Source organism: Hemiscyllium ocellatum, chromosome 10, assembly GCF_020745735.1.
Source record: "Hemiscyllium ocellatum isolate sHemOce1 chromosome 10, sHemOce1.pat.X.cur, whole genome shotgun sequence".
NCBI lineage: Eukaryota > Metazoa > Chordata > Chondrichthyes > Orectolobiformes > Hemiscylliidae > Hemiscyllium > Hemiscyllium ocellatum.
This window is the reverse complement of record NC_083410.1, coordinates 90,836,358-90,908,446: the sequence shown is the minus strand read 5'-3', so window position 1 is coordinate 90,908,446 and position 72,089 is coordinate 90,836,358.

The following is a 72,089-nucleotide window of genomic DNA, read 5'->3' as shown; positions in this document are numbered from 1 at the left end:
GACCCTGTACATTTAGGGCCACACACCCAGCTCATGGACTGGACCAGGCTGCATCTCCAGGCTCTCCACTTACTCTCAGAGCACATACTCACTCGGAGCTGACCTGGATGTACAAGCATCCCTCCGTCCATTGCTTTGGCTCACATTATCTGCTCATTTTCCCTCTCAGCCAAGTTCATACACTGCTGTCTGACCTTGTTATTGAGCACAGACACAAAGCCAGGAAGCTTGTCAGAGTTGTCAGCAGGCCCAAGTCAAGTCAAGGCAGAGAGCTTTCTCTCAGGGGTTTCCTGTGCAGTCAGTCAGGGACAGCCTCCAGTACCAGTCCAGGGCCTGCTCGGGGCAGTCAGAGTCAGGATCCTCTCCTTATCATGGGAGAGCTATCGAATGGCAGGCAGCCTGCCTCCCACCTTGAGTCTTTCTGTCCTGTTTGGGCTGTTCTCCTCCTGGAATGAGAGTAAGGCCGGGATTTAGCGAGATGGCACAGCTGTTGCTGTTGGTGTGTGTGGCATGGTGCCCTGACTGAGTGAGTAGGCAGTGCAGAGGGCATGCAGGGTTAGTGGTGTTGGGGGTTGGGCTGGATAACAGGCAGTGGGGGAGATATTGCAGACAATAGTGAGAGTGAGAAAGGATGAGCCTTACTGGGTGGTGGGTACAGGAGCAGAAACAGAGTGAGTGTGAGGTGTTGGGGAGAAGATGGTGCAACGTAACCTGGCAGAGTGGAGAAGGACATTGACCTTCTTCGGACAGCGCTGGGCATTCCTCCAGGCGGCTGAGACTGCACTGACCCGGGTGGGAACCTCAGACAGGGCTGGCATGGTCTGGTGTTGGGGTCTCCTCTCCTGCCCCTGGAGCTGGAGAAAGTCCGGTGTTAGCAGCCCCCATCCAGCAGGAGCCTGCCCGCAGTGTGGGGTACCGATTTCCCCCTGTCTGCCATTCCTGGGGCAAATATCAGCAACTGTGCAGGGCAGTTCCACACTGACAGCTTCATCATTCAGTCCCGATACAAGCAGAACACAGAAAGTACAGGAGAGAAATTAAGAATGGAATGGGTAAAGAGATTTTATCTAACCTCTGGTTACTGACTCACTTCTCAAAGGATTTTGTCTTTCTCAAATCTATTAAAATGTCTCACAATTTTGAATAAAGGGAACAATCCCAAATTCTTTGGTTTCTTCACACAATTGAAATCCCTTTTCCCTGGATCCAGACTGATTAACCTGCTTGGTATCCACTTCAACTCTGACTTCCTGCTGAACTTTCTAAAGGTTCCTTTGTGTGTATATTCCAGGCCAGGACAGGAAACATTTTATTATCCAGCACCGATGGGACCAGGAGGGAACCGGTTGATCTCATATTCCGGTTGATCAGGAGGTTCACATCATCAAGACACACACTGAGTAACAGAAAGGTAGTGCAGGGCGTATACACATCACTCTTCTCCTTTATTTCCAGCATCAGTCACTTCAATAATAAGGAGACAATGGGAACTGCAGATGCTGGAGAAATCAGAGTTGATGAAGCTTGGAGCTGGAAAAGGCACAACAGATCCTGAGGAAGGGTCCTGTCTGAAAGCAATGGGAAGGTGAAAGGGGCCATGGTACTAGAGTTCAGGGAAAGAGACATTGTTGGGCTGCAGTTAGTGACACAGCACTACTCATAGGAAAGCAGGAGGCAAGCTTTTGCCAACATTTAATTAGATCATGGCTGACCTATTCCTCAACTCCATTTATCTCTCATCATAATTACCCAATAAATATTTATCACTCAGGCCTTCAAAGATTCATCAACCTTTTCTGCTGTCATTTGTGTGAAACGTGCTCTCTGATTTCTCTCCCAGCTCTAATGCTTCACCTTGGGATGGCGCGGTGGCACACTGCATAGCACTGCTGCCCCACAGCACCAGGGACCCAGGCCCAACTCCAGCCTTGGGTGACAGTCTGTATGTTCTCCCAGTGTCTGTGGGGGCCTCCACCGGGCACTCCTGCTCCCTCCCAAAACCCAAAAACATATATTTACATATTCATAAAGTCACGCATTGTTATAGCTGATTCTACTGTGGTCTGTATTACGGTAAAAAAAAATGTGTGGATTTGATTCAGTTTAAGGTAGATTAGAGGTTGTTAGTTTTGAGTTAGTTCCATGATGCCTGTGTGAGCTGATAAAGAATGTTTAAACCCTTGACCCAGCTAAGAGGCTTCCAGAAGCAAGACAGTCCTGAGGTTGCTATGGAGATAATTATTAAGCAAGAAGCTATTCTTTAAACAGAAACTGGTCGGTTTTGGTTCGAAAAAGAAACATAAGTAAACAGAGGAAGGACAAAGCTGGAATCTGTGAAGGACATGGTCTACTGTCCTTCATTAAAGACTCGGTTAATTTATATTTAGAGAGAACGAGCGAGTCTAGCAAGGTAGGTGGGGTCTCTTAACTTTCCAAAGAGAGAAACAATCTAGATACAGAAGACTTGTCAAGGATGTGTCTCTGTGTGTCCCATGGGGTGTGATGTATGACTGTCAATGATACTGATATCATTCCATTCATTTTATTCCACTTTGAATGACACCATTCACACAAACTGGACGCTGTTGTCACATGGTGCGGGTGTAAGATCGATGTAGTGCGGTGCTGCACAGCAACATGTCCGCTCCCTTGACTGATGACGGCTGGAAACCACAATAAACTGGCTTTGTGTCTGCGCCAAGGGAAGACACGTCAGAAGTATTGTGAGCCTTGAAGCGACTCTCTAGTCAGAGACACAGACATGCATTTCTGTGATCGATAACGAGACATCAGAACGATACGTTGCCTCCTGGTGCCAGGGTCAAGAATGTGTCAGAGTGGGCTAAGAGAACTCTCAAAGGGGAGAGGGACCAGCAGGAGGTTGTTGTGCACATTCGAACCAATAACATCGGAAGTGAAAAGGATGAGACTCTGAGGAGACAATGTATAAATTTTGCAGGATGATAAAAGTAGGACCTTTAGGGTAGTAATATCAAGATTCCTCACAGTGTCATGTGCTAGTGAGAGGAGGAATAGGAGGATAGAGCAGATAAAAGCATGGCTGAGGAGCTGTTGTCTGGAAGAAGGATTCACATTTTTGGATCATTGGAATCTCTTCTGGAGTCGGGGTGTTCTGTTTAAGCAGGGTGGGCTGTCCCTGAATTGGAAGGAGACGAACAAACCAATGGGAAGATTTTCTGGAGCAACTCGGGAGGACTTAAGTTAGTCAGGAGGACCAGTCAGGACCTCAAAGGATAGATGAGAAAAGAGATCAGACTGAGACTGTTGCAGTTGGGGAATGGAGCAAGTGAAAAAGTCAGGGCAGGCAGGAACAAAGCAGAGAATGAGGTTTGGGCTAATAAATTAACCTGCATCTATTTCAATGCGAAAGGCCTGACAGGTAAGGCAGATGAACTCAGGACATGGTTGGGAACATGGGACTGGGATATCACAGCTTTTACAGAGATGTGGCTCAGGGATGGACAGGACTTGCAGTGAATGCTCCAGGGTATTGATGCGAGAGGAAGAAAAGAAAGTGCGGCAAGAGAGAAGGGGCATTGGTCTTTTTGATTCAGGGATAAGATTAGAGTTGTAATTCGGGAAGATATTCTGGGGGTATGTGCAGGGAAGCTGGATGGATGAAACCGCGAAATAAGAAATTGGTGATCACCTCATTGGGATTGTACATAGATACCCCCACAACAATCAATGGGAAGTTGAGAAGCAAATTTGTAAGCATTCTCAGATAGAAAGGGGAGTGAAGAAGGCATTTGGCACACGTACCTTTATTGGTCAGAGCATTGAATATCGCAGTTGGGAGATCATGTTGTGGCTGTGCAGGACATTGGTTTAGCCACTTTTGGAATATTGTGTGCACTTCTGGTTTCCGTTCTATAAGAATGATGTTGTGAAATTTGAAAGGGTTCAGAAAAGATTTACAAGGATGTTGTCAGGGTTGGAAGGTTTGAGCTACAGGGAGAGGCTGAATAGGCTGGGGCTGTTTTCCCTGGAGTGTTGAAGACTGAGGGGTGATCTTATTTTGAGGTTTATAAAATTATGAGGTGCATGGTTAGGGTGGATAGACAAGGTCTTTTCCCTGGAATTAGGAGGGGTGGGGAGTCCAGAACAGTGTATAGGTTAAGGGAAAGATTTAAAAAGGACCTAAGGGGCAACTTTTTCACGCAAAGGGTGGTGCGGGTATGGAATAAGCTGTCAGAGGAAGTGGTGGAAGCTGGTACAGTTATAGCATTTAAATGGAATCTGGATGGGTATTTGAATAGGAAGGGTTTAGACCAAGTTCTGGCAAATGGGACTAGATTAATTTAGAGTATCAGATTGGCATGGACATATTAGACTGAAGGGTCTTTTTTCATGCTATACATCTCTGTGAGTCAATCTCAGTTATCTATGAGAATAATAGCGTGACAATGATTTTCAAAATGCCTCCCTTTTTTTATATGTCCAACATCAGATCATTTCATTGGTTCAATGTTGGCAAAACAATCAATTCAAACTTGATTGGGTTTTAGTATCCTGAGGCATAATTCAAAATGATTGGTTAAATTCGATTTATTGTCAAAACAGCAACCAACCCAGGTATGCATTTCAGAGCTAAATGTTACATATTTTCAATTTTCCAGTACACTCTGAGACTACTAGTTGGTCATATGACAGGTGCTTCCAAGCCCTGAGTGTGGAACAGCACTCACTCGCTCTTAAAGGTACAGTTCATGCCTTCAACAACATAAACACCCCCAAAGGAAAAAATGAACCACTGTAATGAAAAGATGGCTTCATTTTTATTTCCTATTTCTTAATCCCATTACAATGAATTACATAAAAACACAAGACTCAAATGAAATAATCTCAAATTCTTATCTTTACGTCTTTCCAAGAATGTGAGGATTGTGGTCCATGTACATAACTGTCTCTGACACATTGTTCATCATATAAACATTAACATGTTGTAAGGCCAGTACCAAACCCAATCATTCTTTTCTAATGGTAGAGTATTTTCTCTGGTGGGTGTTGAGTTTCTTTGAAAAGTTGCCAATTGTTCATTCAATTCCATCATCTTCTTCCTGGAGCAGTACAGCTCCAACTCCGATATCGCTGGCATTGAATGCAACTATGAAGGGTTTCAAAATATTTGGTGCAGCTAAAACTGCTTTTAAATTCTCAAAGGCCTCCTGGCATTGCTCTGTCCACCGAAACTTTGTGTTCTTCTTCAGTAAATCTGTTAGTGGCACCACCACACAGCTGAAGTTTGAAACAAAATTCACGAAGAATCCACTTAGTGCCAAAAATCAAAACACCTCTTTCTTTGTAGTTGGTCATGGAAATTTCTCGATGATCTTCATCTTGACATTCCTTGCCGTTAACCTTCCATGACCGATGTTGTGTCCCAAGAACATCACTTATGCCTTCACGAATGCAGTTTTCTTTAAGTTTATTAACAGTTTTGCTTCTCTTGATCATTCAAAGAGCTCTGCCAACTGTACCATGTGATCTTTCCATGACTCATTGAAGGTCACTACATCATCCAGATAGACTGCACAACCCAGCCTCAACTCTTTTCCTAAGTCTTTGGAATGTGGGTGGCGTGTTCTTCATTCCAAAAGGCATCACTTTTATTTGGGGTTACAAATGCAGAAACGTCTCTCACTTTTGTCACAAAGCTAGTCCCTTTATTTTCTAACAGCTGTTCCTTGGTTCAAGTATACTCTGCCCCTGATTTTTTTTTCAGAGGGGTAATAAACCAGGGCAGGCTCTGATCAGTCTGGTTTTGTACAGAGATGAAAAGGATTTTGAGAGGCTTTTTGTTTATATGTAAACAGATGAGACTTCAGGCCAAAGTGGTCATGTTTTAGAAGTGAGATCTATAATGAAAGGGAAGCAGTCAGCTCTCTCGCTTAGCAGTTTAGTTCAGTCTTGAACTGGTGAGGGGCTCAACAATGAGCTGTGTAGAAACTCTCTCTCTCTCTCTCTTTCTGCCCTTCAACTTCAACCTCAACCTGGAAGCATGTTCTCCATTTATACTGGGCTTTAAGGAGAGTTGGCTGATTGGGATTGTTGTGTATATTCAGAACAGCATAATTAAGTCTAGTTTGGATAGACTGAGTTCTGTAGGGGTCCTTTATTCTGTTGTTTGTGTTTCATTGTGCAGTTTTGTGAATGAACTTTTGTCTGTTTTTAACCTGGTAGTTAACTGAGCCAACTTACTCCGGGTAATTTTCACTGTACACTTACCGAAAAAAATGACCTGGGCTGCCTGCTTAAAAATGTTTTGAGTGGTCTGGCCTAGTCCATAACACATTGGGCACCCTTTGCATGGTTTTAAATAGCGAGTGGTAGGTGCTAATGTCTTTATTTCAGGTGTTGGTTTAGTTGGGATAGGAATGGCTCTTTCAGTTGCCAGAGCTTTTCTGGGTGTGGATGTGGTGACTTTGCAAAACTTCCAAAAAGTGAATAAGATCAATTGCAGAAATTAGCAGAGAACCCGGAACTGGACCTGCCTGGTTCTGTGGGGAAAGGAGAGATACTTACAGCTGTAGCTCAGCATTTAAACTTGCTGGAGAAACCATTAGAATCTATAGAGATGGCAAGAATTCAAGTGCAAATGAAGCAGCTTGAGTTAGAGGCGAGAAATAAGGAAAGGGCAGCAGAAATGAAACAGGTGGAGTTACTTTTAAAAACAGAAGAGAGGGAAACAGAGAGAGCGTTTGAAATTCAAGAATTGACACTTAAAAAGGAAAGTCAGCTGAAAAGGCTGGAGATAAAGGCTGAGGGTAAACTTAGTGAGGAACCATGTGGAAGAGCTGAGAGTTAAAACAGCAAGGTTAGCAGCTGAAGGGGCTGATGATTATGAGCTCATCCATAAAACTCAGTTTGGCTTCCAGAATCAATTTCAGTCCATGAGGGATAGCAACTGGGGCAAAGTTATAACTTGGGCTGCCTGCTTAAGAATGTTTTGTGTTGTCTGGCCTAGTCTGTAACACTTTCTCTGGTAAAGGCACCTGCCAATAACCACGCAGTAAGTCCAATGCTGTGATGTCCCTGGCTTGTCCAACTTTCTCTGTACAGTCCTTCAATCTTGGTATTAGGTATGAGTCTGATTTTGTTACGGCATTGACCTTCCGATAATCCACACAAAATTATTGAGTCCTGTCAGGTTTGGGAACTAACCCGATCAGCGAACCCCATTCACTCTGACTCGGTTCAATGATACCTTCATTGAGAATCTCATCCACCTCCATCTGGGCCTGTGTGGCTTTGAAAGGATTAAGCCTGTAGGGGTGTTGCTTTATCAGAACAGCATTCCCTACTTCTACATCATGCCCAATAGCATTAGTCCACCCCATCTTATTTCTGCATATGTCCTCATACTGCTGCAACAAGCCTTTGCTCCTGAGAAAGATCATTCACTAACCTATCCCACTTCTCAAAGACTTCCTCATTGTTTAATGTATTTTGAGGTGCATCAAACTCCATCACATCTGGATTTGATTTCTCACTCTGTGGGCCAGGAACTAACGCCTGTTTCTCCAGTTCTCTCTCTCTATTATAATCAAGTATCAACATATTTACATGATATACCCAATACTACTTTTCCCTCTCTGACATCTTTACCAGATAGTTTACCTGACTTAATGTTTTCTCAGTTTGCTAGGGACCACTAAACCCGGCTTTGAAGGGATCTCTAATAACAATACTAATATATCATTCCAATGGAAAACATCGGAATTTTAGAGTTTGTTTTTATCAGCCACATGCTTCATTCTCTGCAGTGCCCTTCAGTTGCTGTTTAGCTAACTCACCTACCCGATTTAATCCCTCCCTCACCTCAGATATATGATACAAGTGTGAGATCTCCGACTTTGGTCCTGTCAATTTCGCTTTAATTAATTTCAAAGGCCCTCTCACTTCATGTCCAAATATTAACTCAAAGGGAGTAAACGGAGTGGATTCATTTGGGGCATCTCTAACAGCAAACAATACGAATGGGATACCTTTATCCCAATCATTCAGGTAACCCTGACAGTACGCTCTTAACATGGTCTTCAGGGTCCAATGCCACCTTTCCAAAGTTCCCTGAGATTCAGGATGATACGCACTTGATTTAAGTGCTGTATGCCGCAGCTATCCATGACCTCCTCAAACAGCCCAGCAATAAAACTAGACCCTTGGTCTGACTGAATCTCTCTGGGTAGCCCAGACCACATGAAGAAAGTTACTAACTCCTCGAGCAAATGTTTTACCTTAGTAATTTGGAATGGAATTGCCTCCGGAAATCTGGTAGACACATCCATTATGGTTAGCGAATACTGGTTACCATGTTTAGTTTTAGGAAGGTGACCTACACAATCAATTATAACCTGCGTGAAAGGTTCTTCAAAGGTGGGAATTGGCAACAAAGGGGCTGGTCTATTACTGTCGGTGGCTTACCTACCATTTGGCATGTATGACATGGACAGCAAACTCTAACTACACCTTTGTGCAGTCCAGGCCAATAGAAGTGCTTTTTGTACCTTAACCTGAGTATTCCTCACACCTGGATGACCATCGACTGATAATTCATGTGCTGTCCGTAACCCTTTCTGCCTGTATGCTACTGGCAACACAATCTGGTGCAGTTCCGCCCATTTCTCCTCTGCACTATCCTGCCGTGGTCTCTATTTTTGTCTTATGATTCTATCTTTAAGATAATAACCCTCAGGAATATATTGATTCCTTTTCTGAGCATGTCTCAAAATATATATATCATTTATTGTCTTGTATTTCTGTTGTAAGTTCATCAGCCTTTCCCTGCACCATCACATCAAACAGGGTATCTGCTAACTGAACCTCAACTCCTTTTTTCTCTTCAGTTTTTGTTTCTTACTGTGACTTATGGTAGTGGGATCTTGTTACTACACAGTCTAGAAAAATTCCAGGGTATTGTTCTTTTCATTCCTCAGTTCTGTGGTCTTTCTTTGGCTTCTCCACAACAAGAGGTGTCACTCCCACCTTGGATCCTGTTAAATCATTCCCAAAACCAAACTGTATCCCTGGAACTGACACTCTGTCAATCACTCCCACTGTTACTTCCCCAGTTGAGTTGGTTCTCCAACCTGATCTGACACAGGGGAACGCTAAATTTCTATCCATCCATCCCACAAATTACTACTCTTGGGTAACAGATCAGAAAGAATGCAAATACATTCATCTCTTACTGTGAGAGACTGATTAGATCCTGTATCTCTCAAAATTATAACTTCTTTCCCTTCTTCCCTTGTTCTTTCTGAGTAAATTTTACCCACAGAGGGGAAGTCTTTACAGAGGTCAGGCACAACCTCAATATCCAGCCCCTTCCAGGCTTTGCACTCTCCTGCAGCTCCTCGACTTTTTAGAACATGGAACCGAGAACCCAGAACAATACAGTGCTGTACAAGCCCTTTGCCCCGCGATGTTGTGCCAACCTGTGGAACCAATCTGAAGCCTGTCTAACCTACACTATTCCATTATCATCCGTATATTTATCCAATGACCATTGAAATGCCCTTAAAGTTGGTGAGTCTACTACTGTTGCAGACAGGGCATTCCATGCCCTTACTACTCTGAGTAAAGAACCTACCTCTGACATCTGTCATCTATCCATCACCCCTCAGTTTAAAGCTATATCCCCTTGTGCTAGCCATCACCATCTGAGGAAAAAGGGTCTCACTGCCCACCCTGTCTAATCCTCTGATCATCTTGTATGTCAGTTTTTAGTCACCTCTTAACCTTATTCTTTCTAAGAAAAACAGCCTCAAGTCCCTCAGCCTTTCCTCATAAGACCTTCCCTCCACACTAGGCAACATCCTGGTAAATCTCCTCTGCACCCTTTCCAAAGCTTCTATTTCTTTCCTATAATGCGGCGACCAGTACTGGACACAATACTCCAATTGCAGCTACACCAGAGTATTGTACAGCTGTCACGTGACCTCACGGCTCCGAAACTCAATCCCACTACCACTAAAAGCTAACACACCTACACCTTCTTAACAACCCCACCAACCTGGGTGGCAACTTGCAGGGATCTATTTACATGGACACAGATCTCCCTGCTCATCCATACTAGATCTTACCATTAGCCCAGTACTCTGTATTCCTGTTACTCCATCCAAAGTGAATCACCTCACACTTTTCTGCATTAAACTCCATTTGCCACCTCTCAGCTCAGCTCTGCAGCTTATCTATCTCTCTCTGTAAACTACAACATCCTTTAGCACTATTTATAACTCTGCCGACTTTAGTGTCATCTGCAAATTTACTAACCCATCCTTCTACGCACTCATCCAGGTCATTTATAAAAATGACAAATATGAATGGCCCCAAAATAGATCCTTGCAGTACACACTAGTAACTGAACTCCAGGATGATTATTTCCCATCAAGCTCCACCCTCTGTCTTCTTTCAGCTCGCCAATTTCTGATCCAAACTGCAGTTCACCCTCAATCCCATGTGTCCGAATTTTCTACAATAGCCTACCATGGGGAACCTTATTAAATGCCTTACCAAAATCCATATATACCACCTTAATGGCTTTGCCCTCATCCACCTGTTTGGATACCTTCTCAAAGTACTCAATACGGTTTGTGAGACATGACCTACCCTTCACAAAACCATGCTGACTATCCCTAACCAAATTAGTCCTCTTGAGATGATTATAAATCCTGTCTCTTTTAATCCTTTCCAACACTTTACCCACAACTGAAGTAAGGCTCACTGGTCTATAATTACCAGGGTTGTCTCTACTCCCCTTCTTGAAGAAGGGGACAACATTTGCTATCCTCCAGTCTTCTGGCACTATTCCTGTAGACAATGAAAACACAAAGATCAAAGCCAAAGGCTCTGCAATCTCCTCCATAGCTTCTCAGAGAATCCGAGGATAAATCCCATTCAGCCCACGTATCCTCTGTAATATGGACATTTTTCAAGATGTCACCATCTATTTCCCTACATTCTCTATCTTCCATGTCATTCTCCACATGAACACTGATGCAAAATACTCTTTTAGTATCTTCCCCATTTCCTGTGGTTCCACACATAGGCTGTCTTGCTGATCTTTGAGGGGCCCTATTCTCTCCTTACTTGCTCTTTTGTCGTGAACATATTTATAAAAACTCTTTGGGTTCTTCTTAACCCTTTTTGCCAAAGTTATCTCATGTCCCCTTGTTGCCCTACTTATTTCCCTCTTAAATATACTCCTACTGCCTTTATATTCTTCGAAGGATTACTTCAATCTCTCCCTTCTATATCTGACATATGCTTCCTTCTTTTTATTAACCAAAACCTCAATTTCTCTAGTCATCCAGCATTCTTTACACCTCCCAGCCTTTCCTTTCACCCTAACAGGAACATACTGTATCTGGACTCTTGTTATCTCATTTTTGAAGGCTTCCCATTTTCCAGTTGCCCTTTTACCTGCGAACATCTGCCCAAATCAATTTGGTCAATTCTGTCAAAATTGGCATTATTTCAACTTTTAGATCCTGTCTATCCTTTTCTATCACTACTTTAAAGGTAATAGAATTATGACCACATACTGGAACAGAAAATATTCTTGTAAACACTTAATAAATTCCTCTCCATCTAAACCCTTAACACTATGGCAGTCCCAGTCTATGTTTGGAAAGTTAAAATTCCCTACCATAACCACTCTACTATTCTTATGGAAAACTGAAATCTCCTTATAAATTTGTTTCTCAATTTCCCACTGAGAGGGTCGATAACACATACCTAATAGGGTGATCATCCCTTTCTTATTTCTCAGTCCAGCCCAAGTAGCTTCCCTGGGTGTATTCCCAGGACTATCCTCCCTAAGTACAGCCATAATGCTATTCTTTATCAAAAATGCTACTCCATATCCTCACTTGCCCCCCTTTCTATCCTTCCCATAACATTTGTATCCTGGAACATTTAGCTGCCAGTCCTGTCCATCCCTGAGCCACACCTCTGTAATTGCTATGAAAACCCAGTCCCATGTTCCTAACCAGGCTCAGAGTTCATCTGCCTTCCCTCGTCAGCCTCTTGCATTGAAAGAAATGCAGTTTTAGCTACCAGTCCAATCTTGTTCTCTGCTTTGCTCCTACCTGCCCTGACTGTTTGACTCGCTCCTTTTCTCAACTGTACCAGTCTCAGATTGATCTCTTTCCTCACTATTTCCATGGGTCCCATCCCTGTACCTTACTAGTTTAAATCCTCCTGAGCAGCTCCAGCAAGTCTCCCTGTCAGCATATTAGTCCCCTTCCAATTCAGGTGCAATCCATCCTTCTTATACAGGTCACTTTGACCCCAGAAGAGATTCCAATGATCCAAAATGTGAATCCTTCTCCCCTTCACTAGCTCCTCAGACATGCATTCACCTGCTCTATCCTCCTATTCCTACCCTCACTGGGTTGTAACACCAGGAGTAATCCAGATATTATTCCCGTAAGGACCTCCTTTTTAAATTCCTACATAACTTAGGATATTCTCCCTTCAGACTTTCATCCTTTTCTGTCCCTATGTCGTTTGTTCAATGCGTACAATGACCTCTTGTTGATCCCTCCCCCTCTGAGAACATTCTACACCCTTTTTGGGATATCCTTGTTCCTAGCATCAGCGAGGCAACACACTAATCTCATTTTTTAGAGAATTAGAATCCTTATGTGTGTAAACAGGCCCTTCGGCCTAACAAGCCCACACTGACCCTCTGAAAAATGACCAACGTAGCCCCCTATCTAACACATTTACCCGATATTTGCCCTAACTAATGCACCTAACCTGCATATCCCTGAATACCATGGGCAATTTAGCGTGACCAATTCATCTAACCTGCACATCTTTGGACTGTGAGAGCAAACTGGACCACCGTGAGGAAATGCACGCAGACATGGGGAGAATGTGCAAACTCAACACAAACAGGTGCACGAGGCAGGGATCGAACCTGAGTCCCTGGCACTGTGAGGTAGCAGTGCTAACTACTGAGCCACCATGCCAGATGCAGAACCGTGCCAGCTGCACTGTTCTTGCTGCTGGCTGCAGAAATGCATGTCTGTACCTCTGACTAGAGAGTCCCGTATCGCAGTCGATCGTTTGGAACTTGACTTATTCCTCTTTGCATTTGAGCCATTCCCGGTTCCAGACACTTAGCTGTTCATGCTACATTCCCCTGAGAGTCCATCAACCCCAACATTTTCCAAAACAGCATACCTGCTTGAGATGGGGATAGCCACAGGAGACTCATGTACTACATGCCTACCCCGGCTATATTTTATGGAGTTAACCAATCTAATTGTCTGCATCTGTGAATTTCTCCCTTCCGAAAACAGCCATCTATCACACCCCCCAGCTCCTGTAATTTCCTTTTTGCCTCAAACTGCCGCACCAACTGATCAATGTAATCTGACAAGATTCACACCAAAGACACTTGCTGCAGACATAATCACCAGTAACATGGAAACTCTCCCTAATCTCCCACATCCGACAGGAAGAGCACATCACTCTACTGAAGGCTACCTTTACTCCTTCATAACCTACGGATCCAGAACATAGCACCATCTTTTTGATCTAAACAAAACCATGCTCCAGGCTATCTTAAGAATTATGGCTTACATTTTTTTAAAAAATAATCAAGAGACAGACCTAAAAAAAGCATATATTCAAAAAAGAACCCACTCTATTCAATATTGTAGATTTAAAGCAAGGCTACACTCAAAAACTATGTATCTATCTGTTCCTGTGTAGTGAGCTCTCCCACAATGTCAGCTATGAATTTAGTTGTTTTTTAATATTTCCTGGATGCACTCCAATATCCAGAGATGCTTGAACTCAAACAGCAAAATCAATAACTGCAGATTCACTGCTGCATCAGACAGCAGTATCAGTTTTTTTTTCTCTGACCATGTGGTCACTGCCTTTATCTGTCTTACTCCATTTTAAAGTGTTGTTTTTCAGATCTTTTTTTCCAAAATAATGCAACAGTATATAAAACAGAAATTGTTGCTCCTGGAATTCAAGGCAATCACCTCCTAAGCCTAAAATACCTCAAAATGGAGCAGCTCTGACAGCTACAATTGTTTTCCTTCTCCATCTTGGATTACCCAAAATCCTTGGGAAATAAGGCGGGGCAAGTGACTGAGGTGTCAGTTGGCCAGCACTTAAGAGCCAGTGGACATAATTCTATTTGTTTTAAAATAGTAATAGTAAAGTATAGACTCGGTCAAAATGTTAGAGATCTAAATTGGAGGAAGGCCAATTTGGATGATAGATTAGATTACTTACAGTGTGGAAACAGGCCCTTCGGCCCAACAAGTCCACACCGACCTGCCGAAGCGCAACCCACCCATACCCCTACATTTACCCCTTAACTAACACTACGGGCAATTTAGCATGGCCAATTCACCTGACCCGCACATCTTTGGACTGTGGGAGGAAACCGGAGCACCCGGAGGAAACCCACGCAGACACGAGGAGAACGTGCAAACTCCACACAGTCAGTCGCCTGAGTCGGCAACTGAACCCGGGTCTCAGGCGCTGTGAGGCAGCAGTGCTAACCACTGTGCCACCGTGCCGCCCACAAAGGGGCAAGAACTTTCAAAAGCTGATTGGGGCAGATATTTGCAGGTAAAGAAACAGCTGGAAAATGGGAAATCTTCAAAAATGAGATAACGAGAATCCAGACATAATATGTTCCTGTTAGGGTGAAGGATAAGGCTGATTGCTGTAGGCAATGCTGAATGATGGGAGAAAGTGAAGTACTGGTCAAGAAAAAGAAGCAGGCTAATGTCAGGTATAGACAGCTGAGATCGAATGCATCCCTAGAAGATTAAAAATTCTGCAGCAGTACACTAAAGAGGGAAAACTGGGGGGAAGAAAGGGGACATGAGATCGCTTTGGCAAATAGGGTTAAGCAGAATCCAAAGGGAATCTACAAACCCACTATGGACAAAAAACGAACTAGGGAGAGAATAGGGTCCCTTCAAAATCAGCAAGGCCACCTCCATATGTAACAGCAGGAGATGGTGGATATATTCAATGAGTATTTGGAATACTATTTCCTGTGGAGCAGGATATAAAAGATATAGAATATGGGGAAATAATTAATGACATCTTGAAAAATGTCCATATCACAGAGGAGGAAGTGCTGGACATCTTAAAATACAAAAGCTGGATAAATCCCTGGGACTTGGTCAGGTGTTCCCTCGGGTACTGTGGGAAGCTCGGGAAGTGATTGCTGGTCCCTTTGCTGAGATATTTGTTTCATTGATTGCCACAGGTGAGGCACCAGAAGACTGGAGATTGGTTAATATGGTGTCACTATTTAAGTAAGGTGGTAAGGACAAGTTAGAGATCTATAGACCAGTGAGGCTGGCATCAGTGGTGGAAAGGTTGTTGGAGGGGATTCTGAGGAACAGGATTTAGATGTATTCAGAAAGGCAAGGACTGATCCAGGATATGTAAATAGCTTTGCCAGTGGGAAATTATTTGTCACTGACTTAATTGAGTTTTTTGAAGACATGAGGATGAGGATGGATGAAAGCAGAATGGTGGACATCATCTATATGAACTCCAGCAAGGCATTCAACAAAGTTCTCTGTGTAACACTGTTTAGCAAGGTTAGATCGCATTGAATAAGGGGAGAACTAGCCATTTGGATACACAATTGGCTTAATGCTGGGAGTGAGAGTGCTGAAGGAGGATTAAATTCCGGACTGGAGGCCTGTGGCCAGAGTGTGCTGCAAGGATCGGTGTTGGGTCCACAGCTTATTGTAGTTCATGAAAATGACATTTTAGAACTTTACAAACTCATGAGAAGCATGGATGGAGTGAACAGCCGAGGTTGTTTTCCAAGGTAAATGGAGTCCAAAACTAGAGGGCGAATGTTTGAGATGACAGGGGAAATGTTTAGAAGGCACCAAGGAGGCAATATTTTCATGCAAAGGGTGATAAATGTGTGGAACAAGCTGTGAGATGAAATGTTGGAGTCTGGTACAATAACAACATTGAATAGGCATCTCGATGGGGACATGAACAGGAAGGGTTCAGAGGGACATGGGCCAAATGCTGACAAATGAGATTAGAATAATTCAGGGTATCTGGTCGGAATGGACAAGTTGGACCAAAGGGTCTGTTCCCATGCTGTACAGCTATTTGATTCTATAACTAAATGGTTGAGGGGACAAAGTGAGAAAGGCAAGGCAAGGCAGGGATGGTGTGAGCATCCATGTAGAGAGCACTAAGAGAGCAAGCAAGAAGCCTAAGATGGACCTGGCCCAATTGTTCTCCTTTAATCTTTTGGTGTAGGTGAAGATTGTATTGTGTAATATCTATTAAAATTAACTGTACCTGTTTGTTCAAAGACCGTAAAGTAATTTCACTCTCTCTGCAACTGCACAAAATCACAGGGGAGGTTTAGTTGCTTTATATAACGGATGAATGTCTGATGGTTCAGACCTGTCAACAACAATTGACATCATCCTCTCTCTCTGAAAATGGAATTATCAACAATTGAACAGACAGCTTTCACTTACTACCATTTACTCGCAATCTTCGGAGTTCCTGGTAAGAAGCTGAAGCAGGTTGTGTTATCTTTTCAATCCCACTTTCACTCTGTTCTTTCCCCTGATATATCTCTCAGTGTATAAACCCTCCCTCTTTCTCTCCACATACTGGATCCAGTTTCAGGTGTTCCTACAAGAAACAGCTCATGCTGTAATTTGTGAATTTTAGTTTAGTTCCATGAGGACATGAGGAATCTGTGACCTGACGTGTGCTAAATGGTCCTTGTCTGGGAGGAACAGGTACTTTCAGATTTCTGGATCCCAAAGCTCTCTCCGACTGGGTTTTTTATTGTCATGTGTCTGGGTCTGTTGCTGGTACATGGGCCTGGATTTGATGTTGGTGAGTGGGATCAGGCAGGTCGATGGGATAGTGCCCGGTCCACATGCTCACATACCCGAAAGAGCATCTCAAACACAAACACTCCCAAACTCTGGTGGGGGCTGATCAGCCAGGTGCTGTGGAATATGCATTCTGAATAACAATTGGGTCAGGGTGGAAATTAGACAGGATAGAGTTAGGTCTCGGAGTTGGGTAAGTATTAGGTCTACAGTTATGGTTAGGATTACTTTTAGCTATAGACATTACGGTTATAGTGAGGGTTGTGGTTCGGATTTGGGTTAGATTTACACCAGAGATAGGATTAGAATTCAGGTGAGGGTTCGGGTCAGCATTTGGATCAGTATTTGAGTTTGGGTTCGGGTCACGATTAGGTTTCGGATTCGGGTAAAGGAAAGTGTTCAGATTAGGTTCGGATTTAATTTGGGATTTGTTTTAGGATGAGGGCTCAGGTTTTGGTGAGGGTTGTGGTTAGGACTTGGGTTGATTTAATGTGCAGATAAGGACCAGGGTGAGGGTTAGCATTACAGTGGGATTTGAGGGTGGATTTCGGTTTTGAGTTCGGTCGAGGATAAGGTTTTAGTTCGGGTTTTAGTTTAGTTTAGAGGAAGGTTTAGCTTTAAGGATAGGTCTATGGTTAGCGTTTGTTTTAATTTTATGATTAGGGTTAGAAATAGGCTTCGGCTGAACTTGAGTGTTTCAAGATTGTGTTAGGGTTTAGTTTAAGTTTTGCTTTGGAGGCTAGGGTTAGGTTTACAGTTTAGGATCGGGTTAGGATTATGGTAAGTGTAAGGATTATGGTTAGTGTGATCCATTGCGATGTCACTGAACTCAATGTGCAAAAGATGGGGGATGGACCCATCGGAAGTCATCTTTTGGCTAATTTACACTTAGTCAGGAAAGTAGAGAGGGCCAAGTGAACCTCAGAGTGTGACATGTGGAGGAACAGTCACCATCAGGAAATACCTGTCAGGGCACTCCTGATGGGGACAGTTACTCCTCTACCCTCTGCCTCTGACACCAGTGCTTCAGAGAGCCATGGTGATGAAGGAGGTTCCTGACACTGTGCAGGAGAGCCTCACCATGTCAGGGTCCAGACAGACTCAGCCAAGCAGAGGACCACCCCCAAGGCCATTCCAGACAAAGGGATATTAGAGTCAGCTGCCTGCCTACAGGACCACTGGCAGCACATGGGGAAGGCTACAGTGCAGCAGGCAGGAACAATGTAAGAAATCACACTGAGTCCATATGGGAGAACACGGGGTATAATGTATGATGTCTTTACACAAATGGTATTGCTGATAACCTTCATTAAATACATGCACATGCGGATGGATGGGTAGTTATTGCAATCGTTCGCTTGGCTGTTTTTATGGATAGATGTTGACTCGAGGGTTTACTAACCAGGATTTGTTGATGGTGTGTGTCCCAGCATCCTTTTCAGGACCTGCCTTTGCCATATTCACAATGGTTCTGTCACTGGTCATAGCTTGAGGTGATGTCATTGTGATCACACCAAACCCTTGCCAATGTCCCCATCTTGAGACAGTGTTGTACAGGAGCTTACAACCCACTGTAAAGGGATCAGTCTAATGCTTACAAAGTGCTGGAGGCACGAGAGCTCAATGCCTCGGGTGATCTTTGAAGCTACAGACACTGAATACCCAGAGACACAATTGAAACTGATTTGTCACCAAGAGACATTACTGACTTCCTGGAGAGACACACTGTGTGCAGACACCGGGACTACAGATACTGCAGATAGCTTGCCCTCTGTTTGTAAACTCAAGGCACTGATCGTACATTTCCCTTTCAGGTTGCTGCTATTGTCGATCTTTTTCTCACACAGGACTAGATCCATTATGTCCCTGTTATACTGAGCCCACCTGCCCCTGGCTATCTGCCCTCTTGAACCTTCTGGTCTTGATCTCCTCCTACTTTTACAATCCCCATGGGGACAGCTGTCCCTGGTCTCCTGTCTGAGTCTCAGAATTAACAGCTCAATCTGAGCCCTCAGGGCCCTCTCTCTCCTCTGGTACATTTTTTAGTGCGCTGAATGAACAACACAAAGTTGTCAAAATAAATTAGAATATCCACCTTCATGAATAAAATCATTGACTACATCCAACTCTGCACTTGGAGAGATTTTGATGGATTTTTATCCATCTCAGTGCTTCTGACAACACCACTGGAAGCCCTCTCCCCATTCTGTTTTCCCTGTCCAACCTCGAGAGTTGAATGGATCCCATACAATTGTGGTCGATTGAACTCACAATGAGCTTCAGCGTATGTAAATTTGTCAATGTTCAAAGGAGGCAGCCCCTCCCACCCGGACCCACCCTTCTGTTTAATTATAGACTGGCATAAGACAATGTGGGAGGGGTACATCCAGTCAATCCATCTCTGTAAAGGGATTCTGGTTTGAGAAAGAGATTTGCTTCCTTCCAATCTGTGCAATATCTCTACACATTTGTGAGTTTGCCTGATGGGAAATCTCAGTAACTACATGAGGCTGAAAGAAATAATATTTCGATATTGTCAGATGAAGGTGGTGGGAGGAAACACGTGCAGTGTGAACCTCAACGTAGATTTATTGGACTAATGACCTGATTCTGTGTCATAATCCTTTATCAATGCTGTGTTATTAACCTGGGGATTCTGCTCTTTTCATTGTAGCTAACCTCCTGACAATTGTCCTTCTCAGTCGTGGAGGCTGTGGTCTCTCCAAAGGGATCTCTCTTTATTTGGTGGGTATGACGACAATTGATCTCCTGGTCATTATTTCCAATGTGATAATCTACTACATGCTTTACTACTATTTCCCATTTTCATTTCTACACTTCACCTCAATAACTCCCATCAATGAGGTGATCAACTACACACCTGTTGACTGCTCTGTTTGGCTCACGGTCGCTTTCACTGTTGATCGTTTTGTCCTCATTTGTTGCCAGAGGTTGAGAGCAAAGTATTGCAGGGAGGAAACTGCAGCTGTGGTGATAGTGACCGTGTGTGTTGTGTTCTCACTTAAAAATATTCCCTTGTATTTTACTTTTGAGTCAATCAATATTATTCACGATGTGGAGTGGGGCGTTCATGTCAAACCAGACTACTTTATCTTACCAGGATGGATCACCTTCGACTGGCTTGATACAATTTTAAACCCACTATTGCCATATGTTCTCATTTTACTGCTCAATACACTGACTGTCCGACACATTGTGATAGTGAATCGAAACCGCAGAGCACTGCAAGGTCAACGCAACACCCAGAACAGCGACGATCCAGAGATGCGGAGCCGAAGGAAATCTATCACTTTACTGTTCACCATTTCTGGCACTTTCATCGTGCTGTGGATGCCATATACTGTGTTTTTCCTCATTTCCAGATTTACAAACCCGTTTTATGAGCCAGATGATTATACTGATCCCATATTGATCGCAGACTACACTGCAGATATGTTTCAGCTGCTGAGCACCTGTACAAACACATGTGTTTATGCTTTGGCTCAGTCTAAATTCAGAGAAAAGTTGAGAAATGCAATAATGTCTCCATTTCATGCAATTAAGAAACGTGTGAATTTTTTAAAAGTGTCTAATAACAAATTTACAAAACATTCATATCAATCAACTGAATAGGACATTTCTGTCCTCATAGACTGATCTAACTCCAAGTAACAGTCTTGTCTCTGTGGAGATATTGTCACCTCTGCATCACAGGGTCATGTGACCAAGCACATGACTGAGGCTGACAGAAATCCACTTCAGATGAGCTGGTAACACAACACCAGTCCACGCTCCTCATTGGGTTTAACATTTCCCACAGCCCTCCTTTGAGGACAAGCAGTGAAGTCATCCATGGTCTTCTGGCAAATATTTATCCTCTAACCAAAATCACTGACAGCAGATTGTTTGATCATTTCCCTTATTGTTGAATGTGAGGTCTCTCTGTGCACAGATTCACTGCTGCATTATAACAATGACGCATTTTTAAAGTTCTTTGTGGGTTGTGCAGGTTTCTTTATTCACTCCTGGAGTGTGTGTCTCTCTGGCTGGGCCCAGAATTTATTGCCTGTCTCGAGTTACCCTTGAGAAGGTGGGGTTGAGCTGCCGTTTTGAGTCACTGCGGTCCATGTTCTGAGGTTGACTCATAATGCCTGAAGGAAGGGAATTCCAGGATTTTGACACTGCAACAATGAGGAATATATTTCCAATCAGAATAGTGTCTGGCTTGAAGGGGAACTAGCAGGTGGTTTAGTTTCTGTGTATCTGCTGCCCTTGTCCTTCTAGAGGGTAGTGTGTTTGGAAGGTGCTGTCTGAGGATCTTTGGTGAATCTCTGCAGTACATCTTGTAACGCGTACATGCTGCTGCTCCTGAGCATCGGTTGTGAAGGAAGTGGATGCTTTTCAGTGTGGTGCCGATCAAGCCAGCTGCTTTATTCTGGATGGTGTAGAGCGCCTTGAGCATAGCTGAAGCTGCACCAATCCAGGCAAATGGGGAATATTCCATACATTCCTGACATGTTCCGTCTAGATGGTGGACAGGCTTTGGCAGAGAGTTGCCTGCTGCAGTATTCCTAACGTTGTAACTGTACTGGAACAGCTTGGGTGGGGAAGCAGCAAGGTCTGGAGCACAAGTCTTCAGTACGATGGCCGGAGTATTGTCAGGACCCATATCCATTACCCAATCTGTCCCACCGTTTCTTGGTATCACATGGAGTGAATCAAATTAGCTGAAGATCAGTATCTGTGACTCGATTTGATTTCTTTTTGATTTATTGTTGGTAAGGATGAGGTTAAGGATGTTTTTCCCTCTTGTTATATTTTATGATTTGGAGATGCCGGTGTTGGACTAGGGTGTACAAAGTTGAAAATCACACAACATCAGGTTACAGTCCAATTGGAAGCACACTAGCTTTCGGAGCGATGTTCCTTCATCAGGGCTCAATCGTAACACACAATTATAGCAATAATTTACAGTGTGATGGAACTGAAATTATACATTGAAAAATTGATTATCTGTTAAGACTTTCATCTGTTAGAATACAGTGATAGTTTCACTTCTTTCTTGTGTAAATCACAAAATCCTTTTTTTTTAAAGTTGCATTTTCAGGTTAGCTGTTAACAATGGTGAGAGCTAGACAATATGTTGAAGGTGTTTGCCCCTGTGTTCTCTGTCTATGACATGATGTTTAGATTGATTCTAATCCAAAAAGTGACATAACAGAGTTTTACATAACTTCATGCAGTTTTTGAGCTCAGAGTTTCCTTCTTGTTGGTTGTCATACTCAGGGAAAATTTGATCCATTATTCCCAGAACTAACCTGAGAAAAGGCCATCCTGAAACCACCCAAACTGGAGGGACCATTCCTCCAGCACAAAGAATAGGACCCAGCCAGCACAACTAATCAGCTCAAGCATTGAGTGAGACAGCCCTAAAGTTATCACCACCAACAAAAAGATACATCTCCATCATCTGCACCCACATTCTTCTGGAATCCCAAAATTTTTTCTTATTCATTCATTCATTCATTCACAGATAGACAAGAGTGAAGTCAATCCCCCAAGATTGTATCATGTGATTTGTATTTGCATTTCTGTTAATAATATAAATGCACACTTCTTCTCAAGAATTTGTCTGGGTGAATGTGTGTGTGTGTGTGTGTGTGCGCGCGTGTCTGAGTCTGTTTGTCTAAACGTCTGTGTGTGTGTGAGTGCTTTTCAATGCATGTAAATTTCAGGTTGCTGTGGGAATAAATTTCAGGAGGAATCTTATCGGGGTCTTTGTGACTGGGGCAATGGCAAGTCATGTGACAGAATCAGGTGACCAGTGCAGCGAGGCCCGTCTAATCTCCAAGATGGTCTTGCTCCACCTTTCATGTTTTTGATAAGTGGTGTGTGGAAACTCTCACTGGGCAGCAGTGAGATGGGGATTGATGGGCATTAGTGACGGCTAAACACCACCGTTAGCATCCCAGCTCAGCTCATTAATATTCAGCCTCACATCTTACCAAACTCAACAAACAAGCTCAGTTTCTGGGAAATCGCAACAAGGAAACCAGAGCGAGTACCTCGTGGATGCAGCTCACCACTTGGTCTGAAAGACCTTCCTGTCGGAGACCGGGCAGGAACATCTCAGGGCACAGTCCATGGACATCGGTCACATGCTCCCCACATCCACGGACATTGGCATCCAAAACGTGCCAGCCTCAAAAACCCCCCATGTCATATATCGAACCATCTTACAGGACCTTTCTGCCCTTCAACGCTGCCCCTTGGTGTGCACTGACAACTCTCATTGTAATGCTGCAGCAAGGACCCTGTACATTCAGGGCCACACACCCAGCTCATTGACTGGACCAGGCTGCATCTCCAGGCTCTCCACTTACTCTCAGAGCACATACTCACTTGGAGCTGACCTGGATGTTCAAGCATCCCTCCTCCCATTGCTTTGGCTCACATTTTCTGCTGATTTTCTCTCTCAGCCAGGCCCATACACTGCTGTCTGATATTGTCATTGATTTCGTTAATTTCGTTAATTTCAAAAACCACTAATCAGGAATGGACCCGGACCATAGAACAGGCTATCACTATAGGACAGAACAGGACAACACTCCGCAAAAAAAAACAGCACTAAGAGAAAAAATGGACAAACTAACACACAAAAAGGAGGACACTACAACACACAACTGGGTTAAAAACCTCTCCCACAGACAGCTCACAGACATGGAAAGAACTATACTGGCCAAGGGACTCAAATACAACCACAGGGATGCCAACACAGCAGACTTCCTAGCAGCACTAGAAAGCACACTCAGGAACAATGGACTGACAGAAGGGACACAACAAACAGTGAGACAAACGGTAGTACCCATGATGATAAGAAAACGGCAAACACATAACCTCAACACCAAGGAGAGGGAAGCACTGAAAGCACTGAAAAATGACAAGAACATAATCATACTACCGGCAGATAAAGGCAGAATGACGGTCATCCTAGATAAATCAGACTACATCAGTAAAGCACAACAACTACTCGCAGACACCAACACCTACCAAATGAAGGATTCCGACCCCACACCGCAACTCACCAATAGAATAAACAACACACTAAGGAATCTACAAAAAAATGGACAGATAACCAAAGCGGACCAGCAAAGAATGAAACCTGAAAGCAACAACACCCCCAGATTCTATGGACTACCCAAAGTACACAAACCAGACATCCCACTCAGACCCATAGTATCACTACCAGGGACACCAGCATACAAACTGGCCAAAGAACTACAACAAAAACTGAAACACCTAGTCAGCGGATCCAAACACTCCATACAATCAACACAGGAATTAGATTAGACTTACAGTGTGGAAACAGGCCCTTCGGCCCAACAAGTCCACACCGACCCGCCGAAGCGCAACCCACCCATACCCCTACATTTACCCCTTACCTAACACTATGGGCAATTTAGCTTTGGCCAATTCACCTGACCCGCACATCTTTGGACTGTGGGAGGAAACCGGAGCACCCGGAGGAAACCCACGCAGACACGGGGAGAACGTGCAAACTCCACACAGTCAGTCGCCTGAGTCGGGAATTGAACCCGGGTCTACAGGCGCTGTGAGGCAGCAGTGCGAACCACTGTGCCACCGTGCCGCCCACGATTCTTGGACGTCATCAGGAATACACACATAGACAAAGAAGAAACCATGGTATCATTCGACGTGACGGCACTGTTCACTTCAATTGACAAAACCCTAGCCAGAGAAACAATAGCCAACCTACTGGACATACATAACAGAACACAGGAGGCCGAACCTATCAACAAGGACGGCATACTTAAACTACTGGACCTGTGCCTCACCACACACTTTACATTCAACAATCAGATATACGAACAAATCAACGGAACACCCATGGGATCACCAATCTCGGGACTCATAGCAGAGGCAGTTATACAAAGGTTAGAACATACAGCCATACCACAAATCCAACCCAAACTCTGGATCAGATATGTGGATGACACCTTTGTAATCATCAAAAACACAGATATAGAAAAAACACACCGAATCATCAACGCCACACTCACAGGAATCCGATTCACACGAGAAGAGGAAAAGGATAGCCAACTCCCATTCCTAGACGTGTTAGTAGAGAGAACACCCAACGGAGAATTCACCACAAGGGTACACAGGAAACCAACACACACAGACCAAGTCTTAAACTATGAAAGTAACCACACCAACACACACAAACGAAGCTGCATCAGGACACTATTCAAAAGGGCCACAACACACTGCAGTACACCAGAACTGTGAAAAGAGGAAGAGGAACATCTATACAAGGTATTCGCCAAAAACGGATACCCACGCAACTTTATCACCAGATGCCTAAGAGATAGACCGAGGAGCGAGGACATGCCACAACCAAAAGGAATAGCCACTCTACCATACGTCAGGAGCGTCTCAGAACTGACAGCCAGACTACTGCGACCCTTAGGACTCATAACAGCACACAAGCCAACATCCACGCTCAGACAACAACTCTCTAGAACAAAGGACCCAATACCCAGCATGAGCCAAACTAACGTAGTTTACAAAATACCATGCAAGGACTGCACAAAACACTATATAGGACAAACAGGAAGACAGCTAACAATCCGCATCCATGAACATCAGCGAGCCACAAAACGACACGACCAGCTATCTCTAGTAGCCATACACTCAGACACCAGCAACATGAATTTGACTGGGAAAACACCACTATCATAGGACAAGCCAGACAGAGAACAGCCAGAGAATTCCTAGAAGCATGGCATTCATCCACAAACTCCAATAACAGACACATCGACCTGGACCCCACATACAAATCACTACAACTGAAACTGACACCCGGAAGCGGCAAGAACAAACCAATATAAATACCGAAGAAACATCAAAGCAGCGCTTCACACGAGGCTCCAACAGCACTAATGATGTTCCCTAGCCAGGGAACGAAACGTTTGCAGCAAAAACTTCCAGCTCGGCGAGCAGAACCACAACAACGGATACCCGAGCTACAAATCTTCAATCAGATTGTCATTGAGCACAGACACAAAGCCAGGAAGCTAGTCAGAGTTGTCAGCAGGCCCCAGGCAAATCAAGGTGGAAAGCTTTCTCTCAGGAGTTCCCTGTGCAGTAAGTCAGAGGCAGCCTCTAGTACCAGCCCCAATGTATTAAAGCTACGAGGCAGTGCTGCACAACTCACTTTACATTCAATAGACAAGTATACAGACAAAACAATGGCATACTAGTGGGGTCTCCGGTGTCAGGACTGATAGCAGAAGCAGTAATACAATGCATAGAATGGACAGACCTCCCCACCATCCAACCTAAACTCTGGGTCCGGTATGTAGATGATAATTTGTCATCATTAAATATATACAACTGGAAGAAACCCACCACTAAATCAATAACATCCTCACTGGAATTAAGTTCACTATAGAAGAGGAAAAGAACAGCACCCTTCCCTTCCTGGCTGTGGAACGCACACCTATCAGTGCACTCCAGATCAGTGTGCATAGGAGAACACCCATCCTGACCAGATACTGCATGATAACAGCAACCACTCCAGCACCTACAAATGGACCTACACTAGGACATTATTTAAACAGGCAAGGGCACACTGCATCAACCCAGAACTCCAGAGGTAGAACAGGAAAACCTATTCAAAGGATTTAAATGAAATGAGTACCACAAGAGCACTATCGTCCAGTACTTACGGGACACACCTAAAGAAGAAAACATTACATGACCAGATACGAGAGTGACCATACCATAAATCAAAGATATGTCAGAGATAACTACCTGACCACTCAGACCCCTGGGAATCTTGGCGGCTCACAATCCAGTAAATACCTATCCACCAGCTCCTCGCAAAGATTAAAGACCCAACACCCACATCCAACAGGACGAACATTATCTGCAAAATACCCTACAAAGACTGTGAGAAACGTTACATAGGACAAACAGGAAGAAAGCTGGCCATCCGAGTGCACGAGCATCAGCTCCCCATTGCCAGACACGACCAGCACTCACTCATTTCCAACCACAAAGACAACGAAGGACACAAATTCCACTGGGACAATATAACCATCCCAGCACAGGCAACACGGAGATATGCAGATCTCCAGCATCTGCAGTCCTCACTTTCTCCAACATGGAGACATGCCAGAAATTCCTGAAGCCTGGCACTCCAACCAGAACTCAATCAATAGACACATTGAACTGGATTCCGTATACAAACTGCTCAGGTCCAGAACTGGGAATACCAAACAACAGAGACATTTCCATACCAGGCGGACAGATCACCAGCACCTTATCAAAGACGCACTGATGATGCCACCCAGCGAGGCGATGAAATGGTTGCAGAAAAACACACCGGCTTGGAGAATGAATCCATGACTTTAATCTAATACACATTTGTCCCACTCTCTCCATGACCAGAAGACTCTTCCTCAAATAAGGAGACCAAACCTACACATAATACTCCAGTTGTGGTCTCCCCAAGTCCCTGTACAATTGCAGTAAGACATCCCTGCTCCTGTACTTGAATCCTCTCACTATGAAGGCCAACATACCATTTGCCTTCTTCACCTCCTACTGCACCTTCATGCTTACTTTTAGCAGTTCTCTATCCATATCAGTGCACTACCCCTAATCCCGTTACACAACAATCTCTGATGTGGTACCTTATCGAATACATTCTGAAAGTCCAATAAACCACACCCACTGGCTCCCCTTTATCAACTCTACTAGTTACATCCTTGCAAGATTCCAATAATTTGCCAAGTATGATTCCCCTTTCGTAAATCCATGCTGACTCTGTCCAACCCTGTCACTGTTTTCCAAGTTGGAGGTCAGAAGTAAATGAATCTTGTTACAATTGTATCAGGCTTTTGGTGAGAGTGCCCCTGGAACGCTGTGACATTTCAGTTTGTAAATTTAAGAAAGGATCTGGTCGCATTGAAGTCAGGATAGTGAAGGTTCACTAAATTAATCCCTAGGATGGGAGCACTGGTCTACAATGAGAGGCTGAGTAAATGATCCCGATATTGTTTAGTAGAATGAGAGGTGATCACATTGAAATGTTTGGAAGGAGCTTGACTAGATGGTGGTTCCTGCTGGTTGGGGGGGAGCATGGATTCACGATAAGGATCCTGTCTCAGCAGGTTGTGGATACGCTATTGCTGAATGTATGTGGAAGGCTGGGATAGACCCAGTGATTGTGTTAAAACCATAAGCTCTGCAATTCTCTACTTTCAAGCCTCTCCATCTCACTTCTATTGCTCATTTCTGATGCTGTTTAAAGCCAGTCCATTGAACCAACCCATCCTGATGTTTCTTTCTCGTGGACTTGGCAGTTGAGTTATTTTTGTTGGATTATGTTTCTGGGAAGCACTTTGAGTATTTTGCCACATTGAACGCATTACAGAAAACAAGGGGGTTACCTGTAGGATTGTATCATGTGAGAATGTTCTCTTGTCATTCCACTGTTGCAAATGCTTCACAGCAATAATTGTACAATGGATCATTTCTACAGACAATTGAGCATTGAGCATGACTTAATGAGAGACAGTGCATCAGGAAACAGCCTGCATTTTAAATTGTTATAACCTTCCCCCCCCCCCCCACACATACACACACACACACACACACACACACACTCACGTGTAATGTGCTGAAAATCAAACTCGACTATTCCTTGACCCACCCCACATGAGAAACACTGAGGTGGCCTATTTTACTGAACTGTCTAATTGAGGTTTAATAATATGCACACCATGTTTTTCTTCATTAACAAGAAACTGACTGTTTATTATAATCAACATGTCTTAATCAATAACAGAAGGGCTTATGCTCGAAACGTCGAATTCTCTATTCCTGAGATGCTGCCTAACCTGCTGTGCTTTGACCAGCAACACATTTGCAGAAGTTGCATTGCTAACCTATAACCGAGAACTTACACTCTTCTTAAAACTCCCATACACACACAAACACAGACAGAGATTCAAAGCTCAAAATTTGGGATGTGGGAAGGACAATAAATATCAGAAGTGCAGTTCTGGCTCCAGTCCAGATCACAGACATTAATGAGTTACTTCCTTTCAACTCCTTCCTGTCTTTGTTAATGATGCAAACTATGCCAATTCTCAGTGTTTTACTGAAGATTAAACCCTTCAGTACTTTTCAAGATCTTTCTTCCTATTTGCCTTTCAAAAGGGGATTGGCCGAGAGACGAGCTCACAGGAGATTGGCCGAGAAAGGATCTGACAAGGGATTGGCCGAGAAAGGATCTCACAGGGGATTGGCCGAGAAAGGATCTCACAAGGGATTGGCCGAGAGAGGAGCTCACAGTGGATTGATAGTTCACCGCCACTCCTTCACCACCAGATGCCTGGAGGAAGAATACCTCATCTTCCACCTCGGAACACTTCGACCCAGGGCATCAATGTGGACTTCAACAGTTTCCTCATTTCCCTTTCCCCACCTCAACCTAGTTCCAAACTTCCAGCTCAGTACTGTCCCCATGACTTGTCCTACCTGCCTATCTTCTTTTCCACCTATCCACTCCATCCTCCTCCCTGACCTATCTCCTTCATCCCCTCCCCCACTCACCTATTGTACTCCATGCTACACCTCCACTTTCTCCACACCCCCACTCTCCTCTAGCTTATCTCTCCATGCTTCAGGCTCTCAGCCTTTATTCTTGATGAAGGGCTTTTGCCCGAAACATTGATTTTGCTGCTCCTCAGATGCTGTCTGAACTACTGTGCTCTTCCAGCACCCTAATCCAAAATCTGGTTTCCAGCATCTGCAGTCATCGTTTTACCGAGAGAGAGGAGCTCACAGGGGATTGGCTGAGAGACAAGTTCACAGGGGATTGGCCGAGAGACGAGTTCACAGGGGATTGGCCGAGAGAGGAGCTCACAGGGGATTGGCTGAGTGAGGAGCTCACAGGGAAAGGTGAGGGAGAGTAGCTAGCTCCTACTGGAGCAAGAGATTTGAGCTAGCTGAAGTGAAGGAATGGTAAGGCCAGCTCAACCATTTTGGTTGCCTCAGATCCATGAATTTAAAGTGTGTCACATTCACCATTTTGAATTCCAGGTAGATAAAGATGAACTTTCATTCTGGACTTCTCATTTTTCTCAGTTACTACAGCTATTTCAAAAGGAAAAGAGTCTGTGTGTGAGTTGGTTTTGAGGGTGTGGGAATGGGGAGTTGGAAGTAGATAATAAGAAAAAAAGCAGATGAAATGAACAAATGCTTTGCTTTAGTCTTCAGTGTCGAGGATAAAAATACCTTCTGGTGATGGCTCGAAATCGGGAGGTGGAAGGGAGAGAGGAACTTGGCAAAATTACAATAATAAATGCTGTCTTCTGAGCAAACTGTTGGAGTTATGGGCTGCCAAGTCTCTGGGTCCAGATGAACTTCATCATTGGGTTTTACAAGAGGTTGCTGAAGAGGGAGAGATGCATTGGGGTTAATTTTGCAAAATTCCTGCATTCAGAAATATTCCATCAGACAGCAATAAAGTGAAAAGTACTCGATATTGAAATGAGCAAATATAGTTTTATTCAAGAAGGGAGGGAGGCAGAAAACTGTGTGCTAGTTAGCTAGACGTGTGTCAGGAATAAAGTGTGAGAATCAATCACTGAAGAGATTCCAGCTGCACACATAGACAAACCTAAAGGAATTTGTAAAACTAAATCAAGGGTTATTGAGGGATAAACATAGAAACATAGGAGATAGGGGCAGGAGGTGGACATTCAGCCCTTCAAGCCTGCTTCACCATTCATCACAATCATGGCTGATCGTCCAACTCAATAGCCTAATCCTGCTTTCTCTATATAACCTTTGATCCCATTCGCCCCAAGTGCTATATGTAGCTTCCATTTGAATACATTCAATGTTTTGGCATCAACACACTTCCTGTGGTAATGAATTCCACAGGTTCACCACTCTTTAGGTGAAGAAATGTCTCCTTATCTCCATCCGAAACGGTCCACCGCGGATCCTCAGAGTGTTACCCCTGGTTCTGGATCCAATCTCTGTCAGAAATATCCTCCCTAAATCTACCCTGAGTGAAAAATTGCTGAGAATTTACAGGAAACAGCAGAAGTGAAATCAGAGTTAAAAGAGAGAGATGAATTGGGAGAAAATAGGTCAAAAGAGAGAGAATAAAACGAGTTTGTAACAGTGTTACAGGAGGGAGATATTGACTTTGAGGGTGATAAAGGAACAGCAAGCTCAGAGAGAAACAGAAAAGGGTGGGGCTGGGATAATATTTCCACAGAGCTCCTCCCACTGGGTCTGTAAGATGGCTGGCAGAAGACAAACCTTTGAATGATTTACTTCCTTAATCTGACAGCTCCTGGCTCAGTGAAGGATGGTCACATGATTGGGAAGGACAGCTCCTGATGTCCTGCTCAAACCTGAGTGAAAGACGGACAGAAACCTTGTGTCTAACAGCTGCTTCTCACTGTCCTTTAGATGGCGCCACACACTCAACTCCCCACATCAAATAAAAAGGAGACAAAGACAATTTCTGATTGGCCAGAATAGAAGTTGATCCCTTGACATTTTCTTGTTGGCATTGTCACTCTCTGAAGACAGGTGTTCACAGAATCAGCCACTGTCTGCCCTTAGTTCACTCATCACAAGATATTTATGCTCCAAGCTGATGGGAGTGTGAGTTGTGATTCGGGTAAAAGTAAGAGGGTGCTGCATTGGGGTAGAACCCTATTGCTGTACTGCCACCATCAAAGATTCCCAATGACCGGGTTTCAGACTAGCTACCATCACCATGGAGACGTGGAGACAGTCAGCAATTTGTACAATGAAGGTAACATTGAAAAAAAAAATTAAATGCTATCATCAAATGGTGGGACAGACTCTATGGGCTGAATGGCCTAATTCTGCTCCTATATCTTGTGGTCTCATGACCCGCTGCCATTTTCCAGACTGTGAGGCAACTCCTGACCATGTTGTGAGCACCCACCAGCTTCAGGGAGATGGCTCCCTTGTGGTAACTTTGGGTGGGGGAGGGAGGGAGGGTATCAGTGCTGGAAGTGCCATCGTCAAACAGGAAAGGTCTCCAAATAGCCCTCCCAGAGGTGTTCCTGCTCCGTCCCATGGAGCTCCGACCCCTCCTTAACCTCCTCAAGTCTAATGCTGTCTTAATTGTCTGAAGGATGCTCGATTTGAGATACCCTCAGGGTCTGCCCCCTCCTCTCCCTCGGACCCTGCTGTGGTGTCAGAGCCATCAGTCCCTGGTCCATTGGGTAGAAGCAGGAAGCCATTAGCCCCATTTTGGGGATGAAGAGCTTGCCGGCGGCTAATGAAGAGGCAGCCTGTGGTAAACCCAGCAGCCCTAGGGTCACTGCAACAAGGCCGGGTTTTGAATTCACTCTTTGACCTGACACTGAGGGTCAGTGTAAAACATACACCACCGTCTCCAAGCACAGACACTGCATTCCAAAAGGGGGGGAAACAGTCACAGAGGGAAAGGGAGACAGGAAGGAGAAGGAGGGGAGAGAACATTTAGCGTTCGCCATGAGAGAGTTTACCACAAAAAAGGCAGAAGTGAGTGAACACGATACCAAGAATTGAAAGAAGTCACCAAGTGAATATCACAAGAAATGAAGAAGACATTTATGTTTGTATTTTGCATTCTCAAACCAATCAGGAGAGTGACTGAGCCCGATCTGTACATCCACAAATGGCCACAAGAGGGCACTAAGAACATAAGAGCTGGGAGCAGGAGTAGACAATGCAGCCCCTGGAGCCTGCTCCGCCATTTAATACCATCATGGCTGCTCTCATCTCAGACTCAACTACACTTTCCTGATCACTCCCTGTAACCCTTCAGCCCATTACCAACTCAAAATGTGTCTGTCTCCTTAAATCAGTGTCCAGCCGTCCATTGTGAATTTCACAGATACACGACCCTTTGAGAGGAGTAATTTATCATTATCTCTGATTTAAATCTGCTACCCCTTATCCAAAACCTCTTGTTCTCAATTTCCCCACAAGGTGAAAGGTCTACACCTGCTTTATTAATCCTCTTTAGGATCTTATCTACAACAATTAGATCTGTCTCATTCTTCAAACCTCCGCAGCATGTCGGTCTAAATTGTTCAATCTGTCTTCAGAAGATAAACCCTCTTATCTTTGGAACCAATCTGGTTAAACTCCTCTGAACTGCCTCCATTACAACTATGTCCCTCCTCAAGTAAAAGCACCACAACATACACAATACTCCAGGTGCAGACTCACTAATTCCTTGTACAGTTGCAGCAACACATCACTACTTCTTTGCACTATACATTTAGCAATAAATGCCAAAATTCCATTTGTCTTCCTTATTACCTGCTGTACAGCATATTAGCTCCTTGAGATTTATGCTCAAAGACACCCAGATCTCTCTGCACTGAAGCACTCTCAAGTTTCTTTCCATTTCGATAATCGGCTAACTTTCTATTCTTCGACCCAAATTGGTTCACCTCACACTTATCCACGTTCAACAGCATCTGCCAAATGTTGTCCCATTCACCAAACCTTTTCAGATCCATTTGTACTTTGCTTATTTATTTCTTGCAGCTTACTTTCCCAGTTATTTTAGTGTCATCTGTAAATTAGGATAAAATACTTTCTATCTCAACATCCGAGTCATTGATATGAATAGTACAGAGTTGTAGTCTGAGGACTGAAGCCTGGGGCATCTCATTCCTTCTGTTCTGCCAACCAGAAAAAGAAACATTTATCTGGAGTCTCAGCTTTCTGTTGGTTAGCCGATCCTCTGTGTCAGTGAATAAATTACCCCTAACCCCATGTGATCTTACCTTTTCTGTGGCACTGCTTTCTGGAAGTCCAGGTATCTACAGCATCCCCATTCTCCACTTTGCTTGTTATATTTTCAAAGAACTCGAGCATATTAGTCAAAGATGGTTTACTCTTCATAAAACCATGCTGACTGGAATAGATTGTATTTCAACTTCCCAAATGTCCTGTTATAACTTCCTTTATAATGGATTCTAACAATTACCCAACAGCATATATTAAACTAACTGGTCCATACTTTCCTGCTTTCTGCCTCCCTCCTGTTTTGAATAAGGGCGCTTCAATAGCATTTTCCAATCCACTGAAACCTTGCCTGTATCCAGAGAGTTTTGAAAGTTATACCCAGTGGATCCACTATCTCTGCTCTCACTTCCTAGAAGACCTGAGCAGGACCCCCTCAGGCCCTGGGGAATTGTCTGTTTTCAATCACATTATTTTGCTTAGCCCTGTTTCCCTCGTGATGGTGATTGTTCTCAGTTGCTCCCTGTTACTCCTCATACCCTGCATTCCCTGTTACTATTGAAATGGCACTAGTGTCCTCCACAGTGGAAGGTGAAGCAAAATATGAATTTAGTGTCTCTGCCATTTCTCTTTTTCCCAGGATTAACTCCCCAGCCTCACCCTCCAAGAGACCAACAATCATGTGAGATGTTCTCTTCCCTTTTCTCTGCTGATAGAGGATTTTGCTGTATTTTTAATAGATTGCACTTATTTTCTTTCAGAATTGCTAATGAGTAACCCTTTGTTGATCTTTAAAAGTTTACTGACCCTGACTTCATGAAAAATGTTGCAGAATGTTCAACATTCCATTCAACACACAGAGCTCTTTTATTTATTCACAACTCTAACTGAACCATGGGATTTCTATTTCTAAGAGAATAATACCAGTCTTGAATCCAAACTTTCTGAATTAGGGGGGAGTTCCTTGGCCCAGTTGAGCCTGATTCTGAGACGGTTTCTCCAACAAGGACTGACTTGGCCTTGACTGTCTCCTGAAAATTCCACTTCATCAGAGGTGACTGTCTGACTGACTCCAATCTGCTCCAGGCTCTGGGCAACTTGCTGTTGGAGTAACTATGATCCCAACAATCCAATTCAACACATTAATTTGGTTTTGCTCAACTTTCTTTTATTTGTGAACTTATGGAAGGCAAATATGGTCTATTTACAGAAACCTAACATTTCCATGCTAATATGAGTTGACCAAATATCTATGAAAACCATATATTTCCATTATCCTTCCTGGTAGCCACTTCAATCTCCTGTCCATCATTCTCCCCCTGTCTTCACTATCTCTCTGTTGTCCTGTTTTGTTGACTGACTGTAAATATGGGTACAGCAATCAAAACCTTATTTGAGACTGTCAAGTAAACAATACAGCTGGCCTTCTGGAAATAGATGTATGAAGAACATGATGATAAATTTAAACATTTGCTAGTTGGTGATTCAATAACAGCTGACATTTCTTTCAATAACAGCAAAACACTGCAGATGCTGAAAATCTGAAACAAACACAGAATGCTGGAGAGACTCAGCAGGTCTGGCTGCTTCTGGGGGAGAGAAACAGAGTTAAAATTTCAAGTCAGGTTTGGCTGTTCAGAACTGATGTCGTAGTAACACCACATCGTTGTACCTCTGCTTTTATTAACTACTGTTGTCAGAGAGAACAGATTCAACTGAGAAGATTTGGTCACATCTGTGATGAGAAAAACTAATTTAATGTTTGAAATCTGATATGATACTTCTTCAGAATGGAAAGTAGCTGGAAATACTGACAGAATGGAAGGAGGAGAGAGCAGAACAGATTGTCTTTGTCTTTTGCTCTGGACCTTTGCACAGTGATCATAGCGGTAAAGGAGTGATAGAGATGTAAAACAGGTGTTAATCTCCATCATGAAAAAGAGAAAATGAGTCCGCTGTGTTGAGAGCAAGCCAACGAGCTATAGCTGGGGAATGTGAGAAGAATAGAGTACAAAGGGAGGTTGGGGAACTCTGTATGGAGTCCTAGAGGCTGTAAACTGCCTTAGCGGAAAATAAGATGTTGATCCTCCAACTTGCAATGAGCTTCATTTGAACCGGGAGCAGGCTATGGACAGAAATGTCAGTGTGGGAGCAAGGTCATTTCCTGAAATGGCAAGCAACTGGAAGCTTGGGGTAATTCGTATAAACGGAGGGGAGATTCTGCAAAACAGGCACTCAGTCTGTGCTCGGTCTCACCAATACACAAGAGGCTGCATTGTGAGTGACAGTATTACCTGCAGGGTTTGGTATTTGAACTCTCCAGTGTCCTCACTGCGTAACTGAGTCCTTGATCCAATCTGCTAACTTGCAGCAATCTCTAACGGCTTATGACTGCAACGCTGCTGAAGTTTACACAAACTGACAGCAGTTTGTATTTTGGCTTGTCCGAGGTGAACAAACTCTCGAGTGTTTTGGATGTTTCAGGCCCTTGCTCTATTAAAAACATTGTTCTTCTCCACCTCCACCCAACCTGATTCACATCTGGATTATCAGGATTTCTATTAGCAGTGAATCACATCTGGATCCAGTCCATGTTCTCAACTAATGATTCTCTGTCATGACTGTACCCTCTTAGCCATCCCATAATACCTGCTGATGCAGCCATCTTGTCAGGTCAATCCTGCTACAAGCTCACAGCATTTCCCATCGAATCAATCAGCAGCTTCCAGCTTATTGCCTGTTAATGTTCAATCCCTGACATTGCAGTTTCTCTCCCAAACAACCTGTTCACAGATGGTATGGCACATCCTCTGGGGCAAAGTAGGCCCTGAACCTGGGCATCCTGGTTCAGAGGTAGGGACACTACCACTGTACCGCAACAACTCTGCAGTTTCTTTTTGAGGAACAACTGTCAGATTGGTTCCAATCTGATTTTCACTTATCTGGTATTAACCAGTGAATTCCAAGTACAGCAAACATTGTTTTAACTATCTGTTTCAATAAACGGCAAAAACTACATACCTCAAATATCACAAAGCTTACTCTATTATTCTGTTCAATGATTATACTTTTTAAACCTCAATGTGAAACCTCAATGTTTACCTGAATGTAAATATACTTAACTGTTCAATCGAATTGCCACATGAAATAATGCAGCTGATTCAATTTTGAGTCAATTTCTCCTCAAATACGGCGACCTCCCATGGTGCCCGAGTCGTTAGTTGAAGGTGTGGGTGAGAAGGCTCTCTGTTGGTAAGGTTTATTTCAGACAAAGTTGCATTCTTATTGACGTTGTACATGGTGTAAATAAAGGATAACAATGATGTATATATCCCCTGCATGACATTTCTATTACAGAGGGTGTGTCTGTGCATTGATTATGGGGACCTCTTGATTATCCAGAATATTTGATCAATTGGCACACTCCTGGTCCCCGAGCTGCTGGTTACTAAAAAGTTCACTGTATCACCGAATTACCAGTCTCCACTGGAGAGGGGAGGCATTGCTGCTTCAAGGAGTAGTGGGAGTCATTTGATTCCTGAAGCTGGGCCCTCATTTTTACAGCATTTTCAGCAACCTTTTAAAAATTCTGTAGTGAAATCAGGTTTAAAATATTTAATTAGACTGATGTGGTTCTGCTGCCAGAAAGGTGTTGATCTGATATGCTAATGCTAACATTATCTCCCATGGCAGACTGGAAGTGGAAATTGAGATATGGAAGAATCCAAGAAATGTTTATGACAGTTAACTACAAAATACCGAGGGGACATTCTTTAGGCACATCAGTGTCTGGGTTAACACTAAACGTTTGAGTTATGTGAGGTAGCATCCCTCTTGTGACATGATTCATGAGACCCACACGTAAGATGGAGCATGAGACCTTTATACTCTAAGGTATAAAGAGAACATTATATGACAGTGATTAAATCATAACACATCTCTTAAAGATATACTGACCATGAGAGTTAATACAACATCCACCTTAGTGCAAAGAATTTTTTGTTAAAAAATCCTGAACAGATATAAACAGTTGTACATCGGCATGTGTTATCAATTTGATTATTATGGAAATGGGCAGAATAGAGTTTTTGACACAAACATTTCAAACATGAATATTGAGGTTGACGACACATCCTGACCTGGTAACTGTGTATCCAGTGGATCAGACCAGATTCCCACAAAATATTTTCAGAAGGTAGCCTTGACCTGAATGTTTTTTTTAATTTTTAAGGTAAATGTGAGGTGCTGTGTTCCTGATGCAATGTGACTGGTTAAATCACTCGACATTAAGCAAAACATAATTAATTTGAACACTAGAGTTAAAATACAAACAAAAGAAAGAGGAATTTAGAATAAATTAATTATGGAAAAACATAACCAAATAATAGATACAGTAACTATTACCAATGCATTGTTTCAGGATAGGAACACCCCATAAACACAGCCCTTGGCAAAAAGGAAAATTTAGAGAGAGATTCAATCCAGGAGGAAGAAAAGCATTGACAAAATTCAGAGAGAGTAACAACTTACAAACATTCCCTGAAGCTCCAAACCTTTGGAGTCCCCAATAGTTTCTGAAGTTACTTAAAAAATGAAACTCAGAAATTTGGATCTGTGAGAGCTGGCCACACCCATTCAGGCTGTGAAAAAAACCCAAGGCTTCCCAGGCTGTTTCCTCAGGTTTTCGTCAGTAAGGCCCCTCTGCCTGACAATCTCTCTTCAAAAAAGTACATATTAAAGTGACAACATCCTCATAGCAATCCCATTTTTAAAAAATGAACCATCGTTATAGAAAAATGGCTCCATTTTTAAACCCTTAGTCTTACTCTATTAGTACATTACAATAGATATACATTACATTGACTCTGAGCATGTAAACATTCACCACTACATTCTATTTCAGTCCATTTACCCCGGCCACTGAATGCCTCCATCTTTCTTCATCCAAGTAACAGCAACACGTTGATAGTTGCGTTTTCTAATCCTGACAAGTGTACCATTTTCAAATTGAATGGCTGCAATAATAAGCTCCATCTAAACAGTCTAAAATGTCTGATCATAAATTTCTCCAAAAACCTTAATGTGTTATGATCCATGTATACAATTATCTCAGACACATGAATGGTCATAAAAATGTTGAAATGTTGTAACACCAACACCAAACTCAAGCTTTCCTTCTCAATCGTGGAATATTTCAGTTGTTGGAAATTCAATTTTATGGAAAAATACCCAATAGGTCTTTTATCTTCTCATGGTCTTCTTGTAAGAATTGAGCACTGGCACCAACATAATTTGCATCAAGAGCCACCTTGAATGGTTTTGTGTAATTAGATGTGGCTAACACTGGGGCAGTGGTTAATACAGCATTCAGGCTGTCAAATGCCTTCTGAGAATCCTCTGTCCACTGAAATTTTCAGGACTTCTTCAGGAAGTCAGTGAGTGGAGCAACCACACTGCTAAAATTCATATGAACTCCAGATAAAACTCATTCAATCCCAGGAATCATAGTACTGCTCTCGACATCAATGGCATGGGAAACTCCCCAATAACCTTTGTTTTCACATTCCCATGGGGCCATCTCTCCATGTCCAATAACATGGCCCAGGAAAGTGATTTGGGCTTTTGCCAATTCACTCTTAGCCAGATTTATCACCAAGACTGTCTCCCGAAGTCAATCGAACAATTGCAACAGATGCTGCAAATAGTCCTTCCCTGTGTGACGAAAAATCACCAGGTCATTGAAGTACACCACACAAGTGGGTATTCCAGAAATAACTTCATTGGGTCATCACTGAAATGTGGCTGGCACATTTTTCATACCAAATGCATGACCTTCAATTGGTATAGTCCATTTGGTGTCACAAAAGCCGAAATTATATTTGCTCTTTCGAATAATGAAACATGACAATATACCCTGAGTAAGTTCAACTTGGAAATTTAAGTTGCTTGTCCCACTTCTCAATACAATCTTCCAAATGTTGAAAAGGCTATGAATCAGACTTTGTAACTGCATTGACTTGATGGTGGTCATTGGGTACCATTTGGTCTTGGCACCATTACAATGGGGGAGCTCCATCGCTGCAACTCACTTTGATTATGTTGTCTCTCAACATGCGTTCAATCTCTTTTTGAACCAGAGCCAACTTTACAAGGTTAATTTTATGAATGGTGCTTAGTTGGAACAGCATTTCCTGTATCTACATTATGCGTAATTAGATTAGTACTTCCTAGTGTTTTGGACCAGGCCAGACCCCTTCAAAGCAATTCAAGAAAGTAGCCCAGGCCCTAACTTTGCTGGTTGTTTTGAGCAGGTATAACATGGATATTCCAGGAGGGATGCGGTCAAATCACGTAGTTTTAAACAAAACAGAAGTTATTTACAAGGTTACCGAATGAAACACAAACAAAAGAGAACAGAATACAGAATAACTCAATGTCTCAGAAAACCCAATAGATTATACCAACTTAATGATACTGATCCGAATACTTGCAGCAATCCCCACAAACACCCCATTGGCACAAAAGGTAAAATCAAACACAGGGTCTAACAGGAGAGAGAGAGAGAGACAGAGGGCAGCATGGAACACCATCTTCCATGGAGCTGTGTGTTGGACCAGTGGCCTCAACAACTGCCTGACAGCTTTCAGTGAATAGCCAGACTGCGAAACCAAACCAAGTCAGAGAGAAGCTGAGCTGGGAGAACTGGCCACTCCCCTTTCATTGTACAAATTTACTTTTTTTAAGATTAAAAGCTTTTTTCTCCTGAGGCAGTATCTGTTAGTTACATCAAATTAACCCAAAAACCCATCGAAACCAGACTTTTCAGAATCGCTGCTTTTGCAACGTCCCTGAAAAAAAAGCCAAGGACAGTATGACCTTATTAAAGGGGCAGCTTTGTCACACCTCGCAGCTTAAAAAAAACATTGATATCCAAAGATGGCTTCATTTTTAAAACCCCTCAATCTTAACTTGTTAGTACATTACAGCACACATACACATTGCACTGACTATAACCATGCAAATGTGCACTAATACATTCTGTTTCAGTCTGTTTTACTCCTACCACCGAATTCCTCCATTTCTCATTCAAGTCTCGACAATGTGTCAGCAATCACATTTTCTCATCCTGCCACATGCACAATTTTCAAACTGAATGGCTGCAACAACAAGCTCCATCTCAATAGCCTGACATTTTTGTCCTTAAATTTCTCCACAAACTTCAATGGGGAATGGTCAGTGTATATGAATGTCTCCGATACATTACTAGTAACATGAACATTGAAATGTTGTAATGCCAACACCAAGCTCAAAGACTCTTCTCCACTGTTGAATATTTCTGCTGATGCAGGATTTAGTTTCCTGAAGAATTAACAAATACGTTTTTCTATCATCTCATCGTCTTCCAGTAAGAGCACAGCACCGACATCCACATCACTCACATCGATAGCTGCCTTGAATGGTTTTGCATAATTAGGTGTGGCTAACACTGGGGCAGTGGTTAACACAGCTTTCAGGCTGTCAAATACCTTCTGACAGTCCACTGTCCACTGAAACCTCTTGCTTGTCTTTAGCAATTCAGTGAGAGGAGCAGCCACACTGCGAAATTTGGTACAAATTCTGGATAAAATCCACTCAATCCAGGAACCGTAGGACTGCTCTTTTTATCAACGGTGTGGAAAACTCCCTAATTATCTTTGGTTCTGCATCCGGTGGCACCATTTGTCCATTTCCAATGACATGGCCCATGAAGGTGACTTGGGCTTTGGCAAATTCACTTTTAGCAAGGTTTATCACCAAATCTGCCTCCCAAAGTCGATCAAACATATCTGATAAATGTTGCAATGTCTCTTCCATGTGTCACTAAAAATCACCAGGTCATCAATGTGTATGATACAATTGGGTAATGCAGCAATGACCTTATTGGCTCATGTCTGAGATGTAAAAACAATGACTGCAGATGCTGGAAACCAGATTCTGGATCAGTGGTGCTGGAAGAGCACAGCAGTTCAGGCAGCATCCGAAGTGCTGCCAAATCGACGTATCGGGCAAAAACCTTTCATCAGGAATAAAGGCAGTGAGCCTGAAGTGTGGAGAGATTATCTGACCTCGGATCTTCACTCTCTGTTGTAACCAATAATACAGTCTCCTTTGGTTTCTCTTCCCTATCGAAATGCCTTTGGAGCAGATTCACATCACACACTCTGACACATTTCTTTCTATCTGGAGTTCTTATCAAATAGCTCACCTCACTTAATTTCCTCGCAACTTAATAAGGTACACTAAACCTTGTTTTTAAGGATTCACCTATCACTGGAAGTAATACTAACACCTTACCTCCAATTGCAAAATTATGTGTTATTGATGTCTTGTCTGCTTCCTGTTTCATTGTATGCTGTGATACTTTAAATGCTGTCGAGGCAACTCCCAACTGTATTTAATCATTCCCTAAAATCTGACACATAGTCCAAGTATGTGGTCTCTGAATTCTGACTTGCTAATTTCTCCATAATCAGTTTTAGTGATCCTCACACTTCATCCCCAAACACTAATTCAAATGGGACTGAATTTGGTCAATTCATTTGGTGCATCTCTGATTGCAAAAAGTACAAATGGAATTCCCTTATCCCAACCATGTGGATAGTCTTGACTATAAGCCCTCAATATGGTCTTTAATATCTGATGCCACATTTCCCGTGTTCCCTGTAACTCATGCACACAGTAGATTTGAATTGTTTTATTTCTAAGCTGTCTGTAACCTCCTTAGATAATTTTGATGTAAATTTTGACCCTTGATCTGATTGTATGTCTGTTGGTAATCAGTAGCTTGTGAAAATTTGAGGAATTCCTCTCCAATCCTTTTGGCTGTGATATTGTGTAATTGCATGGTCTGTGGAAATCCAGTGGACACATCCATTATTGTTAATAAATACTGATTCCCACTTTTTGTTTGAGGTAGGGGGTCCGACCCAATTAATTTAGATACTTTTAAAGGGTTCTTCAACTGCAGGAATAGGGATTAAAGGTATGGGTTTCATTATTGCCTATGGTTTTCCAATTACCTGATATATATGACATGTCTGGTAAAACTCAATTACATCCTTGTGCAGTCGAGGTGAGTAAGAACATTTTTGTCTTTTCACTTGAGTTTTTCTCACTCCTAAATGACTCCCAATGGCAGCTCGCACACTATTCGCAACACCTCCTTTCTTCAACCTACCAGCAATACAATTTGATGAACTTCTGCCCATTTTTCATCTGCATGAACATGTGATGGTCACCATTTCCTCATTAAGACATCATTTTTAAGATACCAGCAATCAGGGATACATTCAGATTCTTTTCCTGTGTATGCCTTTTGATACAATTGCTTTAAGTTTCATCTTTCTGTTGTATCTCAGTTAATGTTTCTGATCTAAAGATGTCTGCTGTGTAATCTACCTGCTCCTGTTGTGTCTCCACCATCTGATCAAACAGAATCTCTGTTAATTCCACTTCAACCTTCTTATCTGTACTCTTTGACTGCTCCTGTTTCAACTGGTGACTTTGTGACCTTGTTACCACACAGCCAGGAAAAATCCCAGGATATGTCCTGCAATAGTTCAGTTGCCTGAATTTCCACTGGCTTTTCAACCACAGTAGGCAGCACTCCTACCTGTGAACCAGCTATATCATTAGCAAGGACAAATTGTCGTCCTTGAGCTGAGTTTATCCAGTACTCCAACCATGACTTCCTCACTATTCACTGGACACTCTAACCTCACTTAACATCATTGGGTGTTTCTTGATTCACCATGAATTCCCATTACTAGTACCTTTTCTGGCAATAGTCCTTCAGAAGTACATTTCTCCTCATCTTTCAACACCAAAGATTGAGAGGATCCTGTATCGCCTAATATTGCAACTCCTTTACCTGCTGCTCCTGGTCTATGTGAGTAAATGTTCCGTTCGCAGGTGTATGGTTTGAGAAGACCTGGCACTTCCTCCTTAACCAACCTCCGACCAGCTTGTACATTCTGGTGCAGCTTTCTAGCCTCCACTGTGCTTTCCATTACCACTCCAACAAAATTCACTGGCTTATCCTGTTTTCCCACATCTGGCTACCCACTGCTTTTCCTAACCCACCAACACGGTGAATTCATTTGGCCTATTTTATTGCAGTGAAAACATCAAAGTTATTTAACTTCACTTTCCCCTTTAAGAATTTCCTTTATACCCTGTGGTAAGTTATCCCTGTGATCTACACCGAGATCTACCTTCCCGCTTCCATGCTAGAATTTCGCTTTTCCCCAATTTCTATCCCTCATGAATTGAAATTGATTGTGGAAGCCAAACTTTGATTTATGGACCAACTCATAATCATCAGCCATTTCAGCTGCTAATCTTGTTGTTTTACCTCTCTGCTCTTGCACATGAATTCTCACTACTTCAGGAACTGACTTAGAACATCGAACATAGAACAGAACAGCACAGAACAGGCCCTTCAGCTCACGATGTTGTGTCGACCACTGATCCTCATGTATGCACCCTCAAATTTCTGTGACCATATGCATGTCCAGTAGTCTCTTCAATGTCCCCAATGACCTTGTTTCCACAACTGCTGCTGGCAACACATTCCATGCTCTCACAACTCTCTGTGTAAGGAACCCGCCTCTGACATCCCATCTATACTTTCCTCCAACCAGCTTTAAACTGTGACCCCTCGTGTTAGTCATTTCTGCCCTGGGAAATAATCTCTGGCTATCGACTCTATCAAGCCTCTCATTATCTTGTATACCTCAATTAGGTCCCCTCTCCTCCTCCTTTTCTCCAATGAAAAAAGTCCAAGCTCAGTCAACCTCTCTTCATAAGATAAGCCCTCCAGTCCAGGCAGCATCCTGGTAAACCTCCTCTCAACCCTCTCCAAAGCATCCACATTTTTCCTATAATAGGGCGACCAGAACTGGATGCAGTATTCCAAGTCTAACCAAAGTTTTATAGAGCTGCAACAAGATCTCACGACTCTTAAACTCAGTCCCCCTGTTAATGAAAGCCAAAACACCATATGCTTTCTTAACAACCCTGTCCACTTGGGTGGCCATTTTAATGGATCTATGTACCTGCACACCAAGATCCCTCTGGTCCTCCACACTGCCAAGAATTCTATCCTTAATCCTGTACTCAGCTTTCAATTTCGACCTTCCAAAATGCATCACCTCGCATTTATCCAGGCTGAACTCCATCTGCCACCTCTCAGCCCATCTCTGCATCCTGTCAATGTCCCGATGCAGTCTACAACAGCCCTCTATACTGTCAACAACATCTCCAACCTTTGTGTCATCTGCAAACTTGATGACCCATCCTTCAATCCCCTCATCCTAGTCATCAACAAAAATTACAAGCAATAGAGGCCCAAGAACAGAGTCCTGTGGAACACCACTCACCACAGACTTCCAGGCAGAATATTTTCTTTCTACTACCACTCGCTGTCTTCTGTTGGCCAGCTAATTCTGTATCCAGACAGCTCAGTTCCCCTGTATCACATTCCTCCTGACCTTCTGAATGAACCTATCATGGGGAACCTTATCAAATGCCTTGCTGAAGTCCATATACACCACATCCACAACTTGACCCTCATCAACTTTTATAGTCACATCCTCAAAGAACTCGAGAAGGTTTGTGAGGCATGACCTGCCCCTCACAAAGCCGTGTTGACTGCATTTAATCAAGCCATGCTCTTCCAGATGGTCATAAATGCTATCCCTCAGAATCCTTTCTAACACCTTGCAGACCACAGACGTGAGACTTACTGGTCTGTAATTGCCGGGGATTTCCCGATAATTGCCGGAGATTTCCCTACTTACTTTCTTGAAGAGAGGAATTACATTTGCCTCTCTCCAGTCCTCAGGTATGACTCTAGTGGAGAGCAAGGATGCAAATATCTTCGCAAGTGGTGAAGCAATCGCATTTCTTGTTTCCTAAAGCAGCCGAGGACAAATCTGGTCTGGGCCTGGCGACTTGTCATTCTTAATGTTTGACAAAATTTTCAGCACATCTGCTTCCTCTGTCTCTATCCATTTCAGCATGCACACCTGCTCTTCAAAGGTTTCATTCACTACAAAATTTGTTTCTTTCATAAAGACAGAAGCAAAAAACTCATTTAGAGCTTCCCCTACCTCCTCAGACCCCACACACAAATTCCCTACGCCATCCCAGATCGGGTCTACACTTTCTTTAACTATTCTCTTATTCCTCATATCAGTGTAAAATGCCTTTGTGTTTTCTCGAATCCGTTCTGCCAAGCCTTTCTCGTGCCCCCTCCTGGCTCTCCTCAGACCATTTTTGAGCTCCTTCTTCACCTGCCTGTAATCCTCTAGAGCTGAGCTTGACCCTAACTTACTCTACCATACGTAAGCTACCTTTTTCCTTTTGACGAGAAGCTCCACCGCTCTCGTCATCCAAGGTTCCTATATCTTACCCCTTCTTGCCTGTCTCAGACATATTTATTCATCACTTGCAACAACTGTTCCTTAAACAGTCTCCACATGTCTATAGTGCCTTTACCATGGAACAATTGCTCCCAGTCCATGCTTCCTAACTCATGTCTAATCGTACCATAGTTTGCTCTTCCCCAATTAAATATCCTCCCATTTTGCCTCATCCTCTCCTTCTCCATAGCTATGTAGAATGTGAGGCAGTTGTGGTCACTATCACCAAAATGCTCTCCCACCACAAGATCTGATACCTGCCCCCGCTCGTTTCCGAGCACCAAGTCTAGAATGGCCTCTTCCCTCATTGGCCTGTCAACGTACTGAGTTAGGAAACCCTCCTGAACACACCTTACAAAAACAGCTCCATTCAAATCTTCTGCTCGAAGGAGGTTCCAATCAATATTGGGAAAGTTAAAGTCACCCATTACCACAACCCCACTACGTCCACACTTTTACAAAATCTACCGACCTATGCTTTCTTCAATCTCCCTGCTGCTATTGGGGGCCTGTAGTAATCCAAATGATCAGGGTCTGCTCTTTTTTCCCTAATCAACCCATTCAGAGGTGTTATTCCATACCTGAGGAGCAGGTGGATCTTGAACCCAGGCCTTCTGGCTCAGAGGTAGGGACACTATCAATATACACAAGAGCCCTGAATTCTACCAGAAGCTGTGGCTGGATTTGAACATGTGCCTCCAGAGGATTAGCCTGGGAGACCAAGCCAATGGTTTTATCCTGTAGCCACCACTTCCTTTATTGGGGCTGCTTTATAATGGGCTCAGGTGATGAGTTCTAGCGAGAGGCCATTACCCGTTACCAAGGGGACTCATACTCAGTGAGCTCCACGGGGAGATTAATTAGTAATTCTCATGTACCTAAAAGAGATTCCCACATCCCTCCATCTCTAATTCTGAGGGACCTCCCCCCCTTGCTCCTGCCACAATATGGCTTCCTGTGTTATTTTGTTCATGGCCCCATTCCTCGTGCTTTCCGGATCTGATCGAGGGGGGTATAATAAGTTGGAACATACAGCTGCACAAACAGGATACTCAGTTTCCCTGTTTTCCAAATATGCAGCCGTCCATGTCAATTCCTGAGTTTCAAAACAGTTCTTTCTTATTTCAGTTCACAATTTTAAAAAGTACTAAATTAAAGACAAAATATTTTCATACCTCACGAAATCTTCTGATAGTCACAATTAGTGTAAAACATTTCTGTGTGTTTTCTTTAAGTATCTGAGCACAGCTTGTACCTGTGAGAGTTCCTTGTTCTGAATCACTAACACTGACCGTAGTATTTGCAGCCTGACCTACTCTTTGTCTTGGCTTGTCGTGTGTGTCTTTAAGGATTTAATACTTGATGAACTGAATGGTTTCTGATGCTCTCCTGTGATAAGGTTTTCCTTCCTCTCTCAGGAGTTCTCTGTCATTCTTCCTGCGTTCTGCTCCGAGCACATTCTAAATGGCTTGCTCCAAAGTTTCTTCTCCTTTATAATCGAATAAATCTGATCAACCCCATCAATGATTCCAATAAAAATCTTCCCTCTTATGATTTCTGATTTCAAATTTCCATAGTTACAGATTTCCACTAATTTGCAGGGATCATTCACTAAATTATGGTTGGATTCCCCTCAATGCTTTACACTACTGTTAAATTCCACTCTTTTGAGAGTTTAATTTGTTTTTAGAGTACGATAATTAAATAGTCAGTTGGTCAGAGAGAATTTGAGTATTGCTGGGAAAATGACACATTTTGTTGCAAGTTTTAATTTAGTTTTGAAGTCATCAGGACAATTCTCATGAATATTAATCCAGTGGGAAATCTAACACGACAGTGTTGGTTGTTCGGCCACAGGGTGGTGTAGTTGTTTAGTGAGTGTGTCCCAAAGATGTTCACAGGGGGGTGGGGTTATTGTGGAACGTTTCAGAGAACATCTCGGTTACACACCCATGAAACAAACCCACTGCCCTGTGGCTGACCACTTTAACTCCCCCTCCCCCTCCACCAAGGACATGCACGTCCAGGGCCCCCTCCACCACCAAATCCTAACCACCCCACACCTGGAGGAAGAATGCCTCATCTTCCGCCTTGGAACCCTCCAACCACAAGGGATCAATGTGGATTTCACTAGTTTCCTCATTTCTCCTCCCCTCGCCTCATCCCAGATCCAACCTTACAAATCGGCACCGCCCTCTTGAACTGTCCTACCTGTCCATCTTCCTTCCTACCTCTCCACTTCACTTTCTTCTCTGACCCATCACCTTCACCCCCCATCTTCATCTACCTTATCTATCGTATTACCATCCCCGCCCCCAGCCCCATCCTCCTTCTATCTATATCTCACCCCCTTGGGTCACAAGCTTCATTCCTGATGAAGGGCATATGCTCGAAACATTGATTCTCCTTCTCCTCAGATGCTGCCTGACTGGCTGTGCTTTTCCAGCACAACACTCTTCAACATTTGGACCCTTGAGCCTAATCTGCCATTGAGTAGGGTCATGGTTGATCTGGCATCCCTCATGTCCACTGTCCTTCCCTGTTCCCACAACCTTTGATTTCTCTACTGCCCAAGAAGCTATCTCTCTCAGCCTAAAATATACACAAGGACTCTGCCCCAACAGCTCTCTGTGGCAATGAATTTCAAAGACTCACAAATCTCTGAGAGAAGAAATTCTTCCCCATCTCAGGCTTAAATTGTCATCCCTTTATTCTGAGGCCAAGCCCTCTGGTGCTAGACACTCCCTTGAGTCTTTCTCAGTGTTGACCCTGTGAAGACTCTTAAGAATCCCATACATTTCACTGAGATCACTTCTCATTCTTTTAAATTCTATTGAGTAGAGTCCCAGCCTGGTTAACCTTGGCTCACACAACAATCCCTTCATGACATGGATCATCCTGGTGAACCTTCATTGATCTGCCTCCAATGAAATCATATCTTATCTTAAATAAAGGGATCGAACCTGCTCACATCACTCCAGATGTGGTCTCACTAGCACCTTATCCAGTTGCAGAAAGACTTGCCTACTCTTACACTCTAATCCCCTTGAAATAAGGGGCAACATTCCAATAACCTTCCTGATTACCTGCTGTACCTGTGTGCTGGCTTTCTGTGTTTCATACACAATAACCTGAGTTCCCCTTGTGTTGCAATTTTTCACAGTTCTTCTCCATTTAATCGACACTCTGTTCTTTTATTCTTCTCTCCAAGATTCTCCCTTCTCAGGAGGAGCAGAGGCTGAGAGGAGACTTGATACAAGTTGATTAAATTATGAGATGCATAGATAGAGGTGATGGTCAGACTCACTTTCCCAGAGTTGAAATGTCGAAAACTAGGGGGCACGCATTTAAGGTGAGAGGGGAAGGTTCAAAAACGTGGTGGGGGGCACATTTTTTACACTGAGTGTGGTAGAACTCTGGAATGTGTGACCGGGGGTAGTGGCAGATATGACAGGGGAGTTAAGGGGTTTTTAGATAAGTACATCAATATGCAAGATATGGAGGGATACGGTCCAAGGGCAGGCAGAAGGGATTAGTTTAATTTGGCGTTCCTGTGCTGTGTTGTTTTGTTTTCTTCTGTTTTAAAATGAACAACTCCAGATTACACTCCATATACCAACGTTTTGTCCACTTACCTTACTGCTCAATATCTCTCCATAATCAGTACCAGTCTCAAAATATGCTTTTCCACCTATTTCTGTGTCAGTTGCAAATATGGTGATAGTGCATTCTTTTCTCCAAGCCATTAATGCACATTCTTCAAAGTTGCAATCCCAACATATATCCCTGTGGATCTGCGCTGGTCACAGGTCACAAAAGACCCCCTTATCCCAGCTCACCATTACCCAGTTCTCCGTCCATTCCAGTACATGACCTCCAACACTGTGGGCTCTTTACTTCTGACTTAAACATTTGTGAGATAACTTGTTGAATGCCTTTGCGAAATCCAAATCTACAGGTTCCCCTTGATCTAATCTGGTTCAGACTTCTTCAATAAACTCTCATAAATTAATCAGACCCAATTTCCATTTCCTGAAGCCATGTTGACTCTGCTCAATCAGATTATGATTTTCCAAATATGCTGCTATTATTTCCTTCATAATTGGTTCCAATACCTTTCTAACAATAGATATTCGGCTAATTGGCATATAGTTACTTGTTTTGTGCCTTTGTCTCTTTTTGAACAGAGTGTCACATTGGCAGCTTTCCAATCTCTGGTACTTCTCCAGAAACCAAAGGTTTTTGGAAAATTGCAGCCAATGCATTCAGTATCTCTGCAGCTACCTCTTCTAGGATCCGAGGATGTAAACCGTCTGGGCCAGGAGACTTAACTGTCGTTAGTCCCAGACGTTTATCTGAAATGACTTCTCTAGTGATGGTGATTGTACTTAATTCTTTCGTTTGTATTCATCAGTATGAATGGGATGTTCAAAGTATCTTCCACCATCAGAATCTCTGTTTAACTATTCCGTCATTTCCTTGTTCCCTGGACCATCTCTCCAGATTCATTTTCTTTGGCGCCTATGTTCACTTTGACCTCTCTTTTCCCTTTTATGCATTTAAAGAAGCTCTTATTGTCAGTTTTTATATTCCTCATGAGTTTGTCCTCGTAGTTTAATTTCTCTCTTTCGACCTTGGTCATGACGATGGCACCAGTGCTGGTGAGTGTGGTACCTGGCACTATCAGTGGCGTTTGCATTGACGAGATCCAGCAAGGACTCATCGTGGTGAGGGCATCGGTGGAGGTGAGTTGGGGCCGAAGAGTGGAACACGAAACAAGAAAGAGGGTAAAGTTGAGCACTTTTTTACTTTATTTATTTAACTTGACATTTTGATGTTTTGGTCTATTTTTCTGTGTTTTAAGACAGTGCCGACAGTGTGGTGACACGATACAACATTTTCCATTGTATTTTTTAACAAAATGCATGTGACAATAAATATATCAATTCAACATCTTATCAACATCAGTCAAAGCAATTGGACTCTGAATCTGGATTAAAACATATGTGTTCCCTTTGACTATTGTAGCTTCAGGTAATTCCAACAATCTCATAAGTAGATTCTGCCTTTCATGTAAAACATCTTCTGATGCCATAATGTTTATAAACTTAGATAAGAAACCCAAAGGGTAGAAGTCAGATAAATGTTCAGGTTGAGGATGGAGTGTTGGTTTTACAGGAATGGAATGATTGATGTTTGCTTTAGTTTGGGACAGGGTGGTAATGGCTAGAGATTTAAGGGACAACGGGACAAGCTCTAAAAATTGAGAATAACAAAGTAAATCTACAGCCCAGGAACAGGCCCTTCGGCCCTCCAAGCCTAAGCCAATCCAAATATACTGTCTAAACCTGTCGGTCAATTCCTAAGCATTTGTAGCCCTCTACTCCCCACCTACTCATGCATCTGTCCTGACGCATCTTAAATGAATCTACCGTGCCTGCCTCTGCCACCTCTGCTGGCAACGCATTCCAAATACCCACCACCCTGTGTGAAGTACTTACTGCGTGTATTCCCCTTAAACCTTCCACCTCTCACCTTAGAAGCATGACCTCTCATTATTGAATCCTTCACCCTGGGAAAAAGCTTGTCTCTATCCACCCTGTCTATACTTTTCATGATTTTGTAAACCTCCATCAGGTCCCCCCCAACCTCCTTTTTTCTCATGAAAACAAATGTAATCTACTCAACCTCTCTTCATAGCTAGCACCTTCCATACCAGGCAACATCCTCATAGACCTTCTTTGCACCCTTTCCAAAATGTCCACATCCTTTTGGTAATGTGGTGACCAGAACTGTACAGTATTCTAAATGCGGCTGAACCAATGTCTTGTACAATGTTGACATGCCTTGCCAGCCCTTATACTCAATCCAATGAAGGCAAACATACTATTTGCCTTCTTGACCACTCTAGACACCTGTGCAGCAACCTTCAGGGATCAATGGACCTGCACTCCCAGATCTCTCTGCCCATCAACTTTTCCCGAGGCTCTTCCATTCATTGTATAATTCGCTCTATAATTCGACTTGCCTAAATGCATCACCCCACATTTGTCTGGATTGAAAGCCCTCCACCACTTTTCCGCCCAACTCTCCAGTCTATCTATATCCTCCTGTATTCTCTGACAGTCCCTTATGCTTTCTGCTACTCCATCAATCTTTGTGTCATCTGCAAACTTGCTGATCATCCCAACAGTGCCTTCTTCCAGATCATTTACATATATTACAAACAACAGTGGCCCCGATACTGACCCCTGTGGAACACCACTGGTCACCTTTCTCCATTTGGAGAAACTCCCTTTGACTACTACTACTGTTAATCAACCAGTTCTTTATCTACTTAGCTAGAACACCCTGCATACCATGTGACTTCACTTTTTCCATTTGTCTACAATGGGGAACCTAATCAAATACCTTACTAAAGTCCATGTATGTGACATCTACAGCCCTTCCTTCAATGAGCAACTTGGTCACTTCCTCGAAGAACTCTATTAAGTTGGTAAGGCATGATCTCCCCCGCACAAGACCATGTTGCCTATCACTGACAAACTCATTCTTTTCTAAACATAAAAAGGTCCTACCTCTCAGTACCATCTCCAGCAACTTCCCCACCACCAACGTCAGGCTCACTGGTCTGTAGTTACCCGGAATATCCCTATTACTCTTCTTGTACACGGGGACAACATGCGCAATCTTCCAGTCCTCCGGCACCTCACCTGTATTTAAGGTTTCCACAGGGTTCCAGCAATTTCCTCTCTCGCCTCCCTCAGTAAGCTGGGATAGATCCCATCTGGTCCTCCAGCATACCCAATACATCTTCCCTACTGATGCCAACGTGATCCAGATTAATCAACTTCTATCTCTAATCTCAAGATTCATCATATTCCTCTCCTCAGTGAACACTAATGCAAAATCATCATTCAGAATCTCATCCATTCTCTCATGTTCAGCACACAGCCTTCCTTCATTATCTTTCAGTGGACCAATCCTTTCTCTAGTTACTCGCTTGCTTCTTATATAAGAATAAAATGCTTTGGGATTTTCTTTAATTCTGCTTGCTAAAGCTATTTCATGACCCCTTTTAGCCCACTTGATTCCTTATTTAAGACTTGTCCTATTTTCCGATATTCCTCCAGGGCCTGTTCACTTCTTAGCTGCCCAGACCTTATGTACGCTTCCCTTTTCCTCTTGGCCAGTCGTACAATTTCTCCTGTCATCCACAGTTCACGAATCTTGTCCTTCCTATCTTTTGCCTTCAAGAGGACATTCTATCCTGCACTACCGTTAACCTATTTTTGAAAGCCTCCCACATCTCAAATGAGGACTTCCTTTCAAATAGTTGTGTCCAATCCACATTTCCCAGCTCCCGCATAATTTTGATACATTTGGCCTTGGCCCAGTTTCGTACTCTTCCCTGAGGACCACTCTCTTCTTTATCTACGAGGATTCTAAACCTTACAGAATTGTGGTCACTGTTCCCAAAGAAATCCCCCACCGCAACTTCTACCACTTGTCCTGGCTCATTTCCCAGTACTAGGTCCAATATGGCCTCTTCCCTCATCGGGTTATTGACATTCTGCTCTCGGAAACTCTCCTGGATGCTTCGTACAAATTCTACTGCATCCAGACCTCTGACGCTAAGTGTATCCCAGTCAATGTTGGGAAAATTAAAATCTCCCATCACCACTACCCTATTGCTTCTACATCTATTCATAATCTTTAACAATATCAGCTAACAATGGGATTGTTAGGAGATGTTGGCTGGTGAGCAGTTCAGTGAGCAGCAGCAAATTTGACTCTCTGGGCCATTGGAAGGGTGGGAAGCAACAGCATGAATTGATTGGACGGTCTCAGTCTTTGTGACAAAGCAATCTATGTCCTTCCATTTCCTGTTGGGGCTGGGGGTGGAGAACAGAGGGCAGTGTGTTTTGAGAAGATGTGATCAAAGAGGAAGTAAATCAGGTGTTAGCTTTGCACTCCAGGATGATTCTGGAAAAATAAGTAGTGTTAACAATTTACAATTCAGCCCATTATTATTTTGCATCATCTCGCCAAGTCTGGTGGATAATATAAAATTCTTATTCTTGTAATTTTGCATCCTTTGCCTTACCCAGGCTGATAATATAGTACTTCCAATTGAATTATTAATCTTTCACTTCCAGCTTTCCCATGTTCCTGATTGTTTTGTTGTCCGTTTGATGGCCACGTCCAAGGACTTCATTTCAAGAAATTTCAGCTAATGATCAAGTTGAGTACTTGTGTCATGTACACTGTCAGAAAGGCTGTGATCCAAGGATTTATTTTACTGATGATGATATTAGGTAGACCCCATAAAGATATCCTCATTTTTTAAATATAAAAAGGTGACTTTACCAAGGAAAAAACCTAAAGGACAACAATGCAACAATGTTGCACCCTGAACAGAGCAGAGAGCTTGGATTGAGTCACAGTTTGGAGAAATTTCACAGAGACATAGTATGGCCTTGTTTGTGAGTGAGATATGCATAATGCATTTCGCTCTCAGTGAGAAAGAATTCGACCTGCTTCTGGAGCTTCAGCACATCATCTTTACCATACAGAGAGGGATTCTGGAGAGGATTGGCTTGGAATCTTTATTCATTCTCTCATGGGATATGGGAGTCACTGGCTGGCCGGCCAGTATTTGTATAGAATGTACAGAATCCCTACAGTATGGAAACAGGCCCTTTGGCCCAAAAAGTCCACACTGACCCTTCATAGAGTAACCCACCCAAACTCATTCCCCATTCCTCTACGTCTGCCCCTGACTAATGTATCTAACCTACACATTCTTGAATACTATGGGCAATTTAGCATGGTCAATTCACTGAACGTACACATCATTTATTTCCTGTCCTTAGATGCCCTTGAGAAGGTGCTGGTGAGCTGCCTTTTTGAACCACCACAGTTCACGTGCTGTGTGTAGACTGACTACATACTTACAGAAGGAATTCCGGGATTTTGACCAAGTGACAGTGAAGGATATATTTCCAAATCAAGATGCTGATTGGCTTGGCGGGGATCTTGAAGGTTCTGGTTTTCTCATGTATCTGGTGCCCTCTCCTTCTAGATGTGGGTAGTTGTGGGTTTGCAGGGTGTTATCTGGGGATCTTTCGTGAAGTTCTGCAGTGCAGCTTGTAGATAGTACACATTGCTGCTTCTGAGTATCAGTGGTGGAGGGAGTGGATGGTTGCAGTTGTGGTGTTAATCAAGTGGGCTGCTTTGTCCTGAATGGTACCAAGCTTCTTGAGTGTTGTTGGAGCTACACTTATCCAGAAAAGTGGAGAGTATTTCATCATACTCCTGACTTGTCGATAGTGGAGTGGCTTTGGAGAGTCAAGATGTGAGTTATTGGCTGCAGTATTCCTCATCTGTGCCCCATTGTAGCCAGTGTGTTTATGTGGTAAGTCCAGTTGACTTTCTGGTCAATGGAAACCCCAGGATGTTGATAGTGGGGGATTCAGTCATGCTAACTGAATTGAACTCAATTAGTGGGTGGCACGGTAGCACAGTGATTAGCACTGCTGCCTCACAGCGCCAGAGACCCGGGTTCAATTCCCGACTCAGGCGACTGACTATGTGGTGTTTGCACATTCTCCCTGTGTCTGCGTGGGTTTCCTCCGGGTGCTCCAGTTTCCTCCCACAGTCCAAAGATGTGCAGGTCAGGTGAATTGGCCACGCTAAATTGCCCCTAGTGTTAGGTGAAGGGATAAATGTAGGGGAATGGGTGGGTTGCGCTTCGGCAGATCGGTATGGACTTGTTTGGGCCGAAGGGCCTGTTTCCACACTGTAAGTAATCTAATCTAATCTGAATGGTGGTTAGATCACCTCTTATTGGAGACGGTCATTGCCGAACATTTGTGTGGTGTGAAGGTTACTTGTTACTTGTCAGCCCAAGGCTGGGTATTGTCCAGATCTTGTTGCATTTGAACATGGACTGCTTCGGTAACTGACTAGTCACAAATGGTGCTGAACATTGTGCAATAAGCACCGAACATCTCCACTTTTGACCTTATGATGGAGGGAAGGTCATTGATGGAGCAGCTGAAGATGGTTGGGCCAACGACACGACAGTGAAGAACTCCTGTAGCAATGTCCTGGAGCTGAGATGACTGACCTCCAACAACCACGATCATCGTCCAATGTGCAAGTATAACTCCAACCACCAGAGAGTGTGTCCCCTCATACCCATTGCTTTCCCTTTTACATTGGCTGCTTGATGCCTTCCTCACTCAAGTGGAATATTAATGTCAAGCGCTGTCACTCTCAGCTTCCCTTGGGAATTGAGCTCTTTCCTCCATGTTTGAACCAAGGCTGCAATAAGATCAAGAGCTGAGTGGTCCTGGCAGAATCCAAACTGAGTGCCAGTCAGCAGGTTATTGCTGAGCAGGTGCTGCTCTTGACAGCATCATCAAAGACACCTTCATTACTTTTCTCATGATTAAGAATAGACCAATGGAGCGGTATTTGGCTAGGTTGGATTTGTCTGCTTTTGTATCCAGGGTGTGCCTGGTCAATGTTCCGCATAACATTGTAATTGTAATTGTACTGCTCAAGCTTGGCAAGAGTTCTGGAGCACAAGTCTTCAGTATTATGGCTGCAGTGATGTCAGGGCCCATAGCCTTTGCAGTATCCAGTGCCTCCAACTGATTCTAGACATCACCTGGAGTGAATTGAATCGGCTGAAGGCTGGTATCTATGAGGCTGGGAGCAATGGAGGAGGTCAAAATGGATCATCCCCTTGTAACTTCTGCCTGTAGGTTGCTGTGAATGCTTCAGCCTTGTGTTTTACACTGAAGTGCTGGGCTCTGCCATCATTGAGGATGGGGATATTTGTGGAGCCCCTACTCGAATAAGTTGTTTAATTGTCCACTGCCATTCCTGACTGGATATGGCAGGACCGCAGAGCTTTGACTGGTCTGTTGCTTGGGGGTTACCTTAGCTCTGACTATCACTCACTGCTATTTGACATGTACTTCATCCTGTTTGATAGCTTCAGAAGGTTGGGCATCTCATTTTGAGGTACACCTGGTGCTGCTCCTGGCCAACCTTCCTGCACTCTCCATTGAATCAGGATTGATGCCTTGGCTTGATGGTCATGGATGAGAAGGGGGTATGCTGGGCCAGGAGGTTACAGACTGTGCTGGAGTACAACTCTGCTGCTGCTGTTGGCCCAGTCTTGAGGTCATAGATCTGTTTGAAATCTGTTCCACTCACCACAGTGATAGTGTCACACAACACATTGGAGGGTGTTGTCAATTGGTAGTACTGCTATGGAGAAGCTGTTACTAAATGTTCCACTAACTTTAATAAGCATCAAAAATGAGGTTTTAAGTCCTACAGTTCAAAGTGTATGCAAACCTTAGTTTGGGGGAACTATTAATCTAAATATACTACAGCCCAAGTATTGCAGCATTCAGCTACATGTCAGAGAAAAAAAAAGCAATGTAGTTATTATTATTTTGTCTAAAGTTTAATGTGGGAACTTAGGAAGGTATGGTGGTTCTGGGTGATGATAATTATATAATATATTAATTTTGTTAATCTTCATTGTTTAATTTACTTGTAATGCTTATTTATAATAGTTCTAATTCCTTACAAGAATACAATTCTTCTCTCATTGAAATCACTATTTTAATATATTAATATATTCCCACGGATGCATCACCTTTACACCTGCCAAAGACTAAATCTTTCCTTTTCAAATCATAAATCTCTCAATTATTAATATGTAAGTAAACCCCTGAAAAGTAACCACTTCTGAATTAATGTTCTTCCATACAAATAATCTTCGATACACAATTTTTAGATTCAAACTTCTTATATCTGTTGAAATTGTATTGCCTAATATTTGTTAAAATGATGTACAAATGTTTCTGCTCAGGGACCTTGAACTAATTCCATTCCCTCTGAAACCTAATTGAATCACCGGGGAGATGTAGTTGCTTTATACAAAGGGCTGTCATAAATGAAACACATTTGGTGCTTCAGGTCTATTTTCACGCTTGGTGTTGTCTCCACTCTCTAAAAATGGGACTGTCCACAATTGAACAGACAGCTTTCATTTACTATCATTTTATTGCAATGTTTGGAGTTCCTGGTAAGAAACTGAAGCCGGTTGATTATTTACTTCCGTGTTAACCGATCTTTAACTCACTTCTTGTTCTACTTCTCACTCAGATTGGGAAACCTCAGGTTTTGTCACTTTCAGCTTGAATCCAGTTACAGGTACTCCTTCAATAAGCAAAAGAATGCTGTTTTTATGTAGTTTGAATTCATCAGAAACAGTGTGGACATGCAGTCCCTGAGGAGATTGCATGCTGGTCCATGTTCAGGAGAAACAGATGTTTCCAGACCCATTGCTGCTGATGCTCTTCACTGCTGGGGCTTTTCATTGTCCCATGTTTGTGTCTGTTATTGATTCATTGATTTCTATGATTAGTTCATAACTCAGTGATATCTGTCCCTTGTAAATACCAGGAGGGTGGAATGCAATTTGCAGGGAATGTGCTCTTCACTTTCTTAATTCCTAGCTCCTCGGTTCATTCTGAATGTTTTCTGGATTGGAAGGGGAATTTTCTTGTTTTTGATCTGACCAGTAATATATCATGTGTACAGACATAGTGTGAAGTTATCAGTCAGGGAAAGCTCAATCGTTTTATGAAGAAGACAAAAGTACAATATTTTGATATGCTATGCTGAAGTAAGGTGTGTGGAGGCCCTTGTGGATCATAAGCAGCAGAATAGACCTGTTGGGAAGAGTTACCTGATTTTTTGCTGTAATTTTCAGATAGTACTATGGCATTAAGCTGAAAATATTGCTCTTTTTGCTGTAGCTAACGTCCTGACAATTGTCCTCCTGTCTCGAGGAGGCTGTGGTCTCTCCAAAGGGATCACTCTTTACTTGGTGGGTATGACAACAGCTGATCTTCTGGTCATCATATTCAATGTGATCATCTATTACATGCTTGGATACTATATACCATTTTCACTTCTGGACTACACTTCCATTTACAGCATCAACGAGGTTATCAACTATTTAGTTATTGATTACTCAGTCTGGTTGATGGTCGCTTTTACCATAGACCGCTTTGTCCTCATTTGTTGTCAACATTTCAGAGAAAAGTATTGCAGGAAGGAAACTGCAGCTGTGGTGATAGTGACTGTGTGTGTTGTGTTCTCACTCAAAAACATTCCCTTGTATTTTGCATTTGAGCCATTCTATATAATAAACAATGTGGAGTGGGGCGCTCAGTTCAAACCAACCTATTACACCTTGCCAGGATGGATCACTTACGACTGGATTGGTACAATTCTAAACCCATTGTTGCCGTATTTTATCATTTTATTATTCAATGCATTGACTGTTCGCCACATTGTGATGGTGAATCGAACCCGCAGAGCACTGCAAGGTCAACGCAACACCCAGAACAGCGACGATCCAGAGATGCAGAGCCGAAGGAAATCTATCATTTTACTCTTTGCCATTTCTGGCACTTTCATTGTGCTGTGGATGCCATACGTTGTGTTTTTCCTCATTTCCAGGATTACAAGAAATCTTTATGAACCAGATCATTATACGGATCCCCTCCTAATCGCAGATTACACTGCAGATATGTTTCAGCTGCTGAGCACCTGTACAAACACATGTGTTTACGCACTGGCCCAGACTAAATTCAGAGAAAGGTTGCGAGATGCCATAATGTATCCATTTTTTGCAATTGTTAACTCTGTGAAGAAACCAAAGCAACACCAACCACAGCAGCTGCACTTTGGCAGCAATCTCCTGAATTGCAATTTGAATTCTTTCCTCAGACTGTGACCTGTCCTGTCTGAGCCTCAGCATAGTGACTGTCCTCTCACTGCTGCTCAAGTACATGGGGAGCTGTTGTCATGTCCGTGATGCTCTTTCAGATGAGCAGATAACCCAGGGTCAACCTCCCATCTCAGGTGAACAGAATGGAGCTCAGAGCATCATTATGGAAAAGAACCAGGGAGCTCTTTCCATTCTCCTGTTTCTACCTGAACCAACATCATCAGAATCAGACTGTGGGACTCTTTATCTTATTGCTGTTTGTGAAGCTCTGTGATGTATTTGTTCGTTGTTGCGATTCCTACATTTCAGCACAATGATTACAATAGTGAGAACACTTCAATATAATTTATTGATTGTGAACTGATTAGGAATGTATTAAGGTCAAGGTACTTCCTATCTAAATGTAAACTCGATCTTTTTAAAAAGAATTCATGATTAAAATTATTGCATTATTTAAAGCCATTTTAATTGTGTGTGATTTGGAAATGCATGTAACCATTACTAATAATTACAAATGTAAAAAAATGTGGTCGTGCAGTCTGTGAAGAATCAAAAACAGTTTGATGTATCTGTTGAAGGAGAGAGTATTCAGGATGAATACATGTGAGTTTCCATCCTGGTTTTGTGTGGGATGGATCCAAAAGGCTCCGAAGAGTTTAGGGACCAGCCAGGCACAGATAAACAAAAGCTAAGGAAAGACTGGAAGATAGGATGATGTAGAATGGATATGGGTGGAAGTTAGAAGTAATAAGGAACATGAGACAATGATGGCAATTTGAAAAAGACAATAAACAGAACATTTGAGAATATAATCAACATATGTTTTGGGGAAAATCAAATTGAAAAGATGGCCACAAGGGAGAATTCACAGGATGTAGTCAGGACAGTTTCCTGGAACAATATGTTGTGGATCAAACCAAGTATCAGCTAGTTTGTTCTGATAATGCATAACGAGGCAGACTTATTCAATGATCCCAGAGTAAGAGGTCCCCGAGGGAATAGTGACCATAACATGGTAAAATTAGCATTCAGTTTGAGAGTAAGAAACTTTGGTCAGAAACAACTGTGCTAAACATTATTAAGGATAACTACATAGGAATGAGAGCTGAGTTTGTTGGTGTGGACTGAGAATGGAATTCATCAGAAAAGGTAGTTGTGGAACAATGACAGTCATTTAAGAAAATACCGTGGTTAAGGGTATGTTCACTGAGCTGGGAAGTTGATTTGCAAATGTTTCCTCCCCTGTCTAGGTGACATCTTCAGTGCTTTGGAGCCTCCTGAGAAACGCTGCGATCCTGTGTTCTGGAATATATTTGGTTCCAGTCCTGCTGCTTCTGGTTTAACGCCTGAAGAAAATACTTCATGGCTCACAGCAAAGACATGTCCCAGTGAGGAAGAAAGATTCTCAGAAGGAGATAACCCAACAGTGATTAACAAAGGAAGGTTTAAAACATTAACAAATTGAAAGAGAAAAACAAAGTGGCAAAAGTTAATGATGTACCAGAGGATTAGGAATGTTTTCAAAATGAACAAAAGATGTTCAAATGAAATAATAAGTCGGGGTACATCAACTGTGAGGGAAAACTAGCCAGGAAGTTTGTAGGGAGTGTGAGCTCAGTATGGTTGAGCAATTAAAAAACACTGTTGGACTTTTAACTTTATTTTTGTACTTAATACCAAAAAGGATTGTAATGTTTAACCTTTAACTTTGTTTCTTTATTTCTTTACTTTCTCCTGAGGATTTTGTCCCAAGATAACTTTGTACCTGAGAAGGTGTAGCAATGGTGACATTGTAAACTTTTCACTTCACTCATGCACTCTGTACTTCAGTATACATGACAATAATTTCTCATTCTAATTCTCATCTGAAATGGGCAATAAGAACTTCTTTAAATACATAGAAAGGAAGAGAGAGGCCAAAGTGAACATAGGCCCCTGAGAGAACATCGAGAGGAGGGTGTATGTGAGTTAAGTCCTTTAAGTGAGAACCTGTCCAAATGCAATTACTTAGGTGACGTGGTTAAGATTAGATTAGATTACTTACAGTGTGGAAACAGGCCCTTCGGCCCAACAAGTCCACACCGACTCGCCGAAGCGCAACTACCCATACCCCTACATTTACTCCTTACCTAACACTACAGACAATTTAGCATGGCCAATTTACCTGACCTGCACATATTTGTGACTGTGGGAGGAAACCGGAGCACCCGGAGGAAACCCACGCAGACACAGAGAGAATGTGCAAACTCCACACAGTTGTCGCCTGAGGCGGGAATTGAACCCGGGTCTCTGGCGCTGTGAGGCAGCAGTGCTAACCACTGTGCCACCGTGCCGTAACAAGAAAATAAAACTAGGAATGAGATGATACAAATATAAAATGCAAGTTCACTTTAAGAAAACAAGCAATTATTTTTTTAAAAATTTAAATTTCTAATTAGTCAGTGGAGGTTCTGTTCAAGATCAAGCAGGTGAAATACACTTGGAGGTTCAGACTAGATGACCTAATGAGTACTCAGTGAAGATTCATACAGAGGAAAAGGTATTTCAATAAACAACAGTATATTGGGCCTGGCAAATGTAATGGGCAGGGTGAAAATTGAAAATTAGTATTGAGGAGGCAACGTAAAGGCTGGGTATGATTTATTGATGGTTTGTATCCCAGACTGGTGAAGGATATGGGAAAGGAGTTAGCAAGAGAGATCTGGCCACAGTCTTCTAATCTTCCCAAGATACAGGGGATATGTCAGAGGATGGGAAAGTGGCAAATGTGACACTATTTTCCTCCCAAGGAGACACCAAATGGATTGGAGATATTCTAGAAGTTTAATATATGTTTATAAAGGCTACTTGATGATTTTGGAGTGTGGTCACTCTCAGTATGTTCTGTGTCAATAAAATTGATCTGTCTTCAGTTGAAAGCAGGCCCTGCCATGTCTTACTAGAATCATGAGTGGCAGCTTTCAGACATCTTTATGATGCACACAGATAATTTTGAAGGTAATTAATTTAAAAGCATTCCAAATTCCAGCCTCCAGGGCAAACAACGAGGTGAGTGTAATTGTCAGAATAAGTTAAAACAGTTCAAGTGACATCCAAAAAAGACAATGTCTGTATTTATGTCATTTGATCAGCAGTGAAAAGGCACAGAGATCTCTTCTGGAGAGGAGCAGACCTTGCTGCAGTTGGTTGACTGATGTTGATGTGTTGCAAATAAGCTACGATTTGGAGGTGCCGGTCTTGAACTGGGGTGTACAAAGTTAAAAATCAGATAACACCAGGTTATAGTCCAACAGGTTTAATTGGAAGTACACTAGCTTTTGGACCGACGCTCCTTCATCAGGTGATAGTGGAGGGCTCAATCCTAACACAGAATTTATAGCAAAATTTACAGTGTGATATAACTGAAATTATACATTGAAAAATTGATTGTTAAGCCTTTCATCTGTTAGAATACAGTATAAGTTTCACTTCTTTCATGTGTAAATCACAAAACCTTTTTTGTTTAAAAGTTGCATTCTCGGGTTAGCTGTTAACAATGGTGATAGCTAGACAATATGTTGAAGGAGTTAGCCTCCTGTGTTCTCTGTCTATGTCATGATGTTTAGATTGATTCTAATCTAAAAAGTGAGATAACGGAGTTTTACATAAATTCATGCAGTTTTTGAGCTCAGAGTTCTACATGAATGCATGCAGTTTTTGAGCAAAGTACCATGTAACCCTGAAAGTACAAATTCACCCCAAAAAATACATGTGTGCATGTGGGTCTTTGTCTGTCTGTCTGTATGTATCTGTCTGGGTTGGTTTTGTGAGTGTGAGAAAGTGTGAGAAAATAAGTTACAGTGGTTATGTGATGATGGCAAAGAACAGTATCACAAATGTTTAGTATAGTTTGTAAAGAAATTTAATATGTCTTTAGAATGGACAAAAGGAGGGGTACAAAATGGCTCCCAAAAGCCACACAACTTCTCTTCTGGATTCTACTGCAGTCAAATGCAGAAAACAGCCCGTGTAACCTAAAATTTCAATTCCAAAACGTTATTCAATCTTTCAAGGATTCCAGAGATGTCTTCAAAAAGCATGAAGCTGCTAACGCTTCTCTGTTATTGAACAGGAGGGAGAACAAACATCACAAGAAATTCCAGTCGCATTGACTTTGATTCATGGAGCAAGGACTCTTCTGAATTAAACCATGTGGGTATTTTGTTCAATGTCAATAAATCCTCAAGGAAACAGCTATTTCTGAGGAGATTCAAAGTGACACTGAGAGAAACAATCTTAAAACATCAACTGCCTCTTAACCAGAAGACAGAAGGTGGATTCCAGGACTGCTGTTCTGAACCAGGATATTGAGAGTCACAACCTGCACCGCTGTAAACGGGAAACAAAGACACACATTTTGCTCAGCCCACCCATGGGTGCAACCTTCAGCTATTCAACTACAGAAGCCATCACTGCCATTCCCACTGCTGGGTCTGACTTCAGGCTCCTTTTCATCTTCATGAGTAACGTTTGTATATACTTTAAATCATTGGATCTGTATTTTAGCAAATACCTTTACTATTTGTGACTGATGTGAGATACAGTTATAGTTGTGTAATAAACTACTGGGCGACACTGTGGCTCAGTGGTTAGCACTGCTGCCTCACAGCACCAGGGACCCAGGTTTGATTCCATGCTCGGGTGACTGTCTGTGTGGTGTTTTCACATTCTCCTGAGTCTGCATGGGTTTTCTCTGGGTGGTTCCTGAAGAAGGGCTCATGCCCGAAACGTCGATTCTCCTGCTCTTTGCATGCTGCCTGACCTGCTGCGCTTTTCCAACAACACATTTTCTGCTCTTTTCTCTGGGTGCTCTAGTTTCCTCCCACTAGCCAAAGATGTGCAAGTTGTGTGAGGTGGCCATGCTAAATTGCTCATAGTGTTTAGGGATGTATCAGTTATGTGCATTAATTGGGGGTAAATACAGAGTAGGGGAATGGGCCTGGGTGAGTTACTATTCGGAGGATCAGTGTGGACTTGTTGGGCCGAAGGGCCTGTTTCCACACTGTAGGAATTCTATTTCTAACATTTCATCTAGTTTGAAGCTTCATTGTGCTGCTGTTTTTCTTATATTTAAACATTTAACATCACAGCAAGGACAAAGCAACAAGAGCTCAATTCAAATCCAGGAAGAAGCGAAGGTCACCAGGAATATGCAGCTGGGGATCTGGAGGGATATTTTTCTCCACTGGATAGAGCTTAAGTGGGAGCAGGCATTGAATCCCAACAAGTGCTGTTTTTGATGAGTTACAAACACATGCAGATAAGACAGTCAACATCTGCAGTCAGGAAGGTTAACTCATGTTTTGCAGCTGGAGAAAATAATTGAAAAAGTTTATCTTGCCTTTGAGAATCTGAATTTTTAACTTGCCCAATCAAATTTTCTCATCCATCATCATTCTCACCTCACCCAGGACTGCATGGTTCTAACCCAGGAGACAAATGGAATCTTTTAATTCATTTCATTTGGTTGTTTACTTCAGCCCTGTACCTTTTTACACTCAGTCTGGTTCCCAATTGAATTATGAACCTGATAATTATAATAATGTTCTTTATTTTAATCTCCATATCTTTAGTCATTCGGGGAAAGTTTGATAAGGTTGCCTTTTTTCTTCATTGTAGGAATGATTTTTTTCTCAGAAATACCTAAAATATCCATTCTTCAAAGGTCTCTGATTGGGAAGTACTGATTGAATAATTTATCTTCCTAATTTTCAGTTTTATTCCACCAAGGTCAGATCAACCTGAATGAGGATAAAAATGAAGTAAGTCTCTGGAAAGAGTTCAATGTGAAACTCAAGTCAGCAGGTTATTTATGTTACAACTGACTCATAATCATCCTGAAGATATTTGAAAAAAAGAACTGTAAACATCTAAAATATAAGCTCACAGTTAAATCAGTTCAGTTTACATTTCCATTTGCCCATTCACTTCCTGGCGAATATTCCATTATCGACTCTTTATGTCTGAAATCACTGCACAGAGACTGGTATCCATCATCGAGTCACACTATATTTCAACATGAACAATCCCTAACTATCGTACTGCCTCATACAGACTCAGCTAACAGAGAGTCAGTTTCTCTGACCTTCCCCTTCAGGGCTCCCTGATTGGACCAGACTAACAGCTCCAATATTCTATGAGGTCCATCTGACTGACCTCATGATGATCATTAGAATGTACTCTTCACAATCTTACTTTCTTATTTTTGTGTCATTGACAAACTTAGCAATCATGACTCAGTCCATTTCTCCAAGTTAATCATATAAAGTGTAAAAAGTTGACTCTCCCGAACTGACTTCATGGGACATCACTTGTCATATCTGCCCAAAGTGGGGAGTGTTGGTTAGCTCGTTTGGCCGGAGAGCTGATTTGCCAGGTCAAGTGAAGCCAACAGCATGAGTTCAATTCCTGCACCAGCTGCGATTACTGCAAAAAGACTCTCCTTCTCAAACTCTTCCCCTCACTGTATGTGTGATAACCCTGAGGTTAAACCACCAGCAGCTGTCTCTGTCTGATCGGAGTGTGTTTCTGTGGTCCAGTAAGACTATGGTGACTGTATCTTTATCTTTCCAACCAGAAAATGATATATTTATGGTTTTATGATTCTGCCCATACCAGTATGTTACTCTCTGCTGCATAAGCTTTTACTTTCTGCATGTGCATTCTGTTGGACCACAGACCCACTCACAGGTTCAAAGTTAAAGTGGAACAGTGACTAATGCAAAGGAATATAAAGGATTAACACTTGAGAATCCTTTGGTTGTCTTTGAGCTGTGATGTTTGAACCTGATGCTGATTTTGATGAAGTGATGTTTTTTGGACACAGCCACTCCGAGCTGTTTCTGTGGGAAACAAGTCCCAGCCTCTTCCTGGGAAGAAAATGGAACCAGCAGCTTCCCTTTAATTGTCGACCAAAATGCTTTTGGAACTTTCCTTCAAAGATTGGTTCAGTGGGTATTCCAAAGAGATTCTTTATGATGGTCTGTTGTGATAATATTGTGTCACTGCCCAGTATTTTGCATTTGTTAATGTCTTCCTGAGACTATGATTGGTTTAGACAGATGAAAATCTCCCTGTTGACCCACATTGGGAACAATCCATTTTACAAAGAGTTTGATGGTCCTTTGTCAGATTTCCTCTGTTATCCTCTGATCGAGATAGCAGAGGGTTTCATTGGTGCTTCTTATTTCATTTTCCCCTTCTCCTGGTATTTTACACATTCAGTTTGGTTTTGTACTGAATTAGGAACCTGATCCATACCAGTAGTAGCAAGGTGGGGTCTATTTTAAATGACCCTGGAAAGGTAAAGGATCACAAATATTTGAGCAGCAGCTTAAACCAGCCTTTTCATCCTGCTACTGTCAGTGGCTGTGTCAGTGGGAATTTCCACCAACTGTGGATGCTCCTGTCAATCCAGAAAGCCGGTCTGCATACCACACAGTTCAGTGTCAGTCTGATGCCAAGTATGTCAGCTGTACATTCATAAAACTTCACAGCATGTACCAGAGATTGTCTGATCGAATCAAACAGCATAATCTTTTGTCTTTTCACATTAGTCAGTACAGACCGACTACTCAACTAACCTATACTTGCAAAACCCAACACAGAATACAGAGGAACCTCGATTATCTGAATGTCAATTATCTGAATTTTGGATTATCCGAACAAGATCACAAGATCCTGATTCTTGGCTAAACTGTGTTATACGACATTCCATTATCCATGCATTTGATGATCCGGTCAAAATTCTCCCCACCCATGGCGCCCAGATAATCGAGGTTCCTCTGTATGGACTGTTCAATCTGATTCCATAATTGGATTGCATTCCACCAACAACTCTGTCTGTGCTAATGCCTGCTACAGCAACTCATTTGACGTAATCAGTTGAGGTTGTAACGAGACTTCTATATGTTGGTTGAAGTGACATGTATTGATGTAAGGGACCTGAGCTCTCCAAATAAAAAGCATATCTTCAAGGTTTGTGACCGTGTTTGAACTACCCAGGTGTGTGGAAGCCTCGACCATGAGACCATAAGAATGTCCCAAATTGTCCTGTGCTTTCACCATGACAACGCTTCAGCCAATCACAGCTGACTTGCCAAACAATCAGCATTCTTTTATCCTTTTGTAAAAGTTGTTGGGAGCATTTGAAATTTGCCATTTGTTCAAGTGAGTGTATGACAATAAGCTTCAGTGAGATTGTTATCTTCTTAAAATGTCAACTTTACTCAATGTTAAAACTTGCATTGCAAAAAAGTTGAATTTTCAGTATCAGTAAATGTAAATATGTGGATAAAACCATATTAATTTGCTGTGTACTTTTCTGAGTAACATTTTTCAATTGGAACAGTTTGTCTTCAATTTATGTACATTCAGGAAACACATATTACTTCAGACCTATTACAATGTTTGTGCAAAGCCCTTGAACTGATTCTACTCCCTCAGTGACCTGATTGAATCGTTGATGGATTTAGGTCCTTTATATAAGGAGCTGTAACAACTGGGAAAGGCTGATGTTTCAGGTCTGTCATCATTGTTCTCATTTTGTCTCCTTTCTCCAAAAATGCAACTATCAACAATCGAACAGACAGCTTTCATTTACTACCATTTTCTTGCGATCTTTGGAGTGCCTGGTAAGAAATTGAAGTTTATTGTTCTTTGTCTTTAATTATACTTTAATCCTGCCTTGCTCGTGGTGTGTCTCTCACCATGTAAACCCTCAGTGTTTCCCTCTTCATGTTGAATCCAGGTTGGTCTCCTCCCTAACCAGCACGCTGCTATGGAAAGCATCATACTGTGTGGCTTCAGAGGACAGCTCCTTGTGACCAACATTACAGATGCATTGAGGCAATGTGTCGTGTTGGGGATACCTAATGCATTTCAGTGAACATCCCCAGCCACAATAGTCAGTTGCCTCCATTGAGTTTTCAGCAGAATCTCTATGATTGTGCCTTGTCATGATGCAGTTACCATCGAACAACACCCCAAACCCCACTTCTCTTCCCCCCTTCCCCTTGTGGGGCTGGAAGTCCCAGCCAGCATCCCACAGATTGCAGTTCTTCTGATGGGTGACCTGTGACAACGCTGATGTGTGGAATGAATTTCCCATGATGCTTTAGGTATTGCAGACCTGAGACATTGCAATGTATGATATTAATGAGATGCAAATGCATCCAGATAAGATTGTTGACCCACACTTGGCAAAGTGATGACCTGTCTTGGGTCAGAAAACCATAAGCCCAGACACACTGGAGCAGAAGCAAGTCATTCAGGCCATCGAGTCTCTCGTCTATTTCATGAGATCATCACTGACTTGAAAATCCTCAACTCCACTAGCCTGCCTTATCCAGATCATCCTTTAGAATCTTATCCTAGTCTTGAATATATTTAACAACACAGCTTCTACAGACTCTGCAGTAAAGAATTCCACAGGTTTGCTACCCTCTGAAATAAAAGAAACCCTCCTCATCTCCATCTTAAATGGATGTCCCCTTGCTCTGAGCTTATGCCCTCTGGTCTTTGAGTCGACCACACGGGGAAGGAACCTCTCCTCACCCTGTACAGCTCCTGCATGATCTTATATTTCACTAAGGTCTCCTCTCATTGGTCTAAACTTCAATGAGTCAAAGTACAAGCCACTCAACCCTTTCTCAGAAGAACTACACCCTCCCCTCCAACACCAAACTCACAACCTGGAATCATCTGAATGAACATTCTCTGGACTACCTCCAATTCCAGTTATTTTTCCTTAGATACAGGTCCCAAAATTGTTCGCTGCACTCCAGCTGTGGTCTGATTCATATCTAGAATAGTTTTACCTAAATGATCTTGGCATGTCTACTCCATTGCCTTTGAGATGAAGACCAACACTGCATTTGTCTTCCCTATTACCCACTGAGCTTGGATACTAGCTTTTTGTGATTCATGAACAAGGGTCTCCAAATCTCTCTGCTTGGTCATTTCCTGCTGGCTTTCCCTATTTAAATTATCTTCAGTTCTTATATTGTCAATGCCAAGTGCACAGCCTCACATTTGGAGGGCACCTTGTAGGTAGTGGTGTTGCCATGTATCTGCTGTCCTTGTCCTTTTAGATGGTAGTGGTCATGGGTTTGGAAGGTGATGTCTGAGGAACCTTGGAGAAATTCTGCACTTCATCTTCGAGCTGGTGTACATTACTGTTACTGAGTCGATGGTGGGGAGAGTGGATGCTTGTGGATGTTGTGCCAATCGAATGGGCTTCTCTGTACTGGATGGTACCAAGCTTCTTGTGTGTTATTGAAGCTGCACTCACCAACACAAGAAGAGAGTATTCCATCACACTCCTCACTTGTGTGTTGTAGATGGTGACCTGGCTTTGGGGAATCAGGAGGTGAATTATGAGCAGGATTCCTCACCTCTGACCTGCTCTTGTTGCCACTGTACTTACATCACTGGTCCAGTTCAGGTTCTGGTCAATGTACACTCCAGAACATTGATGGTGGGTTTCAGTGAAGGCAATGCCATTGAATGTCAAGAGCCGATAGTGAGACTCTCTCTTGTTGCAGATGGTGGGAGCCTGATGAAATGCCTTTTCGAACCCCAGGTGTATTACCTCGACTAGCTCCTCTTTACCCCTCCTGCTTCATAACCTCTCGAGGAAATCAAGTAAACTTATCAGATACAATTCCCCTTCATGGAGCCATTCTGACTCTGCTTGATCACATTATTTATCTCAAAATATTCTGCTTTTATCTCCTTTCTAAACCTTCCTCAATGACGGATGCTAATCTAATTGGTCCGTAGTGATTTGATTTTTGTCTCCTTCCCTTTTGGAGCAAGAGTGTATCATTGGCACTTTTCCAACTCTCTGAGCCTTCTCCCAAATCTAAAGATGCTTGGAAGGTTCCTACCAGAACATCCATGATCTCTGTTGTTACTTCCTTTAAAATCCTACGATGCCATCCATCAGGTGGAGGAGACATATTGGCCCTTACCCCCGACTAGCTTCCCCCGTACCTTTTCTCCAGTGATAGTAATTACATCATTTTCTTTCTCAATATCCCTCCCTACCATTTTGACTTTTCATTGTTTAGTATTTTGGACTGCTATTGATAGCCTGCACTGATGTAAGGTCTTTGTTCACTTCCACTGCCATTTCCTGAAACCTCATTATTATTTCCTCAGCTTCATTCCCAGAGGGAATCCTATCTTCACTTTGGACTCACTCATCAGTTTTTCATATTTAACAAAGCTCTCACTGCACATTTTTATATTACTTGCTAGATTGTCATCAGGGATTATTTTCTCCCTCCTTATTATATTTTAGGTATCCCTGTTAGCTTTTAAAGCTTTCTCAATCCTTCCATTTACTACAAATCAACACCATGTAATAAGCCAATCATTTTTCTTTCAATTTCATACTATCCTAGATTTCCTTGATTAACCATAGTTGGATTATCACCTTTCTTATCCTCTTCTTCCACACTGGGATATATATTTATTGTAAGTCATCAACAATATTGCTAAAAGTCTGCCATTGTTCCTTAACTGACAACCTACCCGACACTCCAGAAAATTGGTCAGGTATGTCCTGTACACAAAAAGCAGGTCAAATCCAACCAGGCCATTTACTGCCCCATCAGTCTCCTCTTGATCATCAGTAAAGTGATGGAAGGTATCATCAGCAGTGCCATCAAGCAGCACCTGCTCAGGTGTATACTGCTCAGTGACACATAGTTTGGGTTCTGCCAGGGCTACTCAGCTCCTGACCTCATTACAGCCTTGGTTCAAACATGGACAAAAGAGCTGAATTTCAGACAGGAGGTGAGAGTGACAGCCCTTGACAACAAGACCACATTTGACTCAATGTGATATCAAGGGGCCTGGGAGAAACTGGAATCAATGGCTGTCAATGGACAGGCTGTCTGCTGGTTGGAGTCATAGCTTGCACATAGGGAGATGGCTGTGGTTATTGGAGGTAATTTATCTCAGTTCCAAGAGTTCCCCAGGGCAGTGTCCTAGGTCCAACCATCTTCAGCT